Source organism: Coffea arabica, chromosome 11e, assembly GCF_036785885.1.
Source record: "Coffea arabica cultivar ET-39 chromosome 11e, Coffea Arabica ET-39 HiFi, whole genome shotgun sequence".
NCBI lineage: Eukaryota > Viridiplantae > Streptophyta > Magnoliopsida > Gentianales > Rubiaceae > Coffea > Coffea arabica.
Window position 1 is genome coordinate 53,520,434 of NC_092331.1, and position 57,501 is coordinate 53,577,934.

Below are 57,501 nucleotides of genomic sequence, written 5' to 3' on the forward strand. Positions count from 1 at the left end.
CAGGATCTTCTTGAACCAACAACTTAGCAACCTCATAGAAGTTGTTCTTAACTGCCTCGTGTAAAGCTGTGTTTCCATCCACATTAGCCATCCTCACCATCCTCTTGCATCTGTCGACGAAACAGGCACAAAACCAACATCCTTTGTTCTGTTTACTATAATCAATAAGTGCTCGAACAACGCCAGAATGCCCCTTTCTTGCGGCCAAATGAAGTGCAGTCTCACCACGAGCATTCTTTACCGTTAGCAAACTGCCATTTCGTGCAAGGATGCGTTGGACTACATCTGCAGAGTCACAGGACTGGGCTAATACGTGAAGGACAGTGTTTCTTTTTGGAGTCCTCTGAGTCAGGAACTTGCCCGAAAATCTTCTAATTACAGCCCACTCACCTAACTGTGCTGCTGCGTACAATTCAGGATTCATTCCTTTTTGTGCAAGTATAAGCAATTCAGGATCCATTGCTTTCTGCAACTAATTATATAGTCTGTATCAGAACTGGTTGAACCTACTGTCTGCGTTGTAGCTCAAATATGCATAAGAACCATAGCAGTGATAGATTCAGCGGTTTATTTAATTTGTTGAGCTACAAGAATTGAGACAGCTCAAATACGGAAGCCATTGATTTGTTATGTGCTTCGAAATGATTACCAGAAGAAGCGGGTTTAAGGCTTGTTTTGTCGGATGAAAGGAGCTAGAAGAGGAAGGGGAGAAAGTATCCAGCAATTGACAAGAACGAATAAGAGTAGAAAAAGGTAATTAAATTATTGGTTTCCCTGATCGATATTTATTGGAAACCCATTAATACACATAAAATTTACTTAATCCATCATATATATATATATATATATATATATATACATATATTAATAATAATTATTATATTTTATATTTATATACTTTCTGTATTTAATCTTATCTATACTTTTTTATATTTATTTATTTTTTTCTAATTAATTTTTACTTTTAAAAAATATGACACTTAAAATATATTAGACACCAATTCAATAGTCCCTTGAAATATCTAAAGGGCATGAATTGACACAGTATTATAAACAACAGACAAACTGTTATCAAACCTTACATAATTCGAATGCAAAAATAAGGCCAAGCTAAGCATCCACTGTTTAAAATTCTAAGAACCATTGCCCATTGGTGCCCGTGTTTTGTATTTCAAGATTTTATTGCTAATATTTTGGACAAAAATTATGCCGACATTATTGACCTCTACATGTCTGGTCTTTTTTCCCACAAATTGCAAAAACACGCTCCTAATTAGACCGACACAGGAGGCATCGGCAAATCAGTCCGAAAGCAATATAAGGAGACCCACAAGCAAGTCTGATCTCAGTGGGTCGATTTTGGCTGAAACAAGGAGATCAACCTAATGGGAAATGGGACTTGTTCAAGTCCGGGACCAGGCAGAGAAAGACAAGAAAGTGAGAGGAATCTTCTCACTTAAGAAAAATGAAAAAGGTAACATGTGAACTTGACCCGTAAAGCTCCATCATTTTGTCGAGAAAGATGCTTAAGTCGATGCTAAGAAATTCAAGTGGAATAATTTACCCATAAACAAAATGTGAGTGGGTTGGGGGTCTGTCTATTTTCTATTCATCAATTCCCGCGCCTTTATCGCAGATTTGTTGAATGTGAATGACAATAGCTAGCCGAATTCATCAAGCGATCCAAGTAGACTGCAACAACCTGTGATATTATTAATCTAATTTCTAAACCTCAGATACTAAGCACCATGAAAGCCTTAGAGGCAAGTTTTAGCTTATACCCTTTGCATTATTGGAAAGCCAAATTTAAATCCATTACTCTCCACTCTACATAGAAATTATATACAAAAAAAAAAAAAGAGTTTTGATATTTATGATATAAATCCCTAGCCTGTGGTGGTGTTTGTATTAATGCCATAAGCCCATAATTGTGGAGCTTATGAATTTTTTACAGTTCCTTTTGGATATCACGCTTACAAATGAAATCCACCGTTAAATGGTGAAAGAAATGTTATTAATCATTAGATTAAATATTGTTCAATATTTAAATTTTAAACTATTTATCTTTAGTGAGAGATATATGTTGATAAAATGATATTCAACGGGAACCATAAATTGTTTCTATGAATTGTGGATGAGAAGTGTAAAGTTAGCCTACCCTTCTCACATTGGCGATGATTTGAAATAGTACAAGTAATGGCAATATAAATTCCATAAACAATTATATTGTTGGCTATTTATTTCCTTACTGAGGATAAGCATTTTTACTATTTCCATCAACATCAGTTGATGACATGATTCAAGGAGGTTTTATTTGGGGGAAGTGGACTGATATCAGCTAAATCAACTGGTACGCCGCAGTTGAGATTTTTTTATTTTTATTATTATTATTTTTTACTGAGTATTCCTACCAAGACGGGCGTGATTGACAGAATACTGATACTCATGAGGTTTACGGGGAGGTTGCATTGTGTCACCTCCAAATTATAAAATAGGTGCTTTATCGCATATTTAATTATTTTGGATAAAGATGCCATCAAAGTGTGTGTGTGTGTGTGTTTTTTTTAGCGGTGGATCCTCTATCTTATTCCAGGTGTCGTTCTCTATCCCAAATTTTTATTATATTGCTTTTTTCATAAACATCATATTTTAATTTTTTTTTCTTAAAATTCAATAATTATTAATTAAGTAAAAAATAAATACAACATCCACAAAAAAAATATATAATAGATATTAAAGAAATAGAGCCAAAAATCCATAATAATATCATTTTTTGCTTTTTGATTTTTTGAGTTTGTTAAATTTTATGTATTATTCAGTTAATAGTTATTAGATATTAATGAAACAAAAAAACTCAAATATGATATTTATGAAGGAGTAATAGTAATATAATAAAAAGTGAGACAGAAAGTAACAAATAGAGTGAGATAGAAGATTCATTACGTTTTGTTTCCCCCTATCATTTTTCCATCTAATATTCTTTGTTCATTTTGCTTGCCTATTCTTATTCTTTTGTCCCTTGCTTTCGTTCTTCACAAAAACTTCCCAATCTCAATCATTTTATCTTACGTATTTCCTCGATTATACTACTTTTTTTTAACCTTTACCTCCTTTCCCTTGTATTTGACTTTTCTTGTTAATTGGTCGATGAAATTGTTAAATCCTTAAAACTTACAATTCTTTAAATTTACATTTTGGCTCTACATTCGCGGCACTATTCCAATGCATTTTTTTATTTTATTATTCTTGGAGCTATACTAAGTACTATTCCATATATTTTAACTGAGACTAGGGATGTCAATTGGAGTGGATGCCTACAAAGAATTGATGGGGTGAGAGATAGAAGGGGGTAGAGTAGGGCAGAGGATCATTCCCCTCCCCCCAATTAAAAAATGGGGTGAGGGACAGAGAGTATACCCGTACTTCGTCACCCGTCTAATATATACATACATACATAAATATATACATATATATATCATATTTAATATTAGTTGTTATAAATATCATCTAATGTTTATGTAATATAATTAATTATATTAGTTATATTAATAATTATATATTTATACTGATGCAAATTATTGATTAATTATACCAATATATTTATATTAACTTATTAATTACACTTTTTTACTAATTATACATTTTTTCTTGCAGGTATGAGGCGAGGCAAGGGCCGGGTGGGAGGAGCGAGGGGTGGAGGCGGGGGAATGTTTCGGCAATGGGCGGCTCTTCCCCCTCACCCCTGCCCTCGTTGCCATTCCTAGCCGAGACAACGACCCAAGACTTGTTTGAATTCGTATTAGCACAGCTGGAGTGGTGGAGGAAAGTAAGTAAGATGTGACCTCTGAAACTGAAAGCATTCTTAATTTCATTAAGAAAAAATAACCTTAGTTAATGCTGACAAATTGAAGTGCAACAATTTACAAAAAAGTATAAGGAAGAAAGGATCATATGAAGTGTCGAAAACAATGGGGTACTTATGTAAATCCATTTGCCCCATCCTTACCACAGATTCGTTGAATGTGCAAAAAATATACAATTATCATCAAACGATCAAGTTGTTTGCAATTTTTAGTCGAGTACATCTAATGCGCCCCACAAAAATTTTTTTTTTGAAAAAAGAGTAAGCTCCTGAGGATAGCACGTAAAATGAATTAATTGTAGTTCAGTAATATTAAAGTGTGACTGAATAGGTTGACTTTTGTGACTTAAGAGTCTGTTTGGATAGCTTATTATTTACGAAAATTTATTGATTGCATTGTGAACATATTTTTTGATTAATTTTTTATTTTTAATCACCTTTTAAATTTCACATACATTTTATTACCAAAAAGTGATACAATATTTTTTCAAAAAACTATTCCAAATAATTTCCAATCCAAACACACTAAATAAACAAATTGATGCTGGCAGATTAAGTTTCTCTCCATTACATTGTTGAAAAAAGGCACTTGATTGCTCAAAGGTAGATACTCGTGTTGATAACGTTGTAAAACTAATAATATAAACTATTAAAAGTAGAGAACAAAGAAAGTAGAGTAGAGATAGAGAAATAATAAGAATCATTTCTATCATTCACTTGTATTATCAAAGGTTCTAAATGAGTCCTATAATTACTCTATTTATAGGTGATACAATACCAAAGATATATATATACCAACATTAATAAAAATATATGAATTGAGTAGTTTCATAAATTAGTGAAGTACGAGAAGATGTATGAATGTACTAATGAACCTTGTGGAGGGAAGAATATTCCAATCTATCATTTTAGGGATAAATGGACATCACACTTATTATTTCGTTAATTGCATAACATTTCACTTTTTTAAGGTTAAAAAAATAGCATCTCATTTCTTTGATAAATTGTATAGCAAATAAACAAATGACTTTTATTTCATGCACGTATAACTTCATTACATTTTAGCATTCCTCTAATCTAATATTAATTTTTAAAAAATTTAATACTTGATTCACTTTACTAGTGGCAAAAAGGTACTCATTAGACAATTCCACAAAGAATGCTTAAACTCACCTTTTGTATAAGTTCATCTATACGAGTAGCTTTGTTTATTATACTACGACTAGTGGTGATATATTAATTGCGAAAAGGACCTCTGCATAGAAAATATCATCGGAAATTGGAAATTGAGTTCTAAAGGGAGAAGTTTTCCCTCTATACTACTCAGCAAACAAGAAATATCTCTAACTCAATGATTATGATGCCCAAAAGGCTAATAATTTTTTGTCAGGTAACGTTAGAATGGAACACAATTCTGTTTAAATTGAAGATGAATAAAAAAATATTTTTTTTACAATAATAGTGTAGCACTTTTGTGAGTTGATGTATGCAAAATAAAAAGTTGGTTGCAAAAAAAAAGAAATTGAAAAATGAGTTTATAGTGCAATGAAAATATTTTTTTTGTCAAAAACTAACTATAGAAACATATTGAGTGTTTTATGTTTGAAATTCTTGAAAAGTAAAACTTACATATTGAGAGAATCGAGTATTAAGAATGATTCTTTGACTATTTGTTGGGGGAAAAAAGCCAATCAAAGTTTACAAAAAAAAAAATGCAAGAATTATAGTAAGCTCCATAAACAGTAAACAAAAATGTTTACACGATTGAAGACCATGAAGCCAAAGATCAAGACCAATGCCATCCATAGTAATACAGTTTTTATTTTGCTTTTCCTTTTTATTCCCAAACCTTGCGTTAGCAATTTATCCTCTCCCTAGGACGCTTGCTAATTGCACTCCCCAAAATAGGAAGCTTTGTTTGAGGAAATTGTAAAACAGTATAGTTTTGTTTGATGCATTTTTCCATTCAGAAAGGAGCACAATTTAACCTAAAATGAATAAGATTCTGTTGAACCAACTTAAATCAACTTGTAATTTTTTTAATCATGTTTTGTTGAACCAACTGGTAATACTTTAATCAACGAATCCAGAGGCCACCATGATCTCTTGTTTAGCCACAGAAAAAAAAAGAAGAAGAAATACAATAAAAATTTTTTTTTTGGGGGGGTTGGGTTTATCTATTTTCTATCTTACAATTGGATACGTCTATATCGTAAGGTTGTTGAACGTGAAAACAGTAGACGCACAATAGTATAAATAACTTGTTTAGCCACAGGAAAAAAAAGAAGAAATACAATAAAAATATTTTTTTTGTTTGGGCGCTCCGCCCCGCGGGGGAGGGGGGGGGGGATCTATCTATTTTCTATCTTACAATTGGATACGTCTGTATCGTAAGGTTGTTTAATACTTAAAGAAGTCGACTTCCATTAAGGGTCTGTTTGGTTGGAAGTAAAATGTTTTCTTTGGAAAAATATTTTCCGTGGAAGTAATTTTTCATGAAAATCATTTCCCTTTCATCATTTTCAGGTATTTGGTTAGCTTATTGAAAATATTTTCTTACTTCATTTTTCTGGTGTTTGTTTAACTTTTGAAATATTTTCACTTTTATCGCTATCTTAACTTTTTACACATTATAACTACATACTTCTTCCCATGCAAAATAAGAAAATTTATCTCATTGTTTAACTTTAAAAAATCTTGGAGAAATGTATATATGAATAAAAAATATCTCCTTAAGCAATAAACAAATTGCTGGCCATTTAGTGTCAAATATCAATCACATGCAATGTTTATTGTCACATATATCTTGCACTCTCACTGCTGAAAGTTTCTCTAGAAAAGAATGTCCCTATTATACATAATTAATTACTAGCATAGGATGAGTAAGATGAGGTTTTTTTTTTATTTTGAATATACTAGGGGGAGGGGTTGGGTGGTACGGGGGAGGGAGTGTAAGGAAGAGGTTTTGGGTTCGAGTTCTCCTGTTTACACTAAAAAAAAAAAAGAACATACTACAAGATGTTTTCAGTAAGTTTGAAACGTACTACAGGCGGGATGCATGCATTTCGGAAAACAACTTCAGTAAGTTTGGAAGGGAAGTTGTTTTCCATAAGATGAGTGAAAATATTTTACATAAGAAAATGTTTTCAGTAACTTTTGTGTAACCAAACACGGAAAATTAGGAAAATATTTTTCTGGAAAATATTTTCACTCGAAACAAACGGACCCTAAATACTGCTTGAAGTGCTTTCAAGGATTCATCTTGATGGGAAAACTTGTGATCCTTTTTTTTTTCCTCAAAAAAAATAAGAAGTATTAAGGCCAAACTCTAATTTCAAAAGATATGATTGAAACATTACTCATTTATGAAAAGATAATTACGAACTTCTACAACTTGGAGGACTTGAAAAAGTGTAGATACAGTAAGTCAAGGTTTGTTTTTTACTGCAAATTAAGACGGCGTTTTCTCCTCCGAACCTGCTACTGCAAATTCCGTGGCGGTCACATCTTAGTCTGACTCGCACTCTTGGGATCCAGCTGCCTAGTTCTGGACTGGAAGAATTCGCATTTCCAATTGGATCCGTCGTTGTAAGAAGTTCTATGTTTATGATACAAATCACCAATCAATGGTGTTCCTACTAATGCTACAAGTCCTTTTCACTTCACATCGTGGTTATAATTAATGACAAGACAATTTCCATAAATAATTACGTTGTTGGCTATTTGTTCCTTGTTAAGGATAAGTTTTTTTTTTTTTTTACCATTTTCATTGGTTCAGACATTATTCAAGAAAGACTTTATTTAAGGGAGGTGGACTTGCTGCCCTGTTAAGTTAAATTATTTTTTAGGGACAATTTCAGAAACCTCCTGTGAGGTTTCTGACTATTTCATTGGTCACTTGTTAAGTTTTAAAAATTACTCTAATCTCTCTTGAGATTTATTACCTTGCAACATATAGGTCCAATAAGTAATTAAAAAGTGATATTAGGAGAGAGAAAATAATATGGTTCTACCATTGCCCTTTATCTACTATATTATTTAGTGAATATAATACCAACCCACACATTAAAGAAAAATGTTGAAATTTGCTATTTATTTTCAGGGATAGAACTATATATGGCATCAAAAAATAGTAGTATATCATTATATATATTTCACTTAATGTAAGATCTAAATTACTGCTTTCAATTATTGATCCATTACCAAACATGATTAACAATAAATAATGAAACAAACCTGCAACCAAAACATTACAAAGAGCAAACTTTAGTACTATAAAAATTTTAGCAACTATTGGACAGCAGTTTTTCAAAGAAAAATTGCTACGTTTTCCGTGACCACATTTTCCTATCACCTTTTTATCTCACATATATCAAATCGCTACAGTAATTATTCTACAAAAAATCTAGAAAAATGCAATCCAAACACAACCTAATATGTTGACAAGGATATTTATGATGTTAGAATTTGCTTTCTATAATGCTTCGATTGCAATTTTTTGATTATGTATTGTTGGGCATGTTTAACAATGGGTATGTAATTGAAAAGAGTAATTTGAATCTTGCATTAAGTGAAAAATATAGAATAATATGCTTTTTTTTTTTTAAATATAGAAATTTACAACTTCCCCTCCCAATTTGCATCATAGACTAGTAATTAGTATCATAAACATCAAAACTTCTCTAAAATGTCTTTTATAGAACGGAGAGCTATGAATTTAACTTTGTTTCTCCAATTATGCAAAGGATGTATGCCAAAACTTGCATCCAAGAACTAGAAAGTAACTTAGAATCTTAAAGTGTAGAAATTAAACTAACATCACAGATTGCAATCAGCTGGTGTCAGATAACTTGGAATCTTTTATTGTACACATAGCTGTCAGCTTGGTCATTTCACGCTTTCGTCCGTTGTCTTCACATCCAACTACTAGCTGATAAAGACTCGGGAATGGATGACTATAAAATGGTACACGTACATTACATTTGTTTGCGTGGACTTGACTAAGGGTCTTTCTCTACAAAATAATGGATCTGTCCGGGTCAAGTTCACATCTTTACTTACTCCCATACTTGCGATCCAGCCGCCTAGTTCCGGACTTGAACAAGGTCCCATTTGCAGTCGGGTTGTCTCTGTGCTCAGTTTTCACTATCAAGAAAGCAGAAGAAGAGCACGGAAAAATGCCACGAATGAGCAAAATTCTTTATTAAATGAAGATATTACGTCTGCCTTAGAAAACATCTAATTGAAAAAAAAAATTTTTTTGTCGGATATTATGTCTGCCCATTGAATTTTATTTGGCACCAATACATGATTAAAGAATTACAAGTTGGTACACGGAAGCATCAAATTTCTTCTCCAATTGATCAACTGCACAAATCCTATAATCAAATAATTTCCGATTGGATGATTGTCTTGATTAAAATTAAAAGATAATGGAAAGTGGACATGGAAAAATGACTTGAATATATGACCGGAATTCACTACCTTTGGATACATTTATCAGAGAATTAGAAGTCTTCTTGATTTTAGGCACTCTTCCAACCAATTTGATTTTACTTTTTCAGAAAACAAACATCTCTGCCGGACTAGTGTCCGTTAAACGCCTCAAATTCAATAATTTAGTACTACAATTTTCTCTTCAACTGCAGCATTTATTTAGTATAATTTTTTTCTTAAACCACTGATCCTATTAATGTTGCTGCTGCTGCTTAGCCCTCTTCTTTTGCCTTTTTTTTTTAACGCCCAAATTCAATAACCTAAGGTTATTTTTTTTTCGAAATGAAAGGAAGTTTACAGGTCCGCTTAGGAATTCAAACAATTAAATCTGGATTAGTTCATTGTGTCGGTTGTAAAATATAAATATTAGCACTCAGTCCTCACCATTATGAAAACAGAACTGCTCCCACCACGAAAAAAAAAAGGTGCTTCGAATGTGGAACCAAAATGTGTATTTAAAGACTTGAAAGCTTTGAGGATCTATCACCTTCATTGAACAATGCATCTTTCTATCACTTACCCGATTTTCTAACGATGAGTTCTTAGAATATAGTGTTAGAATATTTATGTGGCCTACATGACCACATATGATATTATCAAGATAACTCCTGTTAATTAGAAGGATAAATAACCATATGAATAAATATGAATAACTAATTACAGAATTCTAATGACAATAGATGACTGGAGAAAGTAGGGAGTCCCATATTCGTTGTATGTGGACGTATTATATGTGATATTTTTATCTGATAATTACAGTGATTATTAAGTTGTATCTTATCATAATAAAGTATCATATATCTAAAGTAATTAGAGTCTATCACAATTCTATGATGGGAGGGATTGTGACTCTATAAATACTCTAGGGCTCCTGATCCCTCTCACCACTCTGACATTCGTTATTTTTACCCATCACTACAATAACATAAGAGAGAGTCAGGCGAGGGAAGGCTAGACAGCAAAGGGTTATAGTTTACAACCTTGGTGATTGGAAGCCTTGCTGAAAGGACTGTGAAATTCTTCTCCAAAATATCTTCAATATCTCAAGGTATGTTAATGTAGAATTTATTTCTTAATTTTAATGTACATATCATACTAAAGATCCTGCTCCTTATGTCTAACATATAGTTCTGAATTCAAATCTCTCTTTCTCCTCCCTACTTTTTAAAATTCACTATTTTTTTTGTTAGGGGAATTTTTTTTTTAAAGGGTCACATCTTTTCGACTCCGATCCTTTGCGATCCAGCTGCTCTATTCCGGACTTGAAACAAGTAACATTTGCAATTGGGACTTTATCTTGGTTAAAAAAATATATAATAATAACGATAACAAATAATACTCACTTCTCACTAGCATGCAAGCAGAAAAGGGATAATTTTAGAAACCTCTCCTGAGGTTTTTGATAGTTCCACTATCTTCCCTTAAGGTTTTTAAAATATCGAAAACCTTCGCTTAAAACTAATTAGTTGGTAACAAATCAACCCAATTTAAATACAAAAACAATATAAAATTGGTATCAAAAGAGAGAAAACAATTCGATTCCACAATTACCCTTAAGTTTTGCATTAGGTTGCTAATTTAGTATGAACAATATATATCTAGTTTAACTTTGTCAAATGTGAGGGGGTGTAAGTGAAGTTGCTTACAAAGGCAAGGCTTCAACTTCAAGATTGTGCAACTATTTTTAATGGCATCTTCTGCAACTGTTATCAACAGCTATTTGCAATAGTCATTTGCATGAGACTTGATGAACGCGAAGTATGCATATAACAATTAAATTCATTCTATAATCAAGTTTTACTTTTATAAATTTCTAAATACATCACACATGATTTTTTGTAAGTATACAGGTCGAGATTGAATATAGGATATTAAAAGTCGACCCCACAGGAAAGAATGTCAATTACCAATAGTTTTTGAAATCTTTTATTAGTTAGACTACCATAAGTACAAGAAATTAAATCTATACTATAAACATGAGATAAAAGTAATACAAATAATAATAGAAAGCTTCTAGAGGTATGGAATTTCTTACTACTCTTGCAAATGAAATTACCGATTAAGTGAATGATATTATTTTAACTAATTATGATGTAATTTCCTAATGTATATGAAATCTACTCTCGTAGTGAATCAAGTATACTTGTAACTAAGGCATATCTAGTCTCGTGGTTATGAAATTAACTACAATCTCATTTCTTCTATGAAATTACATGAAAGAAGTCGCTAAAACCACAAAATGTGCAATTCTACTCTGGTAAATGTACTCCTTAGGTTTAACACTTCTTGAACTAGTGTTAAATCCCAATTTTCATTAAAGAAACAACACCTTTAGATAATCACAATTAATGACCGATTAATCATGATTAGATAAACAAAAGTGCTAAATAACTTGTTCAAAATAATATCATCAAATAACCAAGCAAATATCACTAATAAGATATAGAAAGTTCATCCATAACTTTAAGCATAAATTTTAGCAAAACATGAAGAGAATGAAAGAAAAGACCATACTTGTATTATAATTAAACATAAGATTCAAATACAAGAGTTAAAGAATTGAAGAGATAGAACCCTTGTCACATGTGAGCAACATCTTCTCCATCTTCAAACCCCAATCATCATCCTTACTTAGCATGATACAAGCTCCACAAGTCTTCAAACATGTAGCTGGGGACTAGACCCGAATTGCCTTTTATATGGAAATATGAATTAGGATCCCCGTGCTCTTTTTTTTTTCTTTATTTCTTTTTAGGTAAGTCGAAACTTTAAGAGAAGGGGATGTTTGTGCACCTCACAACCTGGACTTTTTAAAGTTTTCAAGTCCAATCCAATCCAAAGCATAATAAAATCTCAATTCGTCGGATGAAAGTGGGAGAGAGCTACAATTTCTGATAGTACGAAAAGAATCAAGTTTTTCTTAAGTAACCATCTAAATATAACACAACAAAGTCCTCGGCTTCGTCAAATCTAGCGGTAGTATAAATGGACCTATAAATGCGAAATGGTCAGCTTCGCTATCCTTAAATCCAGCAGTATAGGCCCTTTCCCTGACCTCGCGTCTTCGGCAAAAGGTCCAGCATATGTCAACGGAAAGCCAAGCAGAGAGGACGCACGGCACGATCATGACGGCGAAATTTTGTAGCACTGCGTACAAGCCAGTGAGAAATGCCATGATCATTAATATCACAGGCTGAAACATTGTCATCCGAATTCTCCGGACAACAAACAACTTAAACCTGTAATTTTTTGACTGCACGAGCTTGAGATGTTCAAGCACTGCACCTATGGAGGCAATCATTGCCAAGGAATCTGAAATAACAAATGTAATAAAGGCTGCTTTCTTGCCTAGAACTGCCATGCCTTTGTGTGGACCGTCACTGTAGTATCCACCTGGAACTGTAAAACCAGCTGCAAAAGTGACTGTTGCAATCTGTGTAGCCACAATCAAATAATGCCCAGCCAATCTTTCCACTCTTTCTACTTCATCAGCTTTAGATGCTTGTATGTTCTTTACGGTAGCAACATTTTGATAACCTCGAGTGCCGCCCGCTTGCTCCAACTCATCTTTGATTAAAATCAGTCAAACGATTTGAGCAACAAAATTGTAACACTACTTGCACATGTGACAGATAAGGATGTTAGATAATATTATTCATCCGTCCTATTTAAAGTGTCATGTTTCTGGTTTTCAAATGTACTAATTCATGTTCACCTTGAACAAAATAAGTTAGATAGTATTGGTTATAAATCAAAATAGAAAGCTTACATTTAAAGCAAATATAAAGTGAGGAGAAATAAAAAGAGTTCAAGAAGAAAACGAGAAACATGAGTTCAAGAAATTAGCTTTGAAAATTTAAAATGAAAACAGTACTAGCTTTTTCTTCTTCTTTTCTTCTTTTTGCTTTTTCATAAACGGTACCGTATTCTTCTTGGTTTATAAAGAGCCGCGTGGCAATTGCTCTTACACTTTGGTGAGGTTGTATTCAATTGTTGTGCTCCTTATAAAATTTGGTGTACATATATATAACGTAGTGTATTTCTCAAAATATAAAATTTATCGTATTTCTTATAAAATTTGTGTACACTTATATAAAATAGTGTATTGCGAACAAAATTAACACTATTTAAAAATAAATTAAAATTAAGGCTTACAATAATATGATTAAATGTACACCAAAATAAATAGCAAGTACAACATTTGACAATACTGTAAAAAAAACACAATATTTTCTGCATAAGGGAAATAATTCTAGTAGCATCACAGACACGATGGCCTGAGATATTAAAATTTGGTTAGTACCTAAAAAATAGGGGTAAAGATACCTAAAATTTATGAATAAGCAAATATAGTAACGATAGACTTGGGAGAATTAGTGGCTAAGAATATTCTATAATTTACAAAATCTAACCTTCCTATTTTCTAAAAATAAAACCTTGTAATAGTTTAAAATTTTTAAGTTCATACATTAAAAATTGAAAAAACTTTTAATAATCACTATGATCACGCAAAGGGGATGGGAAAAAAACACATCTTATACCTGTCTTTCTGAAAGTTGTTCGCCCCCTACTATCCTGTCTAGAGGCGTGGATTTGGAATTGTCCAAAGAATTGACATCCACAAAAGAATGATTCACAAGGCAATTCCCATCTAAGTTTTCGGTAGCAACATACAGGTGGAGAGGGCTGTTTCCATCATTATCCTTTTGGTTAATGAGCCTGAAGCCCAAGAATTTGGCAAAACAAACTCCAAGACTTCTCCTTTTTCATGCTTTACAGCTAGGTGAAGGATATTCTGACTTTTGCCCGCAATCTGAACCCAACAATCTGGGCAGTGGGATAAAATCTCTTGCACCAAAACTACATGTCCATGAATTACCGCAATATGTAGAGCAGTCTTGGAGTCATCATTCTTGGCAGCAACATAGGCAGTAAACCGATCAGCAGACAGTAATAGTCTTGCAATTTCCTGATGATTAAATTTGGCAGCATAATGAAGTGCAGTCCACCCAAATTTATCAACATCTTTTATAAGATCGGGCAGCTTTTCCAAAATCAGCTTCATGGATTCTGTAAGTAGCTAATATTTTAGAACACCATATGAAGATATTGTTATTCACTAGACCATTAAGATCAATTACACTACAACAACTTACATATACTATGTAAATTAAATAAGTGTTATGATTAATGGATAAACATGTACAAACAATACATAATACATTATTGAAGGGTAAATTATCTATAATCTCCCTGTGATTTCATCTATTGCCACATGACCTCCTAATGTTTCAAAATGTTCACTTCACCCCCTATGGTTTTATGTAAAGTGAAAACTTGATGGAAAATAGCCTACATAATATTAGAGCTGGCAATATGTCCCAAGTCCCAATGGGCTACCCATGCCCAAAGGAACTTTGGGCGGGATGGGTATTATAATTTGGTATTGGGTTTAAGTTGGGACACATCCCAACTATACCCATTAATGAATGGGAAAGGATGGGAAATACTTGGGTACCCATTGGGCTCAAATGGCAAGGGCTCCGTTTGGATTAGCTGTTTTTGGTAGGTGTTTTTGAAATATTTTATTGTAGCAGTGTATATGAAAAATTTTTACTATAAAATTTTTTTGAAATATTTGATATATTAATATGGATGGGATGTTTCTTGAGTTATTGTATATTACTGTAACATTGTATTTGAAAAACTTATTTTTTGAAAAAAAAGTCAATCCAAACGGAATCTTAGATTCAAAAATTATCTTTAACAATTTTTATAGTCATACCAGCGAATATAATCTAGTAGTCTTCCTAGTCATTATCCACAAGAATTTCCAGCATTTCAGTTAGTTTAGACCTGTCATCCTTGGACAATGATAAGGATAAATATTCAACATCCTAAGGACCTTGGCCATCTTGATATATGTTGGAATATGGCTGTATATCTATCTTTTCCTTTATTTGTTAATCCAATTTTTGGTGGGAATCTTAAGTATAAAGCACTTGCATGTTTATTTAATAAAACTAAAAGAAATTTAATAAATCAAAAATATTAAAATTATATAAAAATAAAAAATGAATTAAAGGAAAAAAAATATGTAGAAAATGGATTTGGGTATTGGACGGGATCAATCTAAACCCATCCCAAAATGATCCCGCCCAAGTTAGTCCCAAAACACATATGGGTAAGGTTGGGCCCAAACCCATATGACTCGGTTCCATCTCAAACCCAAGCAAATCCCGCCCATCCCGCCCATTTTGCCACCTCTACATAATATCATTAGTTGAAATACCAATAGTACCCTTACTTAAATGCTAAATCATTCGACGGTTTCACCATCTTGTATAAAAGTATAGGGAGATTACGTAGATGAATGCAAAAATCACATGAGATAAAGTGGATATTTATACAAATCATATGAGATTACATGGATATTAAAATTTTATTAGACACTCTTCGAAAGCGCGTTTAGTATAAACACCATAACTAATTCCATTCATTTTTCACTTTACACAAAATCACAAGGGGGTTATGTGGCTATTTTAAAAACTTAGGAGGATCATCTGCATTATATAAAATTATAGAGGGATAATAAGTAATTTACTCATTATTAAATAGTATTTTATCAGATTAATTTTCCATAAATCTCTTTTAATGCTTGTGCCATCAAAGTTGAAATTTTGTACAAGGTAAAAATTTAATTCCGATGTATCAAAATATGAAAATAAAAAAAAAGAAGGAACAGGAGCTCAGGTATGTCCCCCCCCCCCCCCCCCCCCCTTTTTTTTGGTTGTATAGATGATGTTAATAAAACCGATGCTTATCCATGAAGTCACCTGGCAATTTCAAAATTGCGGTAGCATGCAAGGCAGTTTTGTGTCCTGGGCCAAGATAAGATGGTGTCTTGAAAGACTCCAAAATTAGAACCATAATATTACTTCCCCTCATTGTTGCATTGCCGTGCTCATCAATTAATTTATTGACTCTCTTGAAGAGCCAGCTCCTACTCCAATACCTTTATGCATTTTTATTGTTCCTTGCAATACAAACAAAACCCCCTGCAAACACAATTTCTTTTTTCAGGTTCTTCTGCAAAAATATAAAAGAAATTCCTCTGCTTTTCTTTTCTTGGTTTTTTTTTAGACAGCCATTCTGATGCAATTTTCAAAAAGCACTGCAGTGAATAACGTAGAGACTATGAGCTCCACAAGTTTTCAAACATGTGGATGGGGATTAGACCCGAATTGCCTTTTATTTGGAAATATGAATTAGGATCCCCGTCCTCTTTTCTATCTTTCTTTTTAGGCAAGTCGAAACTTTAAGAGAAGGGGATGTCACTGGGGAGAGAGGTGTCATTTTAAATGAGTATTTATGTACAATTTTTTGTTTTTTTTTTCCAACAAACGACAATACAAGGGATAACTTAACTAACACTCAATTTTTATGTACAATTTTTGTTTAAAAAAAAAAAAGGGTACAACTTGTGTACTTACCACTAGTTCAGGCATCTGCCCACTGAATGTCGACATCCATTGAAGTGTTGAATCCTAAAATAAGTCAAGTGCCCAAACCCAATAGAGGCCTGCCCGTAATGTAGTGTCTAACCGAAGCGTCGACTGTAGGAAAGAAGATTACCGTACTTGTCATATACGTTAGGTACTTTGGGATACCAAAAAAATATATATATACGCGCGTTAGGTACTTTGGTTATAGTCATCTTGGGATAATGTGGCTCACAAGTCACAACATGGAAAACAGGAATTAACTAAAATTTATTATTTGGATTGTGAATTTTTACGGAAAAATTTTTTGACATATTTTTATATTATTTTTTATTTTACGTACATTATATCACTATAATATTATTTTTCTACAAAAACTCGAAAAAGCTAAATACATAATATTTAATAGTAAAATAGTCCTTCTTTCTTCTTCATTTTTTCTTCTTTGTATTTAAAGCCAAATGTGTATTAACTCACTTTGTACCACTAATTCAACAAACTAACAAGTAAGAAATTTATGTTCTTTTTTAAATCTCAAAAGTTAGAGTTTATATGTGACCACATAATTGCTTGGAAGAAAAGGGGCGGACTGCCCATAAAACGTCAAATTATACATTTTCAACTCCAATCCAAAGCATAATAAAAACCCAAGTTGTTGGATGAAACTGGGAGAGAGCTGCAAGTTCTGAACTATTACACAACTAGTCCGCGGCTTCAGCCAAATCCTGATGCCATCGTATAAATGGACCTATATATGAGCCATAGTCAGTTTCGCTATGCTTAAATCTAGTTGTATAGGTGCATTTCCTGTCCGCACGTTTTGGCCTAAAAGTTATGAATATGTTAAGGCCAAAGCAAGCAGCAACGACACACGGCACGATCATGACGGCCAAATTTTGTAGCACTGCGTACAAGCCAGTGATAAATGCTATCACCATGAATGTCACAGCCCGAGAAATTTGGAACCCAATTATCCGGACCGCAGCCAACTTAAGCCGGTAATTTTTTGTCCGCACGAACTTCAGATGTTCAAGCACTGCATTTATGGAGGCAAACATTGCCAAGGAATCTGAAATAACAAATGTAATAAAAGCTGCTTTCTTGCTTAGAACTGCCATGCCTTTGTGTGGACCGTCACTGTAGTACCCACCTGGAATTGTAAAACCAGCTGCAAAAGTGACTGTTGCGATCAGTGTAGCCACAATTGAAAAATTCGCAGCCAGTTTTTCCACTTTTTTTACTTCATCAGGATTAGATACTCGCAAGTTCTTCTTTACGGTAGCAACATTTCGATACCCTCGAGTGCCACCTGCTTGCTCCAACTCATCCTTGATTAAAATCTGTCAAAAACGAAATTGTAACAATGAGGTCGCTGATTGCATTGGACCGCTAAAATATGAAGCGACTCTTCCAACACTACTTGCACGTGTTAGATAAGGATGTTAGATAATATGCAAAACCATCATTGATTTGCCCGGTTGAAAGCATCGTGTTTTCAAATTTTGTATGGACTAAAATGTTAAACTGTAAACCTAATAGTGATTAGAATTTTTAAAGGTAAGTTAGACGAGGAAAGTTAAACAAGTAAGTTAGATAATAGTGATTAGAAATCAAAATAGAAAATTTACATTCAAAGCAGACTTGATGTGAAAAGAGAGGGGGGGGGGGGAGTTTAAGAAGAGAATAGAGAAACACGAGTTTAAGAAATTAGTTTTGAAATTTAAAACGAAAACAGCACTACTTTTCCTTAAATTAGCTTTGAAATTTAAAACGAAAACAGCACTTCTTTTCCTTCTTCTTCTTTTTGCTTTTTCATAAACCATACGGTGTTCTTCTTGGTTTATAAAGAGCCATGCAGCAACTGCATTTATACATTGGTGAGTTCGTGTTCAATTGTTCTATTTTCTATAGGATTTAATGTAGTATATTTTTTAAAAATGTCTAGTGTATTTATGAATGGAATTAACACTTTTTAAAGAAAAACTAAAATTAAGACTTAACAATAATATGATGTAAGTGTGCATCACAATATTTTCTACATAAATTGAAAGAATTCCAGTAGCATCACAGACACACGGCCTAAGATTTTAAAAATGAGTGTCTAAAAAATAGGGGTAAAGATACCTCAAATTTAAGTATAAGCAAATATAGTAACGATGGACTTGAGAGAATTAGTGGCTAAGAATATTCATAACTTACAAAATCAAGTTTCTTATTTTTCTAAAAGTAAAATCTTGTAAGTCAAGTATCATATATGAAAAATTGACAGAACTTTTTAATAGTCAACGTGACCATGCAAAGGAGTGGAAAAAAAAGTTCATCTTATACCGTCTTTGTGAAAGTTCATCTGCCTGTAATATGTTGTCTAATGGCGTCGAGTTCGAATTGTCAAAAGAATTGACATCGACAGAAGGGTGTTTTACAAGGCTACTCCCATCTAAGTTTTTGGTAGCAACGTAGAGGTGGAGAGGAGTATTTCCTGTATTATCCCTTTGATTGATGAGTTCAGAAGCCCAGGAATTTTTCAGGACGAATTCAAGCACTTCTCTTTGTTCATATTTTACTGCAAGGTGAAGGATATTCTGACGTCTGTGAGTATATTTCTCCCAACAATCTGGGCAATGGGATAACAGCTCTTGCACCACAGCAACATGTCCATGAATGACCGCTATATGTAGAGCAGTCTCGGAGTCGTCATTGCGGGCAGCAACATAAGCCGCAGACCTCTTAGCAGATAATAATAGCCTTGCCACATCTTCATGATTGAGTTTAGCAGGATGATTGAGCTTAGCAGCATAGTGAAGTGCAGTCCATCCAAATTTATCCACCTTTTTGATAAGATTAGGCAGCTTTTCCAAAATCAGCTCCACGAGTTCTGCAATCAGCAGATATTTAGTTAAAGATAATGTAGTTCATTAAACCATAAGAATCAATTACAACAACTGAGATGTACTCAAGTGAAACTTCATATTGTCATTTTAGGATTAGTTATTAATGATTAGTAGATAGGAATGGCAACGGATAGGAAAAAACCAGATTATAAAATAGTGTGTATATGTGTGTGTATACGTATATATTCTATCAAGTTTCAATCTTACAAGCCATTAGCACATAACACTAACACAAATAATAACCTTCCATGAAATGTCCTACTTTGTTATTGATTTTTAGAGATTTCATTACCGTTCCTATTTCTTTGGTTGCACCTGACTCTGCTTTTAGTACCAGGGAAAGTGTGGTCAGCTTATAAGGAATTTGATTTCAACCAAACACATTGAAAGCTTTAATGTGATCAGCAAACCAATTGTGGAATCCAATTGGAGGTAAAGAACATTCATACCTTCTACTTTCCTTATTTTTAGTTTTACTTATTCAAGTGTTTGATTAGAAAAATATTCTTTTCTCTTCATATTTCTTATTCTCATATCTAGTGCTTAAGAGGAGTCAAAAGTGAAATGACTGAAGTTTATTTCCATTGAAGATGATGGATTAAATCATAAGAAAGAATATACCATTTCATGATGGGGAGTCAGAAGAAAGAATGTACCAATTTATCTTACAAAAGGGATTCTTGTAGCATTTAGTTCCTATTTCATTTTGACCATTTCAGCATGATCTTTGGAGTGATATTTCTTTTCGCTATGTTATATGTGAGAGGATTGTTAAACTTTGAGTTTATCCCCTGTTGTTACTCTGATGCGGTGTTTTGATTTTTGATGTATTAAAATTTTAAATTAACAAAATCAGTTTCTAGATTTTTCAACTATTTAGATGCATGTATTTTGATTTCATGATTGATTTGACAAGTTTAAGTAGTGCTAAATGGTACCCGGTGGTTGAATCCAATCCCATGAAGTTTTTAGTAACAGGAATTTAGAGTTACTTAATATAGTTTAGGAAGGGACTTACCTGAATGGGTAGTAGAGTTACTTAATATAGTTTAGTAGAGTTAATATAGTTGGGTAAGGGACTTATCTAAATGGGTAAGAGTTTAGTAAAAAAGATTTCAGAGGATATCCTATCCGCTACCATTCCCTCCAATAAATAAATCATATACTAAGGCTCTATTTGATAACCTAATTCAGCACTTAAATTTAATGGATTCACATCTTAATATATTTACACCGTTTGATAATAAAAAATTGAACATTTGAATTAATTAAGTGGCACTGAATTTTCTAGGCAAAATTTGCTTCCAAAATTAAGTAATAAGTTATTAATTTATCAATGAATGTGAAATCCACTCAAATATATTATATTTAATATTTAATAATTTAATGAATTCAGACTTCAGATTTTAAATTTCAGACTTAAGTTTTCAAATTTCAGTTTTATCAGACGCATCCTAAGTCATCACAGGGTTATATATCATTTATGCCATTTTTGTATGTTCACTAAGTCAGCTCATCATTTGATCGTTTGAGATTATCGAAAGACCAAATTTGCTATTGCATTGAAGTAGTTGGAATCTTTTATTCAAAATAGCATGTGCCAATAATTTACAAAACCGACCACATTTTTTTTCCTTGCAAGGCTACAACTTTTAATTTTTTTCCCTCACAAACAGCTCCAAAATCCATTTGTCTCTGTTATTCTTCTCTTAACTTCAGCAACTCATATTTACTTTTTAGTCTAAATCTCAATTTTCAATAAATTCACCTTAAAAAAAAGCTCATATCTTTTTTTTTTTAAAAAAAATTTTTAAAAAAAGAGCTCATGTCTTAAACTCTAGTAAAGTAACATTTTTCATCGCAAATATCAGTGTTCTGGCCCTAAGATTTTTACGGAAATCTAAAAAGTACACCATCAAGCATACATCTTTCCTCAATACTAAATTTCTGGTTCCATGATAGTGGATGTGGTAGAATAGCATCCATATGTAAATTTGAAGACATTTGCAAAGGAAATTTCCTAGTTGTCTATATTACAAGTAGGTTTCATTGATGAGAATACAATCTTTTTGAAATTGTTTGGATGTGAACAACTTTTTTCGATTTCAAATGCACATCGAAGGCATGTAAGTCGTTTTTTCCTTGTTATTGCATGCACTCTTCTTACCATTCTCAAATGGACTTGGGAAAAGTACCAGGTTAATGTTGAATGTGTTGCTTTCTTTTAATTGGTCCCAAAAAAAAGAAAAGCTAAAGTTGGATGTTAATCTTTCAGGTAAAATATACTTTATCCATTGTGATTTAGCACTTTTCATATAATATCCTGTAGTTTTAAAAACTATACATAACTCTTTCGTGGGATGGACTAAAATATTGAAGTAATGGAATTTGTATTCCATAATAGAATCAACTAAAATATCAAAAGTACCCGTATGTAAAGTTAAAAATTATTTATTAACCACAGAAAAATTATCTAAATATTTTGAAATCATAAAGAGGTTACGTAGTAAAATACTAAATCATAAGAGAATTATATGGTAAAATATAGAACCATAAGAGGTTAAAGTGTCATGCATATATATTTATGTATTTTGGTCATTTCAACCATTTTAGTTTTTAAATAAGAGTAATCTCGACATTTCTGTAGGTTCAGTTACAAAGGATCATTTCCGTTATTTTGACATTTTAATCCAAATCATGATCGGTTATATATTATTTTTGAAACTAAAGAGAGTTATGTGAAAAATCGTTGAATTACAGTGAGATAAAATGTATTTTACTCTAATTTTTATGACAGAGACTTCTCATTTATGACTCGTCTCATTCAGAGCTGGCTGTATCAGCCTGTCCCATTTGAGTTGAAAATTAAAAGCACCGTCTTGAGCCACCCTTTTTTTTTTTTTGGGTTTCCTCTAGTCATTGGTTGGTCGATTGTTGTCCTTGAAAATTCTTGAAGGATCCTGATAATACCCTCTCCAACGTGTGAAGAAAGAAAAACATCAAAGAAAAAAAAAAGCTCAAAAAATTTCCTTTCTTTTGGTGATTATATTCATTGCTTGATGCAAATTAGTAATGTAATGTACCTGGCAAATTCCATATTGCTGCAGCATGAAGGGCGGTTTTGTGACCGGGGCCAAGATAAGCTGGTGACTTGGAAGTCGTCAAAATCAGAACCGCAAAATCCCGATATCCCTTCTAAACTGCGAGATACAGAGGAGTCTCCATAGCATGATTGGGCCGATATCGGAACTCAGGATCTTCTTGAACCAACAACTTAGCAACCTCATAGAAGTTGTTCTTAACTGCCTCGTGTAAAGCTGTGTTTCCATCCACATTAGTCATCCTCAGCATCCTCTTGCATCTGTCGACAAAACAGGCACAAAACCAACATCTTTTGTTCTGTTTACTATAATCAATAAGTGCTCGAACAACGCCAGAATGCCCCTTTCTTGCAGCCAAATGAAGTGCAGTCTCACCACGAGCATTCTTTGCCATTAGCAAACAGCAATTTCGCGCTAGGATGCTTTGGACTACATTTGCAGAGTCGCGGGACTGGGCTAATACGTGAAGGACAGTGTTTCTTTTTGGAGTCCTCTGAGCCAGGAACTTGCCCGAAAATCTTCCAATTACAGCCCAATTACCTAACTGTGCAGCTGCGTACAAATCAGGATTCATCCCTTTTTGTGCAAGTTTACGCAATTCAGGATCCATTGCTTTCTGCAACTAATTATATAGTCAGTATCAGAACTGGTTGAACCTACTGTCTGTTTTGGAGCTCAAATATGCATGAGAACCATAGCAGTTATAGATTCTGGGGTTTATTTAATTTGTTGAGCTACAAGAGTTGAGACAGCTCAAATACGGAAGGCATTGATTTGGTATGTGCCTCGAAAAGATTACCAGAAGAAGCGGGTTTGAGGCCTGTTTTGACGGATGAAAGGAGATGGGAGAGGAAGGAGAGAAAGTATCCAGCAGTTGACAGGAACGAATACGAGTAGAAAAAGGTAATTGAAATATCGGTATTATAAACAACGTACAAACTGTTATCAAACCTTAAATAATTCGAATGCAAAAATGAGGCCAAGCTGAGCATCCACCGTTTAAAATTCTAAGAACCATTGCGCATTGGTGCCCGTCTTTTGTATTCCAAGATTTTGTTGCTAATATTTTTGACAAGGGACAAAAATTATGCCGGCTTTTGTGAGGGGGATTTGGATAGTTTATTAAGGTACTCAGGAACCACAAGAGTTGCCGGCTTTTTGTGGTTTCCTGTGGAGTTACTTTACTAAATTGCAAAAGTCAATCTGTTGACTAGAAAAAGACAAAAATTATGCCGACATTATTGACCTTTACATGTCTGGTCTAAGTGGGTCGATTTTAGCTGAAACAAGGAGATCCAGACTCGGATTCGATTGACATACTAGATTTGGATCTGGATAATGGGCATAGGCTTGTACGAGTAGATTTATATCAGAATCCCTCGGATCTTGTTGAATCCAGATGCAAATTCGAGTTTTGGCGTCAATTTTGTTGTATAGAGATCTTTGCAGTAGTTGTATTATCAGTAATTTATAAATCATATATGTGCACGCAAAATATTTAATTACATTTACTTGTCATGCTTCGTTTGCTAACAAAAGAGGGTAGAAGTTGTTTGGAATCGATTAATGCATATTTTTTTTAAATTATTTTACACGTTCTACAAATCTTGAATATTTAAATTATTTTACAGGTATCTCAAGAGTTGAGATATTCGTTTGTTTGGGGCATGACAAAATAATAGTATTAGATGTCACATTTATGAATCATCACATGCAAAATAATTTCTGCTATAGTATTAGATGTCATATATAGTTTTAGTGGAACTTCTGATAGGAAAACACAGGACAAATGATACAGATATTAGACTTGAACATGAAAATTATATGTTTTTGATTCATGTGCTCACAACAATTAGAAAGGAAAAGAAAAGTAATAGTTCTTTTTCTGCTTTCATGATATGATATATACTGAAAATTGATCACTAATATATATTATTCTTTTTAACCAAGAGATCAACCCAATTGGAAATGGGACTTGTTTAAGTCCGGAACTAGGCAGAGAAAGACTAGTAAAGTAAGTGGAGGAATCTTCTCACTTGAGAAGAAAAAAAAAAAGGGTAACATATGGACTTGACCTGTCAAGTTCCACCATTTTGTCGATGCTAAGAAATTCAGGTGGAATAATATACCCATAAACAAAATGCAATGGATTGGGTTCTATCTATTTTCTATTCATCTATTCCCGCGCCTTATCGGACAAGCTAATTCCAAGTAGACTGCAACGACCTGTGATATTCTACAGTCTACACCTCAGATTCAAAGCACCATGAAAGTCTTTTAGATGCAAATTTTAGCATATACCCTTGCATTATTGGAAACACAAATTTAAATCTATAACTCTCCATTCTACATAGAAATTAACAAAAAAAGAGTTTTATATATAAAATGAATAAGGTTCTGTTGAACCAACTTAATCAACTTGTATTTTTTTTAATCATGTTTTTTTATTTTTGTTTTTGTGGGGGGTTTTTTTTGTTTTGGGGGGGGGGGGGGGGGGTTCTATCTATTTTCTATCTTACAATTGGATATGTCTGTATCGTAAGGTTGTTGAATGTGAAAGCAGACAGAACAATAATATAAATAACTTATATAGTTTGATATTAAAGAAGTCAACTTCCATTAGATACTGCTTGAAGTGCTGTTAAAGATTCATGTTTGAGGGGAAAACTTGTGATTCTTCTTTTTCCACAAAAAAATAAAAAGTATTAAGGCCAAATTCTAATTTGCGAAAAATAATTACGAACTTCTACAACTTGGAGGACTTGAAAAAGTGTGGATACAGTAAGTCAAGGTTTGTGTTTTAGTGCAAATTAAGAGCGTGTTTTCTCATCCGAACCTGCCACTGCAAATTCCCTAGAGGTCACATCTTAGTCTGACTCCCATCCAGCTGCCTAGTTCTGGACTTTGAACAATTCGCATTTCCAAATGGACCCTTTTGTTCCCACCCAACCTCCCTCCGTCCGTCGTTGTAAGAAGTTCTTCTGATGTTTATGATACAAATCACCAGTCAATGGTGTTCGTATTACGGGTACAAGTCCGTTCACATTTAGCCTATCCGTTCACATTGGGCGATGATGTCAAAGGGTTATAATTAATGACAAGACAATTTCCATAAATAATTACGTTGTTGGCTATTTGTTCCTTGTTAAGCATTAGTTTTTTTTTTTTTAACTACTTTCATCAGTTCATGACATGATTCAAGAAAGACTTTTATCCCTTTTGGAATGTGAGTTTTTTGGGTGTTTGTCTAAAACTTTACTGTAATTTACTATAGAAGTTTTTAAAAAAATTTTTGAAGTGTGTGTTTTTTTTAAATATTTTGAAGTGTATAGTTTAAAAACTTTGAAAAGTTTTTTGAGGTTACTGTAACTAAAGTTTTTAAAAAACTTGTAGCAGACAAACTTGGCAAAAAACTTGACTTCCTGGAGGTGGACTTGCTGCCCTGTTAAGTTAAATTATTTTTTAGGGACAATTTCAGAAACCTCCTGTGAGGTTTCTGACTATTTCATTGATCACTTTTTATGTTTTAAAAATTACACCAACCTTTCTTGAGGTTTATTACCTTGCAATATATAGGTCCAATAAGTAATTAAAAAGTGATATTAGGAGAGAGAAAATAACATGATTCAACCGTTGCCCTTCATCTATTACATTATTTAGTGAATATAATACCAACCCACACATTAAAGAAAAATATTGAAATTGGCTATTTATTATCAGAGATCGAATTATATATAGCATTAAAAAATAGTATATCATTATATATATTTCATTTAATTTAAGATCTAAATTATTGCTTTCAATTACTGATTCATTGCCAAACATGATCGACAATAAATAATAAAAAAACTGCAACCTAAACATTACAAAGAGCAAACTTTAGTACTATAAAAATTTCAGCAACTAATCTTAATATGTTGACAAGGATATTTATGATGTTAGAGTTTGCTTTCTATAATACTCCGATTGCAATTTTTTGATTATGTATTGTTGGTCATGTCATGTTTAACAATGGGTATGTAACTGAAAAGAGTAATTTGCATCTTGAATCAAGTGAAAAATATTGAATAATATACTATTCTTTTGATACTATATGTGGTTTAATAGCTAATGATAAATAGCAAATTTTAGTATTTTTCTTTAATAAGTACGTTGGTATTAATTAACTAAATAATGTAGTAGATGAGGGCAATAGTGGAATCATATTATCTTTTCTCTCTTAATATCACTTTTTAATTATTGATTGAATCTTAATGTTACAAGATAATTAATTTCAAGGGAGATTAGTGTAATTTTGAAATCTGGAGGGAGGCCATTGAAATATTCAGAAATCTCAATAGAGGGAAGGAATAATGAAAAGAAAAAAGAAATAGGAACAGGCAAAGGAATGTACAACTTCCCCTCCCAATTAGCATCATTTGACTAGTAATTAGTATCATAAACATCAAAACTTCTTTAAAATGTCTCTTATAGAACGGAGAGCTATGAATTTAGCTTTATTTCTCCAATTATGCAAAGGATGTATGCCAAAACTAGCATCCAAGAGTTAGAAAGTAACTTAGAATCTTAAAGTGTGGAAATTAAACTAACATCACAGATTGCAATCAGCTGGTGTCAGATTACTTGGAATCTTTTATTGTACAAATTGCTATCAGCTTGATCATTTCATGCTTTCGTCCGTTGTCTTCACATCCAACTACTCGCTGATAAAGACTCGGGAATGGATCACTATAAAATGGTACAATATACTCCCAATCCTTGTTTTTATTACATTTTTGTTTTTGGGTAATTAAATTAGTCCACTTATATTACATTTGTTTGCGTGGACTGGACTAAGGGTCTTTCTCTACAAAATAATGGACAAGTTCACATCTTACTTGGTCCCATCCGTGTGATCCAGCTGCCTAGTTCCGGACTTGAACAAGTCCATTTGCAATTGGGTCGATGTCCCGTTAGGTTAAAATACACACACACCAATTACTGCCTCTGTGCTCACTTCTCACTATCATGAAAGCAGAAAAAGAGCATGGAAAATGCCTCGAATGAGCAAAATTTTTTATTAAATGAAGATATAATGTCTACCTTAGAAAACATCTAATTGAATGAGCATTGAATTTTACTTGGCACCAATACATGATTAAAGAATTACAAGTTGGTACACGGAAGCATCAATTTTCTTCTCTAAATCAATGAATGATTAGGAATTTACAAAAAATTTAAAAAATTCATCAAACAAAGCATCTTCACTCTTACTAGGAACATCCAATATGGAAATATCCTCGAGGGTAATTTTTAGTGTAACATGAAAGAAGAAATTCTACAACTTTGTTGCCCTTTACTAAATACTAATAATATTCCCGTTGAACTTCTTCACAATTCACAGCAAAGAAGACAAGATGTTGATACTAAACACAAACACTTCTGATCCCCAATTCACAAACCCCTTATATATTGGTTTGTATTACAAATATCAAAACTTGATAAATGATGTGTATTTCAATTGAAGTACTAGGGATTTTTCTTTAGCCAGTTCAATTAATTCAACACTTCCTTAATTTCCAGGAAGAGCATGCCATAACTACGTGTATCGATATCAACACTTTTTTCAAGCCTTTAAAGTAGCATCACTCCGTATTTCTTTCTTTCATAACGATATAATGTTTGAATAGTACCTTTTGAAATCAGAATTTGGCCTTCTATACTTCGTTTTTTTTTTTTTGGTTTTTTTTCAAAAAGAAAAAGCAACACAAAATTTCCCATCAGACATGAATCTTTACAATATTCCGGCGAAACTGAGGGTATGGTAAGAAACCATAGCTTCTTACATGGTTGGACTTATCACGCTCATACTTTGGAGAATAATCCATTGAAACTTTCAGCAAACTGTTTAATTTATTTTAAATAGAACTGTGGCCAAAAAACCTAGTTAAATGGGATCCAAGAACCGGTATTTCTATTGCAGTCTTAAGATTGAATGTCAATTGATCAGGTCCATTTAGCGTCAATATTAAGCGGCACTCTAAGTCGTATTTGATGAAAGTCAACTTTTTCGATCATCCATTGATGTCATATAGGGCTATCAACGGGCCAGGTTTGAACCCGGACCCGGCCCAAGTCCGGTAATTTTTTCCGGGTATGGGTTGAGAAATAATTCCAGTACCCGGACTCAAACTCGTACTCGTTTACTCTAATAAAAAAGTGGGCCGGATATGGAATATAGGATTTCGACTCGGACCCTAACAATATATTAATAATTATAAAATATAAATATTTCTAAATACATTCTCTTACTAAATTAACAAAAGTATTCTTTTACCAAATTAACCAAATTACCCGTATCCCAGATGAAGCATCTAAGAAATTAGAATTTGGAGAGGCAAGCTTGTTTGACCTAAAATGTATTCATCACAAGTTGCATATAAGTGCTTTTTGCTAAATATTCTGGGATCATGTTGAACCTTTTTGCTAGTATGGATAAAGGAAAATGAATGATGCATGTTAGATCTTTTCTTTTCGGGTAGACTTAGACTTGACTCGGGACCCGTCGGACCTAATTTCAGAATCTTAAGTACAAGACTTATCGAGTATACTGGTCGGATCCGAGTCCAGTACATTGAAACAGGTCCAGGGCCAAAATTTTCAATTCTGATCCGACCCAACCCGATGACAGGCCTAATGTCATACTAAACAAGTTATGCACTATATATGTCGTGCTATTCCTTGGATTTCAGGCGAAGAAAAAAAAAAGAAAAAAAATGGAGCTTTGCTCGAATACAAATGTTATGACCCTCGATTATTGTTGCTGACGTGGCTTTCTTTTCATATAGTTAGTTAGCAAGTTAGTTACTAGCTTGTCATATATGTCATATATGTTGTGTAGTTAGTTGAGCATAGAAGGATCCAAAAAGAAATTTGTATAAAGAGCCTAAAAATGGCGTGATGAAGGAATAGCAAATATAACAAATTACAGATTCGTTCTTTTTCTTCATTCTCTCGCTCTTTCTTTCTTCCCACGTTTCCTTTTCTCTATTCTTCTTCTTCTTCTTCTGATGTTATCCTCCCTCTTCAATTCTCCTACTGATCAGGTCACTACATATGGTATCAGAGCTTCCGATCCTTGAACTAGGAAGCTGGAAGCCTGGAACCGACATATCATAATGGCAGAAGGAACACGGATGAAAACAATGGAGGAACAACTTCGCAGGCAAGAAACCAGAATTCAAGGAATCGTGGATTCCATGGCGACCGACAAGAAAAGCTTGGAGGACAGGATTGATGCAGTGAATGTTGAGCTGAATAATAAGCTAGACGTATTCATGGCGGCCATCTCTCAGCAATTTGCCAATTTGAGCTGTGGTAACAATGAAAAAGGAATATTGGGATCCCCAGAGGTGAGTAATTCAAGGAACTCAGATATGGCGAATCAAAAGCAGGGTGAAAGGAATGGCAGGAGTGCCTTCTATACTGGTGTGCCCAAACTGGAAATTCCAGCATTTAGGGAAGAAAATCCTAGAGAATAGATCAGGAAAATTCAGAAGTATTTCCAGCTTTTACAGATTTTCATGGACCAGTGGATGGAGATAGTAGAATGTTACCTGGAAGACAAAGCAAATGCGTGGCATCAAGGTTTTAGATCGACTAGGGGTAATAAGGTAGATTGGGTGGAGTTCTCTGGGGAATTGTGCAAGAGATTTGGTGCCTTAGGGCAAATGGATCCAGTGGAGGAGTTTAACAATTTACAGCTCTTCTCCACAGTGTTAGCCTATCAAGAGAAATTTGAAGAACTACTATCAGAGGTGATGATTAGAGCCCCGCGCCTACCTGAAACTTATTACATTTCCTATTTTTTGAGTGGCTTGCCAAAAGAGTTGAGATCAATGGTGAAGACTCGCAATTCTAAGACGTTGTCCAAAGCATTTGACTTGGCAAGACTGCAGGAGAGTGCCTTTGAAGCCTACCACAAAAAGTACAAATCTTATCAGAAAACCAACTCTGTGGCAAGTGCACAAATCTTATCAAAAAACCAACTCTGTGGCAAGTGTCACACAAACTCCTGCTCACTATCACCTTCATCAGAATTATTTGAAGATCCAAAAGAGGTTCTTCTGTGGGCATTGTTAATGTATTTGCTCGGCTCAGGTGTTTTGGCCCATAAGGTTAGCTTTGCCTATGCACCTCTAAGCCTACAAGCTAGCCCATTGACGATTAGTAGTTTCTTCCTCTCACTACCTACTAATACTACTACCAATTAATCGAAAGGAAAATTTTCAATTGGACATTATTGTTACTTTTAGTTTTTTTTGTGTGTAAGTGATAGGTTTTGAAGTTAAAATGTCATACTTACAATCTTTTCCACCTTACCATCCAATTTAACCCTTCCCCTGTTATTGTTATTTTATTGTTTCAATCATAAAATGATGCATTTAGTCCTCAACAAAATTTAACGTGCAGCAATTTAATCCTACATCCCATTTCCTACCACTTTTATAACCTAGAAAAGTCCATTATCAATGTTGTATAGTGCATAACGATCAAGTAAAATATATATCTTTTTCTCTTATTAGTTTTCTTGATCTTTGTTAATAAAGTACATGCACTATTTCTAACTATTGATCTTTGTTTACTGTCAAAAAATTTATAGCTCCATCCCCATGTATTTACATCTTATATTTCTTTAGTCAAACTTCAGTTACCATTTTTTGTTCAAGGTTTTTTTTTTTTTTATTTATTTAATAGAGAATGGATGGGATTTAAGGAGTCATAAGGAAGATTTGAACCATAACTTCTAAATCTAGGTACTGACTTCAATCATTAGACAAAACATAAATTTGATATTTCATGGCATTCAGTGTTCATGATGGTATATATAAGTTAACTAATAAATTCCCCCGTCTCCTCTCCGTTTTAAAAATTTTACACTTCTTCCTTGTTCCCCCAATTATTGATACTTCATGGCCTTTGGACACAAAGACGAATTTGAAGTTGTGGTAGAAGGCTACTGATGAAGCGATATTGAGAGGTCCAAATGCTGTTTTAGATCCACCCACTATTTTTTTGTTTTTTTTTTAAGCATTAGATCCACCCACTTTTGGAGCCCCCATGAGGCCTCACTCCTAGGGGTGGCAATTTTCGACACGACCTGAAAACACGACACAAACCTAACACAAAATTCATGGGTTTGGGTTGAGGTTTTGGGAGTTCGGGTCAGAATCGGGTTGAACCCGAAAAGAAAACAGGTCGATTTCGGGTCAACCCGTGGTGACCTGATATGACCCGTTTACGAATTAAAAATAATTTAATAAACATAAAAATAATTTAATCTAACTAAACTAAGTTATTCTTTTTTTTCAAAGGCATTAATTACTTAATCCTAAATGAATTTATTTAATTTGTGTGAAGTTGAAATTATTATATTTGGACAAATAATATATTATATTATTTTTTGCTTTTATACTGTTTTAATTTATTTTATATTTTGTTTGGGATAAAACACTTTTACGGTGTTTAATTTATTTTAGATTTGGTTTGAAATTATTTATTTAAATTTTTATTACTTGATTATGTAATTAGTTTTGTGAGAAATTGATTTTATTAGAAATTACAGTGATAAATTAATAAATTAAAATTAAGTTTCGGGTCGACCCGCCAACCCGAAATTTTCAGGTTCAGATCAGCATACCTGACCCGTCACGGGTTGACGGGTCGGATTCGGGTCAACAGATTTTCTGACCCGACCCGCCAACCTGATTTGGACCCGATTGCCACCCCAACTCACTCCTATAAAATTTCCAATCAGAGTTTTATGGACTTAAAATTTGAATTGTGTCTTCGTCCTAATGGTGTCCACCCGACAATGGCCCCATTGTCCTCCCTGATATGAATGCCCCGTCTTTTATTTTTTATTTTTCATTGGTACGAAATGCCTCATCTCTTGCAGCTGCATCAACGTTTCCTGTTACCCAATTTGTGAGTTGAGAAATCCGACGACATCCTCATCTAAATCTACCGTGGTTGTCGCGGTTCCTGGATACCGGATTTGGGGCCTTATAAGTTCTGATTCAAATTAATTGTGTAAATCGAACCACATTGAGTGTAAATTAATATAATTTGGGTGTAATCGAGATTTTTGTACAAATTTTGTTGTCTAAATTACAAATTCAAGTTTTACAGCAAATTCATGCTAATTTACACCAGACGTGAGAATTTCATAATCAGTTTGAATTGAATGATAACTCAACTCGTGAGATTTTGAATCCTTGAATATATACTTCTCTTTTGTAGTGCTCATCAACTAATTTATTGATTTTTTGAAAAACCAACTGCTCCAATACCTTTATGCTTTTTTTTTTTTTGGTTTGTTCCTTGCAGTACAGATAAAACCCCCGGAAACACAATTATTTTTTTAAGGTTTCGTTGCAAAAATACAAAAGTTCCTCCACTTTTATTTTCTTCTCTTTTTTTTTTTTGTTAATCTGGATATAATGTAAATTATGTAGCAGTTCTTCTAGCCATTCTTTTAGATACCAAGTCGAAAGGATTAAATTTAATTAACTGCCATTCCGATGCAAATTGCCAACAAACACTGCAACGAATAACAGGGAAACTAGGGTCCTTCCAAGGCGGTCGAGCTGGTCTCACTAAAGATTAGTACACCCGAGCTCCAGGTGTTCGAGTCTTGTCACAAAAATGAGAAATAATCCAATAACCCGAATAAGAGTTGGGGTCTGAAGTGGAGTCAGGTCCTTTTTTTGAAAAAATAAAAATAAAAATAACGGGGAAACTAGGAGCTCCTCAAGTTTTCAAACATATAGCTGGGGATTAGACCCAAAGACCGGCCAACCACACTGTTATTTTTCACCCCTACTAGGAGGCAATAACGCGCTTCGCGCGATAGTAATGTAAAATGCCCATTCCATTTCTGAAGTAAGAAAAATAACATTTCATTTAGAAATGTACATTTTTTAGTATATATATACCATGAGTCTGAAGGTTTGTTGATATTTCTTGGCTACAAACTTTCATGGAAGTTGCTAAATTTCTAAATTTAATGGAAGTGCTTTGGAACCTCCAAAGCCTGAATTTCTAAATTTTGCTAAACTTCCAAAGTCTGAAATGCAAATTTAAATTTCTAAATTTTTAATAGGAACTTCCAAACTCTGAAGTTTTGTTAATGCAAATTTAATGGAGCATTTTTCTAAATTTAATATATACCAGCCATTTGTTTTTTGTAACCAAAGGTAGGATCAACTTTATTGCTAAACATCAAAGTTTAATAAGTAATGCCGTTGGAACATCCATTATGAAAGCTTCAATTGTTGTTTACAACAGTAGGAACTTGCTAAACATTAAATTTGCAGTGCTTTGGAAGCATTTTTCTAACCAGAACTTTTTTCCATTAAGAACATAAATACAACAAATGCCGTGCATTGCGTTGAAGCAGAATCAACGTAAATCAGATGTGCCATCAAATGGAAAATGCAAACTGCCATAGAAACAACTTCTCTATTCCTTTGCGGTCAAACACCAGCACAACAAAGGGAGTCTTGGATTGTGGAATAAAAAGCAATATCTGGCCATTTTTTAGATCATGATCAATAACAAAACGGTTCCAGTTTTGATCAAAACATCTGCCGGTCATACCAACATGATAATATTTATGACTATTTGTAAGAGTTATAGTCGTCGTACTATCTTCATTTAGCCTTAGATTCGCAAATTCTGGTAGATCCTATAAATGTATGAAAAAAAATTGTGATAAGTAAATACACATATGTACAAAAGAAAGAGAGTTAATAAGGTTAGAGAATGCAAAACTATACCAGCTTGTACTTGTACTTTGATAGATAAAATTGATAGAAGCAATTGAATGTAGTCCAGTCATGTTTTAGGAATGGATTCATAGATGAGACAATACGATGGAGAACTGATTCTGAGATTTCATGATCTGTTTATAAAGTAACAAAAGAAACCATATCAGCCATAATAAATACCGTCTAAGCAAAAAATATATATATAATGGTAGTAATAAATACCGGATTCTAGGACCTCATGAATTGTCCTTAGTCCTTGTAAGGAAGTAATGGTAGTAAAACAATCCTTTCATCACGGCTGTTGCTCTTGTCTTCTCAGCGAATTTTCGTCTTTGGAGGCCAGAGAAGCTTGAAATACACAAAGTGAAATTCAATAAGACATTTCACACTAAAAATGACATTAGTTGTTTTGTATATAAGAATGACATTAATTGTTTTGTATATAAGAAGTCATTTTGTTTTAGACACATTAACAATTATGATATACCCAACATTTTTATAGGTTATTATACCAACGTCATAAAAAGAAAACCAAGACCTAAATTGTGGAACTGATTATAAATTAATTACTGTGGAAAGTATATTTAAACTATTAATCTAATCTAGGATGAACACAAAAAAATGAATAAGTAATGTGCAAAAAAAAGGTGGTCAAAGAATTTAACTTATTTCAGAAATAATGAACCAAATAAAGAATCAATCTTAGGAAAGCTGTATGGTCTCGTCTTACATTAATTTCAACTTTGTTCTCTATATGATTTCTTGATTCTTTACCCCAAAGTCTTTTTCTCCCATCAAGAATGCTTCAGAAATTATATGATCAATACATACCTAGCTATTACAGAATGGCAACAAACTGAAATGGCAACAACCTAGCTATTACAGAATTTCTGTGCTTGAGTCCTCTAACAACTATAACTACATAATACACATTAACTAAAAAACATCCAATGAAACTGCACTCATAATCAAACGACAATGCCTAACATAGGACAGCAGATTCCTTCCTCTTTACTGCTTGGCCACATGAGCAGTCAGTTCAGAATTCTGCAGCAAAAAATTAGAAGCATTCAAAATCATTCAAAATAACCAATGAATTCCTAGTCTGCACACACTATTTATTCAGTCAAAAGCATTCAAAATCATTCAAGAAGAATAAGTGTAATCATTCAAAACAGCACTCACACAAGTAACTTATGAAGATGCCTTTATACACAACACACCGAAGCAAAAGTAACATCTCGCAGAAAGAACCAAACACAGAAGAACATCATTTACAGGATATAAAACAGCATTTGTCAAAGTCTGAAACAAAAAGAAGTCTCTAATACAATTCATCTTGCTTTAGCATTCCAATTGATCACTTTCAGAAAAATGAGCTAAAGTAATAAATTTCCACGAACAATAGAATAAGTTAGTATAACAAAGAAATCATAATCTCAAATTCAGAGGCAAAAAACAAAAAAAAAAAAAAAGAACCCTTGTTTTGACAAATATAACAAGTATGATAAAAAACTGACAAATGTTGTCATGGAGCGGAAGACATTTCAAATTCAATTAAGGAAAAATAACTGGTACAGCCTTTTTTTATTGTTTCCATCCCACACATCAACATAACCATCACAACCTCAAGTAGCAAATGTACCATAGCTACAAATCAAAATCAGTTTTGAGACAGATTTTGGCAAAAAGCTCAAGGTATTCAATCAATAGATAATTGTAATAGATCCAACTCAATCACTCAATATATCTAGAGTTGATAAATCAAGCACATAGGCTTATAAATCATTCATGGATACATTGACATTATAAATCATTCTCTTTTGTTTGTTCCATTCCAACTCAATCATTGACATAGCTACCTTAAGAATACATGGATCGGCTCCACTTATCAAGTTCAAAAAAACAGATGTTTCCTAAAGACGCATAGTTATGATGAGAAGCTTGAAGGTCGTGATTGCCTGGGGAATATCTAGAGTTGAAAATTGGAAATCAGGAAAGATAAATTCAGGTTCGATCGCTTATTCGTAAGCTGTTAAAGTTTTGAACTGTCCCCATAATTGATTGTTTTTGCCTTGTTTCTGCAATTATCTCTCATATTTGTTTACAGTAAGCACCATCACATCAAGTAAAGAACACTTCTCTTGCACCCTATATCAATCTAACATGATTCCATCTGGTACTGAGACTACCAAAACCCAAGCTCGTAGCCCAAAGAACCTACAACACTTTGTTCACCATAGCTGAAGACATACTTGGAACAACTAAGGTACCATATACTTTCTTTTTTTTTTCAGTGCATAGGCAGACACAAACATATATAGTTATAATAAATCACACACACCTCAAACAAAAAAGAAATGAATTCTTTCATATCTTGATAAACACTTCAAATGTATACTAATCCTATGAACAACCAAGTAAAATGACATTGATATGGTATGAAGAGACATACACATCAGCTTGCATGTACACTTCAGAACCAAGATTGATCAATGTCCTCAGACTGGTTACACTATTTTCTCCAATGTCTCTATATTTCTTTTCCAATCAGAGCTACAAGAAGTTAAGAGAAAAAAAAAGTAAAGAAGCATTGCAGGTCAAAGGGAACTTGTGCAAAGAAATAGGAGTCAGAGCAATAAAGGTGAGTAGTATCAATACCCAAATGCAAGAAAACTTAGAAGGATACAAAACTTTCTGTTGTTCAAATACCTCGTTCCTGCAAAAGAGATACCCAGAATATTAGAAATTTGGCATATAACAGAAATTCCGTCTCCAAATTCGCAACTTAATAGTGAAATATTAAACATAAAGTAGGTAAGTACTCCAACTCATATAATCCCACTACTGATGGTAATAAGCTCAATAAAGTGGTAACAGGGGATGGTTCTCCAAATAACAACTGTAAGCGGGTGAGTTCAGTATGAGGCAACCAACGGATTCCCACCCACACCTCCCCGTCTCAAGAAAATAGAAAAGGGCAAAAAAGGGCGAAAAAAAATAGAAGGAAAAGAAAAAAGAAAGAAAAGGAAATGAATATTGGCAATATGGGAGTCAAATGAAGCAAAGTCTAATCTATTTATACACAAAAAAGGATCACTCTCTTCCAGTTTCAGATCGTTAGTTTTCACTACTACAGGAAGTTCAGCTACCGCCCGCTAGAAGCAAAAAAAAAAAAATTTTAAAGACATCGAGTGAGAGAATTGGGCTCCAAAACACCCTTCCGTACAATGATACAAAGATGGAAAAAGGACAAAAGAAAATGAAGAAAGTTACGGGTAATAACCAGAAATTAGCTAATTCAAAGTCCTCCCAAACTGTTCAATATATTTCTTATCTGCATTGGCTAGGCGATCTTGAAACTGCACCCACTCACTTCTGCACCTCTCTCTTACCTACCAAATTAGATAGAAAAGAATTCAAGCTAGTTACTTGACGTTTGGACAAATCTAATGAAATTCAGTTCAATGCAAAATCATGCAATTCAAACAGAGTGCAGATATAAGACCTATGAATCCTAATTTAAACATGATTGTTAGAATGTAGGTGATATAGAATAACTCAGATTACCATAAAATTGGATGAAGAAGCTTTCAGAGTTGACTTTTGCAAAAAAAACGAAGGACAAAGAAAAGGCCTCAATAAAAAAATATACAGAAAGGTTGAAATGGAAACCGAACAAGTAACAGCTTACATACCCCTTGCCAAGGAGCTTTTCCATTTTCAGATTGACCCTGGAATCAACGAAGCTGAAGCTGTTAGCATCATTATCAACAAAACAAATCTAAATGAGGGGAAACCAGATCAAGGGACAAGTAGGATAATTGACGTGGAAGAAAAAAATGTAAATAAGGGGGTTGCTGCTAAAAAGTTGCTTATTTTATAAATGAAGAACCATTTGCTCAAAAATGGAAATTAAAGTTGAACAGAACAACATTTGCAAACAACTAAACTTCATTATTTTAATCACCTCTAGGAAAAGGAAAAGCAAGTCCCGATGGTTGTAATAAAGTAGTTAACTGACCTGACTTCCCAGAGAAGGAATAACTTGATGAACTATCCACTGAGAGTCAACCACATCAATTTTCTCATGTGCAGGCTACACAGGCAAAATACACTTACAATGAAACTGATAATACGCAGACATCCATTTGAAATACATACATGTTTTCCAATTTTATCTGTTTTACATGCCACTGTCCCGCAGATCTCTCCTTCCAACAGGAATATGAAAAGCAGGTAGACAAGCCTTCTTTTCTAAATCTTTCAAATAATACAGTGATAAGAAACAAATAAAACCACTGACCTCCACACATCTCCTTAGTGCAAAATCCAATCCCCAACCATGCACCAAATCATTCTAGAAATGTTATTGAAAGTAAAAAATCAGCGTGAGCTCTAAGCTGGAAAGAACCAAGGCTAATGAGAGCAGCTAAAAGCAAAAATAGTTGGAGGTACAACAAGGCTTAAAACATACGTATACAAATGACAAAGTTAGAGAAGGGAACCTGAATCATATGCCAAACACATCGCCAAGCATCCCGCGAGAAAACAGGAGCCACAATTTCCACAAAGCTGAATTCAAAAAGGAAAAACACAAGGAAAATTAGTTGAAGGTAAATGTTGAAGCCACCCCAATCCTTTATACTTTTCTTAACTATATATCTCCATTTTAAGGGCCTGAGCATAAATCATGGGTCATAACTCAACCTACAAACACTACCATAAAATCAAATTTTTCAACAATAAGACGTGATATTGCTATGAGATGTCTTGTAGCTAAGCTCTTCTTTTTGGCAATGGTCAACCTGATGAAGAAATATGACCATCAGAGAAAGTGAGCTTCTTGTTTCTGGCAATTTCAACTTTCAAGCCATGTAAATAAACAATAGTTTCCCAAGACAACATTTTTGTTGTTTTTCAGTTTAATATTATTATTTTCTTGGGTTAAAGAGATTGACCTTCGGAAAACCAAACAATCAATCTCTGGAAAATTTAAATCTTTGGAAAACCAAACAATCACTCGGAAGAGAAAAAAACAAATCCTTTTCAGGTTTGGATTATAAGAAAATAAAAACAAGAAAAACAAACTGCATGGCTCCCAAATTGCCATTCAGTCAATCAAAAGAACAATGTATCAGTTCAAAACTACAAAATTCAATCTATTATGATAAGTGAACCCTGCTCAATTACAATACAATCTCATCTCATACTACCTGGGGTCAGTAACTTGCTATCATCTTCTTTCCCGCAGGTGTCTCTAATATCAGAAAATAATGTTTCTTCCATTTATCTCCTTTTTGAATGCGAAGAATTAGCATAAAAGTCCTTAAAAAGTTATTCATAAAGAGGTTAACATATTTAGTTAACTCTACACTCATGACTGTAAGCGTTGGTAGATTTATTAGTTTCAGATACTAAATGATCCTCAGATATCCATTAAATATAGAAGAGATAAAAATTCAGACAAAGCCAGCAATTCTAAAGCCCAAACTGCTAGCCGAAAAATCGTGGAATTTTACACAAATTATACCAAAACCTCCAATTCTCTTAGCTAAATATAATAAATTACCAAAATTTACGAAACCCACAATGGGTATTAGGGCAAAATAATTCCCAAGGTCGGTTTTTTTCTTGAAGTGGTTCGATTATTAAAGAGGGGAAACAACGAAAGAGAACAAGATTTCCTAATGTTGTGCACCAATTAAGGACGATATACTACTACTCCGTTGAAATGTAGATAGAAATTCAGATTAATTGAAACAAAAGAAAAAAGAGCGCGAAAGAGAGAGATTGAGATATTGAGAGAAGGAAGAAAGTTGAAGAAAATATACCTCCGGTTGCAAGGTTATTCTCGGTCTGAAGAACCGCGATACTCTGCATCTTGGACGCCATCGTACCTTCTCTTCTATCTATCTCCCTGAGATTAGCTTTCCTTTTTCAGTTCAGAAACTTCTACTGCGGATTCCGTCTGTAAGTAGTAGAGAGCTACATTAGAAGATGTGGCTGGAATTTGATGATGGGGAGGAGAGGGAAAGACAAGTAAAGAGGGGCAGCCAAACAAACGGCTTCCAGAGTCCAAATCCCAGCTACCAAAGAAATCACAAACCAGTCTCCTAAAAGCAATGAAAAAAATGCTTGCACAACAAAACACAAGAACCATTAGCATCAAACAAGTTTTTACAGAGGAGGAGAAAAACATGAATACAGAGCAACCTGAAGAGAAGACCCGACCTCACTGGAGAGAAAGAAGAAAGCACAAGATCTGCAACCAACAGTGAAGATGGCACGTCCTTGGGCGGTAACAAGCCCGTGGATGAGAAAAAAAAGAGAAAACTGCACGTCAGTGGACAAGGGACAAAAGAAATACGAACTTTAGCCAAAAAAAAAAAAACAAAAAAAACAAAAAGAGGGGCAGACCAGAGGTAACCCGAAGAGAAGATCTGACCTCACCGGAGATGAAGAAGAAAGCCTATTACAACAAAACAAAGGAGGAGGTCAACAAAATTTTGTACCAGGTTCCAGAGGATGCGGATAAGTGATAGAGCAACATTATCCCAAAAAAAACCAAAAAAAGAAAGAAAGAGAATGTAATGGGAGAGAGAATGCAGCGGGAAGAGAGCAAATGCAGCAGAAGATCAGAAAGACGGAAGCACGGGCACATGGGACACTGGCAGGCGAGGCCAGATGGGAAAACTAACGCGCGATGCGCGAACAACATGATGATTCCAATCCACATGCCGGGCACGTGAGAGGACGACGAAAATTCTGGCTGAATGGAGTTGCCATGTTATCTACTTATGTTGAAAATGGAGTCTATTTATATATACAAAAAGAAAACATCACACCGTACATTTTCAAGTCCAATCCAAAGCATAATAAAAACCCAAGTTGTTGGACGAAAGTGGGAGGAAGCTGCAAGTTCTGATAGCCAAAAAAGAATCAAATTTTTTTTATTAAGTTACCATTGAATTATAACACAACTAGTCCTCGGCTTCAGTCAAATCCTGATACCATCGTTTATATAGACGTAGAGGGTAAAATAAACTATAGTCAGCCTCGCTATGCTTAAATCTAGTTGTATAGGTACATTCCCTGCCCTCGAATTTTCCGGAAAAGGCGAAGCATATGAGACCGCCAAGCCAAGCAGCGAGGACATACGGCACGATCATGACAGCCAAATTTGGTAGCACTGCGCACAAGCCAGTGAGAAATGCTATCATCATTAACATCACAGCCCCAAAAATTCGCTTCCGATTTATCCGGACAATGGCCAGCTTAAGCCGGTGATTTTTTGTCTGAAAGAGCACGGTAAGTCCAAGCACTGCAGCTATGGAGGCGAACATTGCCAAGGAATCTGAAATAACAAATGTAATAAAAGCTGCTTTCTTGCTTAGAACTGCCATGCCTGTGTGTGGACCGTCACTGTAGTATCCACCTGGAATTGTAAAACCAGCTGCAAAAGTGACAGTTGCGATCAGTGTAGCCACAATCGAATAATTCGCTGCCAATTTTTCCACTCTTTTTACTTCATCAGGATTAGATACTCGTAAGTTCTTCTTTACGGTAGCAACATTTCGATACCCTCGAGTGCCACCTGCTTTCTCCAACTCATCATTGATTAAAATCTGTCAGAAACAAAATTGTCACAGCGAGGTCGCTGATTGCAATGGACCGCTAAAATATGAAGCGAGTCTTGGTGTACTCTTCCAACTCTACTCGCAGATGTGATAGATAAGGATCTTAGATAATATGCAAATTTAAAATTTTCAAGTTCATATATGCAAAATTGAAAAAACTTTTCATAAGCACTATGATCATGCAAAGGGGAGGGGAAGAAAAAACATCTTATACCTGTCTTTTTGAAAGTTGATCACGCCGTACTATTCTGTCTAGAGGCGTGGAGTTGGAATTGTCGAAAGAATTGACATCCACAAAAGGATGATTCACAAGGCAATTCCCATCTAAGTTTTTGGTAGCAACATACAGGTGGAGAGGACTGTTTCCTTCATTATCCTTTTGGTTAATGAGATCAGAAGCCCAAGAATTTTGTAAAACAAACTCCAAGACTTCTCCTTTTTCATGCTTTACAGCTAGGTGAAGGATATTCTGACTTTTACCCGTAAGCTGAACCCAACAATCTGGGCAATGGGATAAAATCTCTTGCACCAAAACTACATGTCCATGAATTACCGCAATATGTAGAGCAGTCTTGGAGTCATCATTCTTGGCAGCAACATAGGCAGCAGAGCACTTAGCGGACAGTAATAGTCTTGCAATATCCTGATGATTAAATTTGGCAGCATAATGAAGTGCAGTCCACCCAAATTTATCGACATTTTTTTATAAGATTAGGCAGCTTTTCCAAAATCAGCTTCATGGATTCTGTAAGTAGCTAATATTTTAGGGCAACAAATGAAAATACTGTTATTCACTAGCCCATTAAGATCAATTACACTACAACAACTTACATATACTGTGTAAATTAAACAAGTGTTATGATTAATGGATAAATATGTACACACAATACAGAATACATTATTGAAGGGCAAATTATATATAATCTTCTTGTGATTTCATCTATTGTCACATGACCTCCTAACGTTTTAAAATATCCACTTCACCCCCTATGATTTTATGTAAAATGAAAACTTGATGGAAAATAGCCTACATAATATCGTTAATTGAAATACCAATAGTACCCTTACTTAAATTCTAAATCAATCGACAGTTTAACCATTTTGAATAAAGTATAGAGAGATTACGTAGATAAATGCAAAAATTATAAGAGGTAAAGTAGATATTTATATAAACCATAAGGGAGTTACATGGATATTAAACTTTTATTAGACACGCTTTTAAAGTGTGTTTGTGTTTGGTATAAATATCGTAACTGATTATGCATTTCATCCATTTTTCACTTTACATAAAACTACGGGAGGTTATGTGGCTATTTTAAAACCTTAGGGGATCATCTGCATTGTATAAAATTATAGAGGGGTAATAAGTAATTTACCCATTATTAAATGGTATTTTATCAGATTAATTTTCCATAAATTTCTTTTAATGCATTAACCGCTTGTGCCATTAAAGTCGAAATTTTGTACAAGGTAAAAATTTAATTCCCCTGTATCAAAATATGAAAAAAAAAAGAAGGAACAGCAGCTCAGGTTTGTTGTGCATATGATGTTAATATAACTGATGCTTATCCATGAAGTCACCTGGCAAATTCCAAATTGCGGCAGCATGCAAGGCAGTTTTGTGTCGGGGGCCAAGATAAGATGGCGTCTTGCAAGACTCCAAAATTAGAACCATAATATTATGGCGTCCCTTCTCAACTGCCAGATACAGAGGTGTCTCCACAGCATAATTGTGGGGATAACAAAACTCAGGATCTTCTTGAACTAACAATTTGGCGATGTCATAGAAGTTGTTCCTAACTGCCTCGTGCAAAGCGGTGTTTCCAGCCTTACTAGCCATCCTCAGCATCCACTTGCATCTGCTAAAACATGGGGGGAAACAATATCCTGCTTCCGATTTTGCATAGTCAATAAGTGCTCGAATGATGCCCAAATGCCCCTCTCTTGCTGCCAAATGAAGTGCAGTCTCGCCCCTTTTGTTCAATTTCATAAGCAAATGGCCATGTCCAGCAAGGATAAGTTGGACTACATTTGCAGAGTCACATGACTGGGCTAATACGTGAAGGACTGTGTCTTTTGCTGGAGTATGTTGAGAGTAGAAGTCGTCTGAAAATCCTTTCATTACAACCCAATTACATGACCGTGCAGCTTCATACAATTCGGGGTACATTTTCTTGCAGCCGCTACGTGCTAAAGTCTTTAACTGTTCAGGAGCAATGAAAAATGCCAACTTGATGATTAATGCTATGAAAATGGATATTCTGCAATTTATATCCTACTGACTAGCTAACTGAGGATGAAGCCATAATCAAAACACTAATCAGGACTGAACTGAGATGATGCTGAGCTTAGATGTAGAGAAAAGCATCAAATTTATGCAGATTGATGCCGAAATAATCTGTAGAGAAACGTATCACAGTTGGAATAATGCTTTGAAAATGTGTATTCCTCTAATTGTGTATCACATGACTAGCTCATTGTGGTTGAAATCACAAGGAAGCAGTATTCAGGACTGAACTTGATGATGCTAAACTAAGATGCAAAGAAAAGTATCAAATATTTGCAGATTGATGCTGAAGTAATATGTAGAGAAAGGTATCCAAATTGGAAAGTCGACACCAAATTGAAGAATCTTGTAATGCCTCCTATTTTCTGCCCCATTCCTTGTTATTTCCTTGTGCCAACAACTGTTCTAATCCTCTTTCCTTTCAGTTGGTGTGTTTTCTTTAACTTTTTTTTTTTTTGGTAGGAAAGACTTGCATAAAATAATAAGGAAAGGTTACAACTTAGCAATGTATCTGGGGAAACAGACTCCCCTCAAATCATCAGACAAAATAGATCCTAAACTGAGCGGACATGAATCTAGTAGTGAAAAGGGACACAAAAGCTTTTCACCCAACTTTGCTAGTGCATCTGCTCCTCTATTCGCCTCTCTGTAGATGTGCTTTACTTGCACTTGCTGGAAATTAGAGAGAAGGTGCCTGCAATCATTTAAGATAGGAGCAAGGTCATGACCTTCTGGAATTGACTTGTTTAGCATGTTAAGGACAACTTCACAGTCGCATTCAACAATCAGACATTGGGTATTCAATGATCTTGCGATTTCGAGTCCATCTCTGATGGCCCAACATTCTGCAATTAGGTTGTTGGTGTGGCCGAGCTTTCGAATCGACCCTTTAATCCAAGTACCAAGATGGTCTCGTATCAGGGTCCCGCATCCCCCGAGGCCAGGGTTGGGTGAGCAGGATCCATCAGAATTCAATTTAAGCCATCCTCTAGGTGGTGGAGTCCATCCAATGAGGACCTGGCTTTTAGGTAGGGGAAGGGGAGAGCGGCTTGGACCAATTGCGACAAATTCAGCAGCAAGATTTAGAGCCTGAACGTGAGGAAATTTCCATGCTCTAATGGGTTCGAACAAAAGTTTGTTTCTATTGTTCCAGAGAACCCAACAAGAGAAAACACAAAAAACGTTCCAAGAAATGGAACCGTAAAAGGAGGGGGAGGAGTTTTTGCAGTTCTGAAGGAGCCAAATGTTGAAAGGTTGCCAAGGGCGGTGAAGGAAGGGGGCCTGGATTTTATCTCGGGGACATCCTCTCACCACATGTTCAGCATCTTCTGAGAAATGGTTACAGAAAGAACAAGAGGTGTCAGGGATGATATGTCGATCGAAGAGGTGTTGCTTGGTGGGAATCCTTTGTTGAGCTAACAACCAAAGGAAGTGTTTAATTTTTGTGGGGACGTGCAGAGACCAGATCCACGAGAGATTAGGCGCGGTTGGGTCTGGGTATTTTTGGAGAAAAGCTAGGAAGTAGGCAGATTTGAAGGAGAAGCTACCATTAAGGGAATGCCCCCATCTAATGGTATCGGGAGTGGGGTTGTAATTCTGCCGTGGGATGGCAGAAATCCTTTGGCTTAGATCCTAGGGAAGCACCATAGACAAGGCTTCCAGATTCCAGTCATCAAGGGAATTGAATAGGTCCTTCACAAGCATAGAGTGGTCTTCCAAGGTCAAAGGCCCATGGATCAGGGATCTGAGGGTACCTTGGGGGAGCCATTTATCATGCCAAACAAGTGTATTTGCTCCACTTTTGATAACTTTAGAGCTGCCACCTTTGAACAAGGGGAGGCCTTGTTGAATGCATTTGAAATTTACCGAGCCTCTGTGTCTAACAGGATTCCAATCAAGGAATGGGGTGGGATGGAATTTGGGTAGGTATTTGCGGGAAATGATTTGTGCCCAAGGCTTCTTGGTTTCTGTTTGAAGCTGCCAACAGAATTTTGCCATTGAAGCCTTATTAATTAAGGCAGATTGCTTGACTCCCAATCCTCCCAGGTCTTTAGGTTTGGTAATTTTTTCCCAGGAGACCAGGTGAAGCTTCCTTTTTTGGGAAGTAGAGCCCCAAAGAAAGTTTCTTTGCTCCTTGTCAATGTCATTATAGAGAGAGGCAGGTAGAGGGGTGCATTGGGAGTAGAAAACAGGAATGGCAATAGTAGTTTGCTGGATTGTGGCTTTCCTTCTAGCAAAAGAGAGGAGGCTTGCCTTCCATCCTGCGAGTTTTTTTTATCTTGTCTAAAATGAAATTTAGCTGGTTCCTGCTAACCCTATCCCCGGAGATGGGGAAACCAAGGTATTTTCCAAACTCATGAGATTCAGAAAAGCCTAATTGATTGACTGTAGACAGTCTAAGATCCGGGGGGTATTAGGAGAAAAGAGAATTTTTGATTTCTGACGATTGATTGATAAGCCAGATCGAAGGGAAAAATCTTCCAGGATGTTGTGGATGGAAAGTATGGATACTGGGTTAGTTTCAGCAAACAAGGTGATTTCATCCGCAAAAATGCAGTGAGATAACAGGGGGGTGTTGGGACCAAAAGATAGAGGCTTCCATCTCTTTTCAGAGATAGCTTTGTTTATGGATAATGAGAGATATTCCATGCACATAATAAATAAATAAGGGGAGATGGAATCTCCTTGCCTAATACCCCTTGAAGGAGAGATCCAATCAATAAGCTTACCATTATGAAGGACAGCAAGCCTAGGAGAGGAAATGCATTGGAGGATAACTTGAGTGAGAGCTTCAGGAATGCCAAAGAAGACCAGGGTTTCCCTAATGAAGTGCCACTCAAGTTTGTCAAAAGCCTTTTCAAGATCAATTTTAATAGCACAAAGACTCTTTGTGCCTTTTTTGATTTAATCTTGAAAATGGCTTCCTGAACTAATTTGACATTATCTGAGCAGCTCCTTCCAGGTAGGAAACTAGTTTGAAAAGGGGAGATAACCTTAGCCAGGTAAGGTCTGAGTCTGTTTACAATCACTTTAGAGAGGATCTTGTAAAGTGAGTTGCACAGACTAATAGGCCTAAAATTTTGAATGAGTTCAGGGCAATCAGTTTTGGGGATTAAGCAAATGAAAGTATCATTAATACCTTGAGGAAAAGGTAAATGGTTGAAGGCATCTTGGATAAACTGAACAATAGAGTTTTCCAGTAGGGTCCAGAATTTTTGGTAGAAGTAGGCGTGGAGTCCATCTGGTCCCGGAGCCTTAAAGGGCTTGAAATCTAAGCAGGCTTTCCTGATTTCTTGGCTGGAAGGGATATGGCTAAAAAGCTGGGTTTCACTAGGCGAGAGCGTAAGAGGGGGTGCAGGAAATGGTTCAGGTTAGAGGCTGACTTCTACAAAGTCAGAGGTGAAAAGGTTGGTGAAAAAAGATTGGATGTGACGTTTGATAGCAAGATCTTCAGTGATCCAGTTACCAACAAGGTCTCTAATAGCAAGAATTCGGTTTGTTTTCCTCTGCACAATGGTTGTGGTCTGCAGAAATTTAACATTCAGGTCATCCCAGATGAGATGATCAGTTCTTGACTTAAGAAGCCAAAGGTCTTTTTCCATCCTTAAAGTGTCTTCCAGCTGGGCTGTGAGGGAGCTTTCCAGAGTGGATAGAAAGACGGAAGGGTGATATTGAAGAGATTTTTGGATCCCTACTAGTCTATTGAGGATTTTCTTTTTTTTGTGGAAGATGTTTTCAAAAGAGACTCTACTCCAAACCCTGGTGGCTTCAGTGAAACATTTAATAGACTCAGTAACAGGGGTTGGAGGGGAAGACCAGTTATTTCTGATGATATCTGGAAAAGAAGGGTGAGAAAGCCAAAATTTTTCCAAACGAAAAGGCTTAATAGAAAGGTTTGGAGGTTGAGGATAGAGGTTGACTATGAGTGGGCAGTGGTCAGATCTAGTGCGGGCTAGGTGCTGGATCGACGCTTTAGGAAAAAGGTTTCTCCACAAAGGGTCGCAGAAGGCTCTATCTAATCTTTCATAGATGAAAGAATTATTTTTCTTACAAACCCAAGTGAATCTTGGGCCCACAAAGCCCATATCTAAGAGATTACACGCTTCAATTACAGAGCAGAAAGCTGAGGCTCTAGATCTGTTAATAGGGTTACCTCCTAATTTATCTTGTTGAGGAAGCAGTTCATTAAAGTCACCAATACACATCCAAGGCAAATTATTTAAGGAAGACAGATTTTTAAGGTGCTCCCATAGAAGCAAGCGTTCCTCGAGTTTAGGACTAGCATAAATGCAACTAAGCAACCAAGGGGAGGTGTTAGGAGATACCTTAATGTTTGCATGGATGACTTGGAAATTGCTGGAGATAGGCTCGACGTTGACCTCAGCCCCGTTCCACAGGAGCCACAGTCCACCCTTGAATGTATTTGCATCTTGGATTCGGAAGTTGGTGAACGAGAGGCTTTCACAAACTTCTACAACCCTGCTTCCACTTAATCTAGTTTCCACTACCAAGACAATGCCAGGTTTGTGAGTGTTAATGTGTTGAAGGAGATGGTCACGAAATGCAGAGCTACCTGCACCTCTCACATTCCACATTAAGAGCTTCATTTCTTCCAGACTAGGGTGAAGGGGCAACAGAGGGCTCTGAGGGAGTCTCCTTTCTGCCAGGTTCGGAGTGCAGCTCGCAAGGACGCGTTTTCCGTTTCTGTAGTACCTGGGTTGTATTTCCACTTCGAAGTCTAGACTTCCTGGTTTTGGACTCGGAAAGGAGTTGATGAAAAGTCTGAATCCTGTAAGGTCTCTGGGTGGTGGTAAGACCACCACGGACTCTTTTACGGCGAAGAGTCTTAGAGGCAGCGGGTATGGGGACAGACGCTCCAGGACTACTTCTATTGGTGGCTGTAGGAGATAGGCCAGCTCCATGTCTCTATCCATGTTGCCCTCCAAAGGGTTTTTGGGGGGTGCTGGGGGAGCTGGAGAGGCTGTCGGTCTCCCCATCATTGGTATTGGGGGGATCCAATGATCCCGGCAGATGGGATACCTTAGGCCCAGGAATGCTGTTGGGTCGAACTCCATAGTCGTTGCCATCCCTGATGGGTGGCTCCAGACTAGGAGGTTGCCCAAGATGTTGCAGTCCCTCAGACGGTTGAAATCCTCTGTAGGAAGATGGTTCTGATACTTGAGAATAGGGTTGTAAATTTTGTGAGAGCTCACCTTCTTCCAAGCCAATGAAGTGGCTGTGGAGTCGAAAGTGGGTCACTCATGTCGGTCTGGTGCAGCCTGCGGGTAGTTCTGGAGATGCGGGATGTCGATCTGGATCGATGCATTTGCGGGGTTGAGGAAGAGTTTCGGGGCTTGGTGGAGACATGGGAGGACAGCCTTTGTTGCTTGCGGAGGGAAGGAGGATTTCTAGTGTGAGGACTAGGTTGCACGACTAGAGAATTAGAGGGGGAAAGAGGCTTTATCATCTGAGGATCCAAAGAAGCTGAGTGATGATCACGGGTTGATGCAGTTGTATTTTCTGGGTTCATCTTTTTAGGATTTTCCAATTTGGTGAAAGGAAGAGAAACCAGAGAACTGTCTTTGGAAGGTCGTTCCTGGATTGTATGCAAAGGGGGAATAGGTTGACCTCGGGAGAAGTTTCTAGAGTGGGGTGGCTCATGGTCTAGGTCTGCAAGGGGTTTAAATGCATTGTCTAGGGTCAACGATTTGTTCGAGAGTAACAAAGAAGAGGAAATTTTTGGGTGTTGGTCTTTTTTTGGTGGATGAGATGTGGCAAACAGGCTTGAAAGGTTTGAATTTGAATTTTTTGTTGAAGGGGGTTTGGGCCGAATCCGGTCAAAGGGCCTGCCTTTGGTTTTTGGGTGGTGGTTTTGAGGAACGGTCATCCAAGGCCCGGAGGAGCTGTCATGAATATGGGCATCGTCTGGGTTCTGCGGCGGCGCGGAGCAATTTCGATCAGCTTTCCCCTGTTCGTACTGATGAGAAGAGGCGGATCGACGAGCAAATTCTTGACATTTCCCGGAGTCATGCCCTACGTACCCACAGTCAAAACAAAAGGATAAGCCCTCAAATTGTAATTCTTGGACATACCTACCAAATTTGAGAAAAGTGGGGAGAGGTTTGGAGAGGTCAATTTCTATACAAAATCTGGCGTAGCGTCCCCTTTCCGATTTTGCTGTGCGTACATCCATGGAGATTAATTTCCCGATTTTATTTCCTGCTCTGGCAAGGATTTCCCGATTATAGTATTCTAAAGGGAGTCCCGGGAGACGAACCCACGCTGCCGTAGTAGTGGGTTGACCATTCTTGGAGTTGAAATTTGGTACCCATTGTTGAATAGATACGAAATACTTAAGAATGTACCAAGGCCCTCCCTTTACAACTTTGAGGAAATCTTCGGGAGAATCAAATTTTGCTATGTAGAATCCTTTTCCAATGTCTATAAGAGACATATTTCCACACGGTTTCCATATGATAGGGTGTTAATTGTTAGTAATTTTATTATTAATTTTCCCCTTTATCCTTGCCAAATATTGTTTTAATTATTAATATTTACTTATATTTGGTATTGGACTCGATTTCAGGAAGTGAAACAGAAAACTACAAAAATGAGGGACTTTTTGGAGATAATTGGGATTTCAAACAACCGGGCCCACATGGTGCTACAAAGAGATTGCATTTCCTTTGCTGATTAGGAGATTGGAGTCCTACGAGCAATAGGAAACTAAAAGCAAGGAATTCGGTAGAGCCCCACTTTTGGTTTGATTCTCAATTTCAGCAGGGGACCACAGGGATAAGAAGTTTTAGTCATTGTTGGCTTTAAAAAGGAGACAAACGTACAGAGAACTCGGATCAATCAATAGTTTTTAGTTTAGGCTTTTAGCGTAGTTTTAGTTTTTCTTTTCTTAGCTCTTTCGCATGGTTGTTCTCCATTAATGGAGGACTAACCTCTTAATTCTAGTCAAGGGGACAACTGAAGACTTGGTTCAACAATTACTGTGAGATCGAAATTATTTTAATCGCTTCCTCATTTATTGGTATTATGTGTTTCCTGTCTTTAATTGTTATAGTCCTTATGTATGATTGATTAGTGCGCAATAATTAATTATTCACATAGGCTATTTTGCTAAATAGAGGTAATTGAATCCGTAATTGTTCGTTATCTCTATCTTAGTAGCAACTGGCGTAATTAGGTTTATGTCAGGGGAGCATATGATCTAACTTAAACAAACCCTCGTAGCGTGTTTGTTGGTTAGGATTGGGTCTTTCTAATTATTAATGCAATCTAGAAATTAAATCCTACGGTCGTACTTAGGGTTATTTTTGGGTTAGAGAAATAGCTAACGGTCGTACCTTAGCTATCGAGAAATTAAGGAAGGGTTGGTTGTTTATCGCGTGCATGACAACTATAACTAATATATTACTAAATGTTGGAATTATTTCTGCATCAATGATCAGTGCATGAACCATTTCTGAAGTGTACGCTTGGCTAGAGTTTTCTCTTAATTATTTCTCTTAATCAATTATTTCCTGCAGTTAATTTATTTAGTTAGTATTTAATCCAAAAACCCCCCATACTTTGGACTCTAGAAGAAACGAATTATCCTCAATCCCTGTGGATTCGACCCTACTCACCGCTATATACAAAATCTGTATTTTTCTCGAGTAGGTATTTATTATTGCACAGGTTCGGCACCTGTCACCATAGCTCTCTGATCTTTTGATCGAAGAATTTGAACTCTAAGTGCTTCTTGAATACTTTGACAATCAAAGCATGTTTCCATGGTTTCCTCATTCTACGCTTATCCGATTTGTGGATGGGTGATAGGGTATAATTTGTTAGTAATTTTATTATTAATTTTCCCTTTTATCCCTGATAAATATTGTGTTAACTGCTGATATTTACTCATATTTGGTATCTGGACTTAATTCCAGGAATGAAGCAGAAAACTATCACTCAGAGCATGGCCACGCCAGAGAAGGTCGATGTTACCGAAAAGCCGGACCCCGGTCCACGTGAACCGCAAGGAGCACGGGATTAAAGCTCTAAAAGGCTAGCTTTTGTTTCAATCAATTGGGTCAGACATGACTTGGCTCCTAGAGGCTTCAATTAAAAAAGAAAAGAAAGGGCCAGACGTCGAGGGAATGAGAATGAGGAAACTAGGTCTACATGGACCAGCTACACGGGATAAAAACTCCAATGAAGAGAAGAGCTCTGCTCCGCGTGGATTTCCCCTGCGGCACTATATAAGACAACAAAAAAGGTGATGCAGCGGAGAATATAGATTAGCTTTGATTTTCTTTTCGAGAGGGGTCAGGCGATTGCAGACTTTTGTAGCTTTTCGGTTGTGACACTTGGACTCCTTGGCTTTTGTTTTGACTCTGCACAATTTACGTTAGTTTTTGTTCGTACACTTGCGGCACCAAAGCAAAGACGAAGGCAGTGCCTTCTCTGTTGTTACTGCAATTAATTCCCCTTCCCCAATTTTCGGCGAATAATTGAATGAATTCAATTAAATCACGCGGGATTGACACGATAAGGAGCGGCTAATTTTCTCCTCTACCCAAAGGTTGACGCGAAGGCGCGGTCCATAATATCTGTGAGATCTAATCGAATTTTCATTATTTCTTTCAATTTATTGCTATTCGTACGTTTCCTGAATTAATTGTTCATGAGTATTTTACTAATTGAATATCAACGGCCGGGTATTTGATTTAATTTAATAGTCTACTGCCACGTTAATTAAATAGAATCCGTAATTGTTCATTTAGTTAACACCTCGTGGCAACCACCATAATTGGCTTTATGATGGGAAAACGCAAGATCTAATTTAAATAAACCCTCTTAGCGTATTTATTGGTTAGGGTTGGATTCTTCTAGCTTTAATGCAATTGGGTAATTAAATTCTCACGGTCGTACCTAGGGTTGTTATCTGGTTAGAGAAGCAGTCAATGGTTGTACCTTGACTATCGAAAAAGTAAGGAAGAACTGGTTGTCAGAGCTTATTGATAACTATAACCAACCTAGTGATGAATGGATGAAATACCTTTGCATTGATGAGCATCTGTCTTGAGTCCATTGAAGTGCCGTTGGTTGAGTAATTTCTGCGTCTTTTTGTTGAATTGGAAGGCTATTGTGACACTTCCATTGCACTTTCGGAATGCATTGTTTCTGTATTTGACTAAATTCAGGCCACCAGTGCTTCTTGATTGCAATCACTGTGCTGTTGGGGTATTTGTACAGCTTTGAGTACCTGAATTGTGTTTGTGTTGGTTGGAGTACCATTTATAGAGAATGGTGAGACCTAAATCCTCCTCTAGGTCTAGGACACCTAGAACTTCTCAGCCTCCTCCCACCCTAGGGGCTAACGATTGGCTCCAACTCCGAATGCAAGTTAAGAGACCGGAGATTCGAGTGACCCACATTGACATCAACTTGCATACCATGGTGCAGAATTTGGCAACAATTATGCACCATGCGGGTCTTGTTCCTCAGTTTCCGTCTGACCCACCCCTGTTTTGACGACTTCAGGGAAGCACCGGTGCTCTTTTGCTTACTTTTGCTATTAAATTATCACATTGAGGGCAATGTGTGATTTAGGTATGGGGGGGATCAGTTGTGGTACTAGTATTTCCAGTTTTTGATTTTTAAGTGTTTTTCCTTTGTTTTTAGTTTGATATTTTTCTCTTTTTCGTTTATTTCTTTTATTCGTGATCAGCTCTTATTTGAATACCAAGTTTTGATGTTGGATTGTTGCCTCTAATTCTGCTCTTGCCAAGTTTTAATAATAAAAGGGTATCAAGTTAATATGGTTGAATTCAGGAACATCTCTTTGGTGAATATCAATAATTGCTTAACTTTTCCAAGTTTTGGTTAACTTTTCTAGGCATAGGGAATGATTGTTGGCATTTTTCATGTAAATTGGTCCAATTATTAATTTTAGTTCTCTATGTTTGGAAATTTGAGGCTGACTGCTGTTATTTTTAGTTATTGTGTTATATGATTGTAAATAATAGATAACTGTACTCCATTAGTTGTTACTACTGAGTAACCGGGGATTTTCACCTAAAGTGTCGATTCTCATGTCAAAAGGTAGCAGTTACTATGAGTGCGTGGTCCCGTAGCGATTGGAGCTAAGTAACCGGGCTCCTCCATCTGTCAAATGTTGGAGTTCGCATCAAAACGCTCTAAGGGTTATAAACTAAGTCTTTTGTTATTCAAAAAAAAAAAAGAAAAAAAGAAGCAGAAGAAAACAAAAGAAGCAGATTGTGTTAGTATATGAAAAAGTCAGCTTGCCGATTTGTGATCTTAATATCGAGATTTTGGTTAATAGTTGGACCGTTTGCTGATAAATATGAGCAACCATTCCTTTTTCTTAGATTAGTTTGCTTTAAATTGGAAGAGTTGGTGGTTGGGAAGCTAATCGGGGTAATTTTTCTTTGATCTTGACCTGTGATGCTTGATATATGTTTTTCTGGATATCTTGGCAATACGGTAGTTGGAGCAATAGCCATTGTCAAATTTTGGTGTTCAATTTCTGCTCTCATGCTTGAGGGCAAGTATGGTTTAGGTGTGGGGGGAATTGATAGGGTGTTAATTGTTAATAATTTTATTGCTATTTTTCCCCTTTGTCCTTGCCAAATATTATTTTAATTGTTAACATATACTTATTTTTGGTATTTGGACCAATCTACAGGAAGTGGAACTGACAAATGCTAAAAAGGAGATTTTATTGAGAAAAATCCTTCACATGCTAGAGCCTCCAGCGGATATACAAGTTGGGCCCACATGGTGTTACAAATTCGGTTGCTGATGGGGAGCTCTTATTATTGGGAGTTGACTTGTACGTGTAGGAGTCCTCCTACCAAGAGGAAACAAGAAAAAAGGAATTCGGCAGAGGCCCATCTTTTGTACTTAGCTTTCTCAATTCGGTAGGGACCATGGACTAGAGGTTTTCATTAGTGATTGGACTTTAAAAGGGAAGAAACGTATAGAGGCTTGGGGATTATTATGATTAGCGTAGCTTTAGTTTTAGTGGTTAGCTAGCGTTTCCTTTTCATGCGCACGAGGTGCTCGACAATATTTTTCAACGGGAAAAAAAAACATCTTTTACTCTTGCTTTCTAGTGAAAAACTTGATGCCTTTGCAATCAATTAATTTGCGTGGAGATTTAATTATGCGGCGTGGCTAAGCCTTTCATCTAGTTAAGGATCAACTCGATGGTACAGTCCCAAATATCTGTGAGATCTAATTAGTTTTCACGCGTTTCTTAATTTGTTAATATTTGCACGTTGCCTATTTGAATTTTCAAGGGATTATTTTGTTAATTGGATGTCAAGGGCCCGATGTTCAATATGGCTTATTAATCTCCTTCCAAATTAGTCAATTAAATCCGTAATTGTTTGATTGATTAATATTAGTGGCAACTGGCGTGTTTATACACTAGGGGAACGTGCAATCTAATTTAAATAACGCTCGTAGCGTGTTATTGATCGGGGTTAGGTTTTTCTAGTTATTAATGCAATTGAAAAATTAATTCCTACGATCGTACCTAGGAGTATTTTCTGATTAGGAATAATCAATGGTCGTACCTTGATTATCAATAAATAAAAGAAAAATTGGTCGTTAGAATTCGTCGGCGACTATAACTAGCCTATTAATAAATTAAGTGAACCTCCCTTGCATCAATGATCGAGTAAGTGGACTGTGTCTGAGTAGTTGTATCATTGGCTAGAATTTATCTATTCTTGATTTAATTCCTGCCTATATTCGTGCAAGTTAATTATTTATTTTTAGTGAATTTTTTAATTATTTTTAGTTTTACTCCGATAAAATCCTCCTTTATCAATTGGAATCTCAAAGAGACAAATATCCCCAGTCCTTGAGGAGATGACTCTACTTGCCACTGTCTACTATTTAGTAAGTTTTGTCAACTAATTAATTCTGATATATCGGATTAAGCAAACTTTTCGAGAATAGGGTGAATCAAGTAACCCATTACACACCTAGAGTCCCTGCTCCAGTATTTAGGATTAATTATTGACTGTTTTTAGTGGTATTTATATTTTTATTATTATTATTGCATAGGCTCGACACCTGTCAATTTTTGTGATGTTGACCCAAACAACAAAGGACGGGTTATGTGATGTTGACCCAAATAACAAGTCTTCACTAGTGAATGTGATATTTGTGATATCCACCTCTTTATTACCAGTGGGCACGTGAGTTATCTCACAAGGAGATTCGCGAGTATCATCCTTTGTTCTTCAATATCATCAACTTGCGTTGTGTGACATGAGACCATATCAATATCAAAGAATCTTTTAGATATGAATTCTTTTAAAATGATAGAAACTCGCGACTTTTGCTTGAATACTTGATTTTCTTGAAGATTGTGATTATTATTATTTTTCTCTATATTCTTCTCTTTTCTCTTCCAGACCATTCTACTTCTTGTTAAGGCCTTGTTTACCTTATTAGATGGACGAGAGTTTCATCTTCATCTTCGCGTGATCAGAGTTCATCCATCATCATCTACGTCTGATTGTAATGACTTCTCATCTTCATATTCATATTTTTGAAGAGCTGAAGGGGCGATTTTTTGTTCAACTTCTATAGGATCAAATGATCCAAATTGAATGGTTGGCAATATAGGTATCGTAAACTTTTCGACTTCCATGGACTGTAGTGAATCAACGGAGGTTTGATTCATACTTGCTTTGTTTTTTTCAAGAAAATTTTTTTCTTGTCTTGCCAAATCCATCATCTCATCTTTAAAGACAAAGTATTTTTGAATGGGATGTCCAACCAAGCAATGATACTTGATTTGGATCATCCGTATTACTAATCTCGTCAAGTCAGTTCATCTTGGAAGCATGATCAAGTTCATGCTTAACAAATTATCAAATA

At 35.5% G+C, this 57,501-nt stretch overlaps 2 protein-coding genes and 3 long non-coding RNA genes across 29 annotated transcripts in view; 1 reads left to right on the top strand and 4 right to left on the bottom strand.

The window, feature by feature from the left end:
- LOC113718702 (protein ACCELERATED CELL DEATH 6) overlaps positions 1–801 on the bottom strand; it is a 5,169-nt gene extending 4,368 nt beyond the window's left edge. The window contains exon 1 of the mRNA XM_027243596.2: positions 1–801. This exon is cut by the window's left edge and continues 168 nt beyond it. Within this exon, the coding sequence (XP_027099397.2) occupies positions 1–460 (460 nt within the window). The 5' untranslated portion in view covers positions 461–801.
- Positions 802–10,258: 9,457 nt separating this feature from the next.
- LOC140021129 (uncharacterized) lies at positions 10,259–12,841 on the top strand. Its single transcript, XR_011825101.1, has 2 exons — positions 10,259–10,406; positions 10,549–12,841. It is a non-coding gene; the product is annotated as an uncharacterized lncRNA (long non-coding RNA).
- On the bottom strand, positions 12,220–14,562 carry LOC113718510 (uncharacterized). Its single transcript, XR_011825102.1, has 2 exons — positions 13,900–14,562; positions 12,220–12,925 (listed from the first exon to the last, which is right to left on the bottom strand). It is a non-coding gene; the product is annotated as an uncharacterized lncRNA (long non-coding RNA).
- A 4,551-nt stretch (positions 14,563–19,113) lies between these two features.
- LOC113718939 (uncharacterized) lies at positions 19,114–22,974 on the bottom strand. The gene is made up of 2 exons (XR_011824990.1): positions 22,835–22,974; positions 19,114–19,735 (listed from the first exon to the last, which is right to left on the bottom strand). It is a non-coding gene; the product is annotated as an uncharacterized lncRNA (long non-coding RNA).
- Positions 22,975–34,202: 11,228 nt separating this feature from the next.
- On the bottom strand, positions 34,203–41,456 carry LOC113717951 (uncharacterized). Of its 25 annotated transcripts, XR_011825257.1 has the most exons (15): positions 41,083–41,453; positions 40,879–40,955; positions 40,497–40,633; positions 39,171–39,237; positions 38,969–39,022; positions 38,687–38,761; positions 38,361–38,417; positions 38,233–38,265; positions 37,949–38,057; positions 37,352–37,381; positions 37,118–37,218; positions 35,393–35,709; positions 34,885–35,010; positions 34,672–34,796; positions 34,203–34,580 (listed from the first exon to the last, which is right to left on the bottom strand). XR_011825257.1 is itself a non-coding variant. In XM_072072289.1 (8 exons), the coding sequence occupies exons 3-8, from the start codon at positions 39,177–39,179 to the stop codon at positions 37,959–37,961; spliced, it is 306 nt and encodes a 101-aa protein (XP_071928390.1). In that variant the 5' UTR covers positions 39,180–39,237; positions 40,497–40,955; positions 41,083–41,456; the 3' UTR covers positions 37,948–37,958. The 25 variants fall into 25 exon arrangements, 1 of the variants encoding a protein (XP_071928390.1); XR_011825252.1 differs by having other exon boundaries at positions 40,497–40,955; positions 41,083–41,452; XR_011825251.1 differs by lacking the exon at positions 38,233–38,265 and having other exon boundaries at positions 38,361–38,396; positions 40,897–40,927; positions 41,111–41,449.
- Between the last annotated feature and the right edge of the window lie 16,045 nt (positions 41,457–57,501).

Excerpts from the sequence above, each read along its gene's own strand:
- LOC113717951 (XM_072072289.1), bottom strand. Across the intron at positions 38,266-38,360 it reads GAAAAGCTCCTTGGCAAGGG|TCAACTCTGAAAGCTTCTTC; the intron begins GTATGTAAGCTG and ends TTTTTGCAAAAG. Across the intron at positions 38,058-38,232 it reads CTTCTTCATCCAATTTTATG|GTAAGAGAGAGGTGCAGAAG; the intron begins GTAATCTGAGTT and ends CTAATTTGGTAG.